Genomic DNA, 72,006 nt, shown 5'->3' on the forward strand with positions numbered 1-72,006 from the left:
CTTCTCTCTTGATAATATGGAGATACAGTGAAGATTGTAGTAGACACCACACAAAAGTAATGAGAAAAAATGATACAGAGAGAAAGCTTAACTTAGAACCTCTAGCCAACTGGTCCTTATACGAAACTAATAATTCTGCAATTCTTCTAATCATATAAGATATGGTGAGGGTTTAGTTACACATCCAAAACGGCCAGTAGTTGATAGTTCCTTGATCATAGTCTCTCCCATTGTAAAATGGGTATACATAGAATCTATCTCTTATGACATCATGATTAATTTAGCAAATAAATGTAAAATACTTCAACAACTGTCATATACAAATTAAGAGCAATTCCAATGTCAATTGTTATTCTAAGTATTAGAATAGATGGTTCTAAAATAAGAGCTATAGTTTTGAAATTAATGCAATGTGAAACTCTGAATGATTAAGCAACCCCAAAATAAAGAATAAACTCTGTTAATGCTTTAATTTTAATTAGTTACACATATAGTGCTTTTTCAAAAAAATGAGCCTTTTATCTGTTTTGTCTTTACTATTACCCAGAATGGGAGTTATTGGCAAAACCCAGAGACATTGAATAATATGACATAACAGCTGGAAATGGTATTGTTTATTACAATTGTTTTTCAGTCTCAACTCCTTCAAGCATTATGCAAGTTTCCTCTGCAAATGTTTTATTTGTCAGCCAGCCAGAATGAAGCAGGTCATAGCCCAAGCCCATTGTTTACCAAAACTTATGTGCAGTTCGCATTAAGAATGTATGAACATGTTGTTTGTACATTATATAGATTGAAACTAATAATGAATTTACAAAGATAGATGTGATACTGTGCTCACAAACACACACATTAGCGAAGCCCTATAATTTCCTCTATGTAAACATAAAATGTAGAATCCATTCCTAGGAGGCTTCTTTGAGGATATAAAGTTAAGGCCAAATGAAATGGATTACTTTATTCAAATATTCCCTTTTTAACCCACTTTTAACTTAGTCTTCCCTTCACCATCTCAGTGTAATTTCCATGAGGCAGCATGCACAGGGCTTGCATGGGTCTGCACCAGGTCCCCTGTGTATAAATTACAGCTTTCAGTTTAGTGTTTTTATGGGACTCCTGCATGAGTGAATGAGGTGGGTCTCTGATGCTTGTGCCTTCTCTTAGACTCTTTTCCTTCTGTTGGTTTGCCATGTCTAATTTTTATGTGATGGTTTCATATATCCTGAGATGATGATAAAACACAGTCTGTGCTAGAGAGATGTCTGCACATGCCATGAACAACACAATATGAATGTCACAGAAGAAACTGTCCACCTGATTGAGAACACAATAGGGTAACTTAAAGATGATAAATATGAAGATATTCCTATATACAAAATGCCCCTCCCCTGCCAAGTGCCCACTGTGGAGCAGGTAGACACCCTGTGGTTCATGACGACCATGTATCATGTATATAACAAATAACCAAAATTCAGTTATAAGACACCAGTGATAAAGGAAACACTCAATGTTCAACACTCCCTACTCTTCATCTCTGCATTTGTTTCCACCAGTTACTAGATGAAGGTTTCCAGATGACAATTGGGATAGGCACTAATCTGGTCAGTTCTGATGACCAGTTCAGGTTACATATCCACTAGTGCTAGGAGTCTTAGCTGGGGTCATCCTTGTAAATTCCTGGGAGTTCCCCTTCTAGCAAGTTTCCACCTGAGCCTGAAATGTATCCCCTTTCCAGTCATTCTTTCAGTACTCCCCCCTTCTTTCTATTCATCCCCCAACCTGATTCCTTAAGTTCCCATCCTCACCCACCTCCAGTCCACTCAAAAAAATCTCATCTATTTCACCTAAATAGGGAGATACATGCATCTGCCCTTTTGTCCTTCTTGTTACCTAGTCTCTATGGGTTTGTAGATTAACATAGTTATTCTTTGCTTTATAGCTAACATCCACTTATGAGTGAGTACATACTATGCTTGTCTTTCTGGGTCTGGGTTACCTCACTCAGGATGATTTTTTTTTCTAGTCTCATTCAACTGCCTTCAAATTTCATGACTTTCTTGTTTTTTATAACTAATCTGGCTCATAAGACCTCACAGAGTCTGAACAAATAACTAGGTAGCCTAAATGGGAACAACCTAGACATTCTACATATATGTGACAGTTGTGTAGCTTGGTCTACTTGTAGGGCACCTAACAATGGAAGCAGGGGCTATTCCTAGTACTTTGTTGGTTCTTGGGAAACTATCCCTCATGCTGGATTGCCTTGTCCAGCCTAAATACAAGGGGCAAGTATTTAGTCTTACTAAAACTTGATGTGCCATGCTTTGTTGATACCCATGGGAGACTTGTCTCTTTCTGAACAGAACCTGAGAAGTGGACTGTGGTTGGGATGTGGAAGGAAGGCAGGCAGGAAGGAGGGAGGGAGGGAAGGAGGGAAGGAAAGAAGGAACTGAAAGCAGACTTCCAGTAGAAATTAAACCATCTCTCAAGAACACAAAGAGCCATTCTTCTTTGACAAAGATGAAAAACTAGATGCTTCATTCAACCCATATTCTAAATTGCTATTACAAACTTCTTAGGAACCTTTTGAATTTACTGTCATAATACTCATTAACAATTTGAAAATTACTAACCTTTTGAAATAAGTTAGAAGTATAACATGGGTGGGTATGTGGTCTGTATCTTGGACTTAAGGGGGAAAAATGCAAATCTTGTCTCTAGCCTCTGCGAAATCCCATCTTACAGAAAATAGAAGGTTGTCTTAAAAACACATCCTGCTCCACTAGAAACTTGAGGAAAACCATCTCTCTTCCACATTAGATGTGTTTTTCAGAAGCTTGTAAACATCTGGAGTTCTGATTGCTTCTGCTAATACTTGTTCTGCTTACATGACTCTCTTCCCCTTAGTCTATCCTGTCCTATTAGACATGCTCTGTATTGTGGTCATTTTATCTGCACAAGAAAGGAGAAGAGAATCCTAGCATGTATAAGAGAATTATTACATGTGGCAAGTTCAAAGACCTATCAGCAAATACTCATTGAGGACACAACAGAGGAAAAACATATTGGAAATAAAATTGTGTGTGTGTGTGTATTAAGGATGGAGTAGAGGGGGTATGGGTGTTCAAAAACTGACTTGAAGGTGGAAGGATGAAGACATGAAATCAGAAAGATTCTTTGTTTAGAAATCCAGTCTTTCAGTTATTAAAAAAAATGGAAATTATTTTCCCATTCAACTCATTTCATGCCACCGGAGAGCTTTCTTCAATAGGCATATACATGTACATGAACTTGTATTGTCTCTGTACTTAGTTTCCCAAGAGTCATGTGCAGAAGCCTTGGTCCTCAGTAAATGACACTGTGCAGAGGTAGACATTTTAGAAGGCAGGGCCTGGTTTGAAGGAGAAGGTCACTAGGGGTATGTCCAGGAAGGACTTTTAGCACTCTTTTGCCTTCTTGATATTTCAGCAGAGCAGTCACAATTGCCATTTCTGACCACAGAAATCAGCAACAATCACAAAGCAATGAAATGATATGACTAGGAACACTGGAACAGAGGGCAGATCCAACAATACTGCCACCTTCAGAGAACTTCCTGGAGCTTCTCTGAGCACATGAGATCCACCTATCCACGCAGGACCACCCTGAGTCCCCACTTGCCTGATCTCTGGCCCCCACAGCAAGTCCTGTGCTGGAGCTCTGGCCCCAGGCCAGAGATCCACATATCACCATTGGACCATCCTGAGTCTTTGCCTGCTAGATGTTTGATCCCCATCACCAGGTCTCTGCTGGGGGGACCCTGCCTGAGAAGAGAACTGCTAGAGAGCTTGGACCACCCAGAACTACAGACATTAAACTTCTAACCCACCTAAACCCACCAAGGGAGTAGCATAGAGAGAGAGACCCCACTTGCACCCAAAGGAAGAAGCCATGGGAAGAAAGAAATACAAGAAAACACCTAACAATAGAAAGACAAGCATGATACCATCAGAATTTAAGGACTCTACACCAAGACCTGATGAACACCCCAAAGCAAATGAAACAGAAGAGAACAATATAAATATATCTTCATAAAAATGATAGTGGCCTTCAAAGACAAGGAGAGAAAATCCCTTAAAGAAATGGAAGAAAAAGCAAACAAAAAATTGAAAGAAATGAACAAATCTCTTAAAGAGAGTAAGGAAAGCCAAGAAAAAAAAATTAAACAGGTGAGGAAGCAGTTCAAGACTGGAAAACTGAAATAGATACAATAAAGAAAACACAAACTGAAGAAATGCTGAAAATAGAAAAACTGGGTAAATAATCGGGAACTGCAGACAGACATAAACATAACCAACAGAATACAAGAGATGGAAGAGAGAATCTCAGGCACTGAGGATAAACTAGAGGAAATAGATTCATCGACCAAAGAACATCGTAAACCCAACAAATCCTTAACACAAAACATCCAGGAAATGTGGGACACCATGAAAAGACCAAACCTAAGAATAATAGGCATAGAAGAAGGCGAAGAAGCCCAGCTCAAAGGTGCAGGAAAAAATACTCAACAAAATCATTTAAGAAAACTTTCCCAATCTGAAGAAGGACATGCCCATGAAAGTACGAGAAGCATACCGAACACCAAATAGACTGGACCCAAAAAAAAGGACCCCTCAACACATAATAATCAAAACACCTAACATACAGAATAAAGAAAGAATATTAAGAGCAGCGAAGGAAAAAGGCAAGGAAACCTATACAGGCAGACCTATCAAAATTACACCTGACTTCTCCATGGAAACCCTGAAACCCAGAAGGTCCTGGATAGATGTTCTAAAGTACTAAGAGTCCACGGATGCCAGCCCAGGCTACTATACCCAGCAAAACTATCAATCACTACAGATGGAGAAAATATGATATTTAATGACAAAATCAGATTTTCACAATACCTTTCTACAAATCCAGCCCTACAGAAAGTTCTGGAAGGAAACTCCAACTCAAGGAAGTTAACTATGCTCACAAAGACATAGGCAATAGATAACCCCACTTCACCAGAACCCAAAGGTGAAGCAGGGCAAATACATTCACAATACCACCACCAACAAAAAATAATCTAAAAAAAACAAGCATTAACAATAAATAGTCCTTAGCTTCCCTCAACATTAATGATCTTAATTCACCTATAAAAAGATATAGGCTAACAAAATAGATATGAAGACAGAATCCATTGTTCTGTTGCATACAAGAAACACATCTAAACTTCAAACACAGCCTGGTATTGGCACAAAAATAGAGAGGTAGACCAATGAAATCAAATAGGAAATCCTGACACTAGCCCACACATCTACAAACACTTAATTATGAACAAAACAGATAAAAGTATACAATGGAAGGAGGAAAGCATCTTCAACAAATGGTGCTGGCACAACTGGATGATGGTGCGTAGAAGACTGCAGATAGACCCATGTCTATTGTCATGCACAAAACTAAAGTCCAAATGGATCAAAGACCTCAACATAAATCCAGCAACACTGAACCTCTTAGAAGAGAAAGTGAGAGGTACCCTTGAACAAATTGGTACAAGAGAACATAACTCCAGTAGCACAGACAATGAGATCTGCAATTAATAAATGGGGCCTCCTCAAACTGAGAAGCTTCTGTAAGGCAAAGTACACAGTTGGCAAGACCAAATTGCAGCCCACAGACTGGGAAAAGATCTTCACCAATCCTACATATAACAAAGGGCTTATCTCCAAAATATAAAAATAACTCAAGAAATCAGTCACCAAAACTCTAGTTAACCCTATTAAAAAATGGGGTACAGAACTGAACAAAGAATTCTCAGTATAGGAAATCAAAAACTCTGAAAGACACTTAAGAAAGTGCTCAACCTCTTTAGCTATCAAGGATATGCAAATCAAAACAATTCTGAAATACCATCTTACTCCTGTCAGAATAGGTAAAATTAGAAACAGCAATGACAACTTATGCTGTAGAGGATGTGGAGAAAGGGGGAAACTCCTCCACTGATGTTGGGAATGGAAATTCATACAGCCATTTTGGAAATCATTATGGCTATTCCTCGGGAAAATGAAAATCAGTCTACCACAGGACATGGCAATCCCCTTCTTAGGCATATACCCAAATGATCCACATCCATGCAACAAAGACATCTGTTCAACTATGTTCATAGACGCATTATTTGTAATAGCAAAAACCTGGAAGCAACCTAGATGCCCCTCAACTGAAGAATGGTTAATGAAGACGTGGCACATCTACACAATGGAATACTACTCTGTGGAAAAAAGTAATTGAAACTTGAAATTCGCAGAAAAATGGATGGAACTTGAAGAAACCATTCTGAATGAGGTAACCCAGTCACAAATAAAGGGACATGGTATGTACTCATTCATATATGGATTTTAGGCATAGAGCAAAGGATCACCAGCCTACTGCCAGAGAAACCGAAACTAGGATACAAGGAGGATTCGTAGAGATTCATATACGGTTCCTCACAGCAGGGAAAAGGGACAAGATCTGAGCATATTGGGAGTGGGGGAGGGGCAATGAGTAGAGAGGGAGCTACGAGAAAGAGAAGGTGAGAAGAGGAAAGCACCTGAGACTAGGAAGATTGAGCCAGGGGAGTAATAGATGAGAAGAGAGAGAGAGAGACCATAAAACAGGGAGCCATTATAGGTATGAAGAGAAAACTGACTCTAGAGAAATGTCCAGAGACCTACAAGACTGACCCCCACTAACAATTTGAGCAACATTGGAAAGGCTACCATAAATGTCATTCCCTGACAATGAGATTGACAACTGACTTATTCACCATCATGAAACTCTCTTCTAGTAGCTGATGGAAACAGAAGTGAACACCCACTGGGCTGAACTGGAATCCAGATGCAGAGAGGGAGGACAAGATCAGGCTACAGAAACACTTAGAGATACCTGACCTGAACAAGGAGGAGCTAACGGGCCCCCAGACTGACAGTTGGGACTCCAGCATTGGACTGACTCAGACCCGCTGAATATGGGTCTCAGTTAGAAGGCCTGAGCAGTCTAAGGGACCATGGACAGTGGAATAAGGATGTATCCCTGATGTACAAAAGGACTTTGGGAGCACATCCCTCATGGAGGGATACTCCATTAACCTAGAGGCAAGAAAGAAGGCATAGTCCCTACTCCAAATGACATAACAGATTTAGATGACCCCTTCTGGAAGGCATCCCCCTACATGTAGAGTAGGGGGGAAAAGGAGGGTGGTCGGGGGCTATGAGAGGGTGGTAGAGAAGGAAACAGGGAGGGATGGAGAGGGAACTGGGATCAGTATGTAATATTAAAAAAAGAAAAAAAAATAGAAATCATATGACTATAGAGTAAAAAGTCTGAAAAAAGTAAATATTCCACCCTTTACAATTTATCATCTTAGTTATTTTGTCTCAGCAATGAAAAGTTAATACAATCAATCAATGTATAAATGTCTTCAAAATATACTGTTAAATAACAAAACTATGATTGTCAAGTAACAAAAACTTATGATTCCACTTAACAAAATTTTAAAAACACTCATTTTAACTATATAAAATAATACTGCCTTGAAAAGTCATTGGAAACCATGATAACGAAACTATAAGAATGAATGAACATATTTGTTCTGCTTTATCCTTTGGGTGTTCGTAAAGTAAGATTCATACAAGTTCCCTCACAGAAAGGGAAAGGAACAAGATCTCCTGAGCATATTGGGGGAGGGGAGGTGCAGTGAGCAGAGTGGGAGCTAGGAGAAAGAAAAGGGGAGGAGAGGAAAGCATGTGGGACTAGGAAGATTGAGTCAGGGGAGGAAGAGATGAGAGAACAAAAGGAAAGAGAGAGAAAGAGAGACCATAAAAAACAGGGAGCCATAATAGGTTTGAAGAGAAAACTGACTCTAGGGAAATGTCCAGAGACCTACAAGACTGACCCCAACTAACAATTTGAGCAACAGTAGAAAGGCTACCATAAATGCCCTTCCCTGATAATGAGATTGATGACTAACTTATCCACCATCATAGAGCCCTTATCTAGTAGCTGATGGAAAGAGAAGCAGACACCCACAGCTAAACACTGAGCCAAACTGGAATCCAGATGCAGAGAGGGGGGACATGACTAGGCTACAGAAACCCACAGAGACAGCTGACCTGAACAAGGAAGAGCTAATGGACCCCAGACTGATAGCTGGAAAACCAGCATTGGACAGACTCAGACCCACTGAACATGGGTCTTAGTTAGAAGGCCTATATAGTCTAAAGGGCCTCTGACAGGAAACAGGATGTATCTCTGGTGCACAAAAAGACTTTGGGAGCACATTCCTCATGGAGAGATAACTCCCTTAACCTAGAGGTAGGAAGGAGGGCGTAGTTCCTACTCCAAATGACTTGACAGATTTTGTTGACCCCCTCCTGGAAGGCATCATCCTCCCTGTGGAGTGGGGGGGTTAATAGGGTGGAAGGGTGGTTGGGGGTATTGGAGGGAGGGAGGGAGGGAGAAGGAACTGGGATAGATATGTAAAATAAGAACAAATAAATACATAAATAAAATCAGAAATCAAGTATGGCAAAATAGTATGGGAAGAGTACAAAAGCTTACATTAATTACTATTTTATGTATATTTGAAATATTTGTTATTTGAAAGAATTTAATGATATAACAATTATTCACACCATAAAAATTTATCAAGTGTTAACATTTAAACCCCAGCAAAGCATATACACATATTAAATCATGAGAGAAAATAGAAATAAACTTTCAGGCTGGTATCCTGTTTGTTAAGTGTCATCAAAACTAACTAAATAAATCCTGAATGTGAAAAAAAAATGAATGAATGAACAAGACTAGTGAGATCAAAATGGAAACAAAAGCAAAGTGGAGATGAGATGCCCAATGGTAGCTGGCCATGTATAATATTCTAATGCCAGTGATAATTGCAGGAGTGTTTGGTTCATAATAAATATGAGCTATGTATGTATGTGTGCCTATAACATTTTTTTATTGTTTTTTCTTTTTCTACATATTGATCCCAGTTCCCTCTCCCTCCCATCCTCCCATGCCCTCAATCCCCACTCCCATCCCATTCTCCACCCACTCCACAGGGAAGGTGAGGCCTTCCAGGAGGGATAATAAAAATCTGTCAAGTCATTTGGAGAAGGGTCTAGGCCCTCCCTCCTGCCTCTAGTCTAAAGGAGTATCCCTTTAGACTAGGGGACTAGGGGAATGTGCTCCTGAAGTATTTTTGTGCACCAGGGATACATTCTAGTTCCACTGTATGAGGTTCCATAGTTACAAATTTTTATCCACATTGTTTTCCTACATACATACATAAAACAAATGACAAAAAAATAGATATGCTATAGATTTTTTATATCCTGGTCCACACACTAACAGGGTTTATATTTACCTGTCCAGTCCAAGTAAATAACAAACTGGACCAAATACATACAAACAGATACTCTAATGTCTGTGAAAAGTACAGACAACTGAAATTTCTTAGGAAGGAAAATTGAGGAGCTGAACAATTTTTTCCCTCTCTTTTTTATAAAATTTAAATTATAAACAATGTTGTTTCATATATCAATCCCAGTTCCCTCTCCCTTTCATCCTTCCGACCTCCCATCTCATCCCCTTTCTGTTCCCCAGGGAAGGTGAGGCCTTCCACTAGGGATCATCAAAGTCTGTCACATTATTTCATGCAGGGCCTAAGCCATCCCTCATGTCTCTAGGCTGAGAGAGTATCCCTCTATGTGAAATGGAGATGAGTACTTTTGTTTCAAGGCATTTTCTAAATTTTGGGGTCAGGGGTCTCACATAAAGAACAAGAAGGCAGCGTTATCAGCTAAGACCAGAAAAAAAATCTGATACAATATCTGAAATCAGTGAGTTAAGCTGAACTTCAGGATAAAATCCTAAGATAAAACAGCTATTATCTTTCCACATGTTAAAATTATCACTTAAAATATCAAGCCAGGAAACATTAATAATAAGTCTGGGAAGATGAGCAACAAGATCTGAGCACTGAAATCACACACATTGTTGAGAGGTATAAAAGGCATATGTGTTATTCATGCATCAGATAGTGTTCATAAAATGTCAGTTCTCCCATAATTACTCTGTACATTCAATGAAATGCTAACTAAAAGCTAAACAAATCTGTCTGCAGAAATTAGCAAGTTGGTTCAAAAATAACATGGAAGTACAAAGAATCTAGAACAGCGAAGTTGTTGTTTAAAAAAAAAAATAATCATTCAAGGAGAAACACTGGCAAAGCAGGCCAAATGGTGACGATGGTTGCTGAAAGCATGCAGATGGGGTCCTGCCCTCATTTCATCATTTGCAGAGCATCAGAAGAGGACACCATGGGGTGTTATGTTATATAAAGCCAACAAGTAAAGACATATTGAATTTTAATTTTATTTATTATTACCATCATTATTGTGCATGTATGATGTGTGTTAGAATGTGCATGTTTCATGGTGGACTTGGGGTCAGAGGACAATTTTGGAGGCCAGCTCTCTCCACCTTTATGAAGGTCCTAGGGATGTAACTGAGCTTGCCTCAGCTGGGCAGAAAGCACATTACAGGTCACCTCACCTGCCTGAGTGCAGGACTCTTGATGATGCTGGAAGCTCTAGTTTGCTTATCACAAAGATCCCCTCTCTGTTGTGAAGGAGAGCCTAAAAAAAAAAATGGAACAATTCTTTTCTTATTACTGAAAAGATCAAACTCATGCAACGCCATTGCTGAGATCCTCGATAGAAAGCCTATACTGAGAATCAAATGCCAAAATACGAAATGAGCATTTAAAAAAGTAATATTGAGATATTTTAAGTAGAACTAAACTGCCAGTATTTATAAACTTTCTAAAATATGTGATGGTTTGACATAGATTAAATATGTCTTAATTTAAGCAGACACCCAATGTTAGAAAATTGAGTGTTGTGATAGATTAAGTGTCAGGAATGTTAATTTAAGATGCATCGAATATTAAAATCTCTTCCACAGAGAGAAATATTGCCCACCTGTAGGTGCTAGCATTGCTTTTAGCATAATCTGGGCTTTGGGCTGCCTTTTATTTTTATGAGAACTCTTCCCTAGTAGTTAAGACATTCATTAATTCCAGAAGAAAATATCTTCTTTTTCTTTAGTTCAATTAATTCATCTGAAAATAAACAAGGAAAAGCACTGTCACTAAATGCAAACAAATTTTAAATTTAAAGAAGGAATGAAGACAGCAGCTTCAGGGAAATCTCCGCATCAGCAAATGGGAGGCAACGTCCATTCCTGGACAGAAGCCCTGGAGAGGAGGGGTTTAATTAGTAAGATGTGTCTCCAGAAATCACCATCTGAGGGTCCCTGGAGCACAGAAAAGTTAAAGATTCATCAAAGGGACTTGGAGCTGCTACAGAGAATTAACCCCAAGGGCATGAATGTCCTTATTTTCCACTTGTGAAATCACAGAAGACATCTAGGATGAATAGTAATCATTCCCTGTAGAAGTCTTGAAGATAGATTTGATGATTATTCATTACATTTTGGCAAAATAAAAAGGTTAAAAGAATGATGGCCCATCAAAACAGAACCTGTTTAAACACATGCATTTGGCTATAATTCTCAATGTTTATAATAATGTTTAAATATCCTTGCCAATGAAGAATCTAGGGTTAAAATATTATCTCCTGAGATATCAACCCAATTATAACTCTATTTTAAAAGCATCTTGTTTCTATAGTTTTTCTTCTATGTTTTTAACCACATAGGTGAATAACTGCTACTACTCATCAAGGACATGAAGCTTCTTTCAACCATAATATCTGCTTTATGATCCAAAACAGAGCTCCCCAATTGGTAAGCAGCCAAAACTGTCTAAACTCAACATTTCATTCCTGGCTGGTCACATTGGGAACCTTACAATATCTTCAAGGTGGGAACTCTTAGATTCTTTGGTCTTCTTTAAAGTCAATTTACATTGCCTTAGTTGTGACTTAGCTAACCCTGCTTATAAAGGTCTGTTATATAATGCATCAGTCAATTAAGTCCTTTTTTTTACCTCACAACATCCTACTGAGCTCCCACAGAGGATTTCCACAGAGGAAAAGGTTATTTCTGACAGAGAGCCAAATATGAAAAGGGTAGAAGTGCCCTAATAATTGGGTAAGTGATAATCCTTTTTGATTGGCTAGGTCTAGATTTCTGGGAAGATTTCTGTTGGGGTTCCATGGTTTTTCATTACTTTTTAAATTTAACTATATTGTTTATGAGAAACCCAGTGTACTCTTTGGAGAAAAAAAACTATTGTCTATCTCTGAAATAATAGATATTCTACAAAAGAATAAAAATTATTTAAGGCTGTGTACATAGTTTGTATGCTTAGATTTATATCAAAATATATGATTAGATTTAATTCAAACCTGACTGAAAGATATTTAATTTTCTTTACAATTTAAGCACAACTTTTTGTGACACAGAGATCATTTTATCACACTTCAGTAGAATGGATATCCCTAGAGAAATAAGAAGTAGTGGACTAAATGTAATCTGACCATTATTGCAGTAGTTTGCAGCTCTTCATATGACCGGGAAGGCAGGACACAAGAAAAAAGCAGGCCCTATGTAATACAAAAAAAAAAAAAAACTGCAAACACATCCTCCCCCCCTTGTATATGCAGCATCCAGGAGGAAGGCAACTATAAATTTTTCATTTAAATGAAATTATTTAATGATCTAAGGGGGAGAATGAATGAATAGAGGTGTGTGTGTGTGTGTGTGTGTGTGTGTGTGTGTGTGTGTGTGTGCCCGCGTGTGTGTGCCTTCACATGCCTATAAAGGAAAAAGGAAAAGGCTATGAGAATGAAAGTTGGTGCTGAGAAAAGTTTTTCAGCACTAGTTATTACTTAAGCATAATTTTTCTAATTTTACAAAACAAAGAATGCTAAATTTGATCCTCTTGTTTAAAATCAACAATTTCATATAAATTTTAGGCTGGAATAGAGAAGCAACCATTCCTTTGAATTAGGGTATCGATATTAAAATATCAAACAATTTATGTTCTGTGTTCTCCACCAGTGAAAATTCAGTGGCCATACTTCATATGAAGAAATGTCAAATATGAGCACAGTCACCATGTTCTTCCTCTCAGGCATTCCTCATGCACCAGCCCTGGACACCATGCTCTTTGTCATCTTCCTGGCGATCTACATCCTCACCGTGCTGGGAAACCTTCTCATCCTGATGGTGATCAGGGTGGATTCCCACCTCCACACACCCATGTACTACTTTCTCACCAACCTCTCCTTTATTGACATGTGGTTCTCCACAGTCACAGTGCCCAAAATGCTGATGACCTTGGCGTCCCCAGGGGCGGGGCTATCTCCTTCCACTGCTGTGTGGCACAGCTCTACTCCTTCCACTTCCTGGGTAGCACCGAGTGTTTCCTCTACACAGTCATGTCCTATGATCGCTACCTGGCCATCAGCTACCCACTCAGGTACAGCAGCATGATGAGCGGGAGAGTGTGTGCCCTCCTGGCAGCTGGCACCTGGCTCACTGGTTCACTACATTCTGCTATCCAGACTACATTGACATTCCATTTGCCCTACTGTGGACCCAACCAAATCCAGCATTATTTCTGTGATGCTCCTCCCATCCTCAAGCTGGCCTGTGCAGACACCTCAGCCAATGAGATGGTCATCTTTGTGGACATAGGGATGCTGGCTTCAGGCTGCTTTCTTCTGATTTCGCTGTCCTATGTGTCGATTGTCTGCTCCATCCTGAGAATCCGCACTTCAGAAGGCCGACACAGAGCTTTCCAGACCTGTGCCTCACACTGCATCGTGGTCCTCTGTTTCTTTGGCCCTGGTCTTTTCATCTACCTGAGGCCAGGCTCCAGGGATGCCGTGGATGGAGTTGTGGCCATTTTCTACACTGTGCTGACACCCCTACTCAACCCTGTTGTGTATACCCTGAGGAACAAGGAGGTGAAGAAAGCCATGTTGAAACTAAAATATGAGTCAGTGTTTACTTGGGGTAAATAATGAAGGAAAAGAGAATATGCTTAATGTCTTCAAACTCTCTGGTTAAATTATGCTTCCAATGTGGCCATGAGACTTTCAAAGATCACTTCAAATGTAAAGCCCTCATTTCTAAAAAAGAGACTGATAATATTTTTCATTCTTTGTAAACACTTGTAAGAATCCTAAAGCAAATCCTCTGTGAACATAATAATCTCAGCAGAAGGCTCATATAGCTGCTTTGCTTTTGTGTTCTGACAAAATCATTAGAAAAACAACTTAATTTTACAAATATTTTCCAGAATTGAAATCCAGTGTCATATTCTTACAGTAAGCTTTATTGGACTGAAGTATGAGTTTAGAAATCTTATTCTTTGTATGTTTTGTACATTTCATCATAAAAATTATATATAACATGGTCCACTAAAAGGCATAGTATGAAGAAATAGACATTTTTTAAAAAACACTTGACAAAACAAGTTTTATTCCCTAAACTGTCTTTATTCCCTTTCATGAGCTAAAACTATTGTAGATATTTACTTTTTTTAATTATCTGACAAGCTTTGAGAGTTATGTCCATAAATATTATGTATACATTGTGTGTTTCCTAATGGTTACTGATAACAGCTGTCAGCTATGGAAAATTCCTGACATTTTGTCCAAATTCAAAGTGTCCATTATAGGAAACTTAAATTTTATTCTGTAAAAGAGTGAGAGAGAGATTGAGTATAAAAACTAAAACAAAATCCTTAGAGAAAATGAATTAAAAGTATTCCTTGAGTTGATTCTCCATTTTATACAGATTCTTGTATAATGATGCCAGTTTTGCAAGCTGCATTTATTTGACTTAAGGTATAAAATGCACTTTGGATATTTCTGAGAGGTAAGATTTGGACCACAAAGCTCCCAATCGGTTGTCCACATATATCCATATGTAGATAGTGTGAACTGCCTTTCCTAAAAATGTTTCTTTACATGTCATGCATCCTCTTAATGCAATACATGCCACCCTTTGTAGCAGATGAGGGAGGTGGAGCTGGAAAACTAATATGAAATGTCTCCAGACTCCTAATATTCATTCCAACTGCATTCTAAAGGTGGTAGAGAAAGAATACCCTTCTGTACTAGCTTGTCATGGCTTCCTTGAGGAAGCAATGATACTGTGCTGAGAAGAAAATCCTACTAACTCCGGTAGTCTGGCACACAACATTCATAAAGCCACGACCTACACAACCTACATACAAGGTTGTGCAATGACAAAGGCCCATCATAGAACTCATCTCATTTTGCAAAGTCAAAAGCCAATGTGCCTAAGTACTTCAATACTGACCTGACTTTGATTCTAATCCAAAGTTTCTACCATCACACTGTTTTTCATGCTTTTTTGTTTTTGTTTCTTTCTTTTCTCTGTTTGTGAGACAACATCTCACGGTATGGCCCAGGTTGACTTTGAACTATTCAGTTCTCCTGCCTCAGTCTTGTTAGTTACAGCTGTGTACCACCACAGCTGTATATAACCCTCTCTTTGAAATTACCAAGAGGAGAATAAGGTATGCTTTCATTTTTTGCACAGTGTAAAAAGTGTTACATCACACTGTAAAATTTATACTAAACCTCTTTTTTATTTTAAATTTTTTTGTTCATTTTACATACCAACCACAGTTCCCCCTCCCTCCCCTCCTCCTGCTCCCCACCACCTCCACCCAAACCACTCCTATCCACTCAGGGGAAGGCCTCCCATGGAGAGTCAACAAAGCCTGGCACATTAAGTTGAGGCAGGACTAAGCCCCTTTCCTATACATTAAGGCTGAGCAAGGCATCCCACCATAGGGATAGGGCTCATGCAGCAGGGATAGATCCTGGGCTCACTGCCAGGGGTCCCACAAACAGACCAGGCTACACAACTGACACCCACATGCAGAGTGCCTAGGTTGATCCCATGCAGGCTCCTCAGCTGTCAGTCTAGAGTCCATGAGCTCCCACTAGCTCAGGTCAACTGCCTCTGTGGGTTTCCCCAGCATTGAACCCCTTGCTTATGTAATTCCTCCTCCCTCTCTTTGACTAGACTTCTGGAGGCCCAGTGCTTAGCTGTGGATCTTTACATCTGCGCTTCCATCAATTACTGGATGAAGGTTCTATGATGACAATTAGGGTAGTCACTAATCTGATAACAAAAGAAGGCCAGTTCAGACACCCTCTCCACTCTTACTAGGAGTCTTAGCTGGGATCATCCAGGTGAATTCCTGGGAATTCCCCCAGCACCAGGTTTCTCTCTAACCCCATAATGGCTCCTCTATCACTGTATCTCTTTCATTGCTCTCCCACTCTGCCCCCACAACTCAACATTCCTCTTCCCTCATGTTCTTGTCCCCATCCCCTCCTCTCTACCACCCCCATGCCCAGATTACCCAGGAGATCTCATCTATTTCCCCTTCCCAGAGCTATCCTCCTGTCCCTCTTAGGTCCTTTTTGTTGCCACAGCCTCTAGAGCTGTGGATTATAGTCTAGTTACCCTTCGCTTTACATCTATTATTCACTTATGAGTGAGTACATACTATGTGTGTCTTTCTGGGTCTGGGTTACCTCACTCAGGATGTTTTTTTTCCCAGTTCCATCCATTTGCCTGAAAATTTGATGATGTTGGCTACAGCACCTGCCTCCTATACTAAACCTCTTAAAGCAACCCAGCTGGAGTCTCCCTCTGGTCCAGTCACAGGGACAAGCAACCCTGGCTTTCTGCCCAGTTAGATGCAGGTCCCTGTCAACTAATATGCATAGCATGGATATTATTAAGGAATAAAAAGAAATGTAGAATGCTTTAGTTTTGTTTCTAGGGACAAATTTTTCTCTCCTTAGTATTAAAAGATGAAAGTACAGTATAATTTGGCATACAAATAAAAGAACTGTGAATTTAGGATATACCACATAAACTTTACAGTACATGGTATGTGAAATTTTCATTAAAAAAAAAACACATGGTTAACATATGCCTTTGTTACTTATCATCGCCTTTCCTGGCTGTGGATGACTAACCACCTCACCTCATCTTTGCACAATGCTGTCAGTTTACCATGCCATCTCATATGTGCTTTGTAACCTTCTAAAATCCACCTTTTTTCCCCATTGCACTCTGGAGCTCCAGAACACATCTTTCATCTCTTTGTCTTCAATTTCTGAGATGTAGATGTCACTTAACAAAAATAGTTGAGGAAATTGTGGTATTGATTAATTACTGAGAAAATGGGGCTGCATTGATCAACACAAACATCTATCAGCACTGAGATTATTATTATAAAAGTTATGCTAACATTAAGGGTTTGAATCCCTAATGTTATTCAGTTACTGCTTATAATTTTGAATCCTTTTCAATTGTTTATTAGCTCAGAACATGCTGTTTCAGAAAAAATCCATCAGATGGGTTGTAAACATACCCATACTGTTTTTCAGAAATAGATTTACCTGGAAATGGTGGACTTCTGTAAATACTTTTGTAGTCTGGTGCTTCAAAAGATGTTAATTTGAGAAAAAAGTTCAAGGAAATAGTTGAAAATATCATATAATATGATCAAAGGTTATCCAACGTTTCAGCATTGCCTATGTGGCGAGCAAGCAAACATCAACTGCTGTGTTGTTGTTTTAATTTTCTTCTAATTTTTTCCTTTGAAAACAATACTGATAGATCTTTCAAGCACTAATGATGATACAGATTTTCAAAATTAAGTGATCCTGATACTGTGAATGTTTTTTTATTAATTAAAAAAATCACTCATTTTGTTTTTCAGAGCTTTTAACCAATTGTTTATGCCCTCTTACCTCCCTTATCTCTTCATTTTTTTTCCCTTTATCCCTTAGTCTATTTTAAGTCACATGAAGATGTCACATCTGAAGAGGGTTGTAGACAGAAATTATGTATTCCAGGTCACATTTTCTTGAGGCAGTATGACAAGAGAAGATTAAATTAGTATGAATACAAATCATATATACATGCAAAAACCATATTCACATATATAAGCATAACTAAACAAAAGTATCTTCTTTCTTGTCAGTGTTTACTGTTGTTCACTGATATTACCTTGACATGGAAGAAAGCAATACCTGGAAGTTGACTAAAAGAAACATAATATAAAAGATAATCCTATTGAATGGGTGGTGCCAGATAGTATGTAATCAAAGCTTGACCATATTTCTTACCTATCAGAATACCCACTAGATGTTAAACTGAGATAATCCAGGTAAAGTATATATCACAATTTCAATACTGTCTATGGTTTCCTTTTTTAAAATACAATTTGATATATCTTAATGTTGTATAAATTTCATTAATATTTATATTTATTGCAAAGTTAATAAATATGAGTATATAAAGTAAATATAGTTAACTGGACATAAAAATAGCTGAATTGAGTCAGGTATAGTGGCACACACATTTAATCAGAGGTAAGTGGATTTCTGTGAGTTTGAGGACATCCTGATCTACAAATAGAATCAGGTCAGAGAAACCTGTCTTGAGAAACCAAGGCGCATGGTAGCATCTGGCCTGACATATCCAAATGACACTAGCTTGTCAACTGTTGGTCTTAACTCCTGAGTAAATGGAACTATATTCAGAAAGTCCTTTCCTACACCTATGCCTTTTAGGGTACTGCATGTGGACTTATATATACATATATATGTAGATAGATAGGTAGATAGATAGATATTCATATATAATTTTTGAGATTATAATATAATTACATCAGTGAAACCTTCCGTTTCTTTCCTCCAGCTCCTCCTATGTATAATTACTCCTTTCTTTTCAAATGTATAACTTATTTTTCTTCAACTGTTGTTCTATGTGAAATATATATTTACATATATAGAGACATATAAACCTCAGTCCATGCAATGGTGTGTGTGTGTGTGTGTGTGTGTGTGTGTGTGTGTGTGTGTGTGTATGTGTTCAGATCTAGCTATTTGGTATTTTGGAAAGCCAGTTAGTGTGCTTTTTCCTGGGGAGGACTAGTTCTGCTCTCCTCATCCCTTATTAGGCTACAGCTCTTTATTCGGGTCTGAGGCCTTATGTATTTGCACTGTCCACATTAGTGCTTCTATTGATGTCATCCTTTTAATGTTGGCTGTGACTTCACAATGTTGTCATTTATTGTACTGAGGTATATTCCCTCAATTTAGAAATTTTATTGTAGAGACGTGTTGAATTTTGTCTAAATTTTATCATAAAGACATGTTTGAAAATTTTGTGTCTATTGAAAAAATCATGTAAGTTTTTGCTTGAAGTCCATTTATGTGATTTATAATATGATTTATGTGTGTTGAACTATTTTTAATCATCTAGAATAAAGAAAATTTTATTATGGTGGATAATCTTTTTATATATGTTTGAATTCCATTTTAAAGTATTTTAATGATAATTTTTGAATCTCTGTTCAACAGGAATATTGGACTACAGATTTTTCTTGTATTTTTTAATGTGTTGTACCTGGTTTCAGTATTAATTTTGCAGAAGGAACTCTTTTGATTCTTGCCTTTTTAATAATTTAAGAAGTGTTGGTCATAGATTTCTTTGAAGTCTGATAGAATATTGCTAAGAGTCCATCCCAGCCTGGGCATTTTTTAATCTAGTGCATTTTTATTGCTGTTTTGAACTCCTTTTTGTTATGGTCTGTTTAGGTTGTTAATCTCATCTCGGTATAACTTTGGTAGTTTGAATGTTTCTTGAAACTCATCCATTTCCTTTAGATTATTTTTTAACTTAATGAATTAGAGGTTTGTAGAGTACTCATTGTTAATTTCTTTGGTCTCTGTTATAATGTTTCCCTGTTCATTTCTGATTCTGTTAATTTGGATGGTGTCTCTCCTTTGGTTAGCTGGGCCAAGGGTAGGTCAATATTGTTTATCTTTTCATTGCACCAGCTCTTAGATTCGTTGATTCTTTGTGTTGTTCTCTTTGTAAGTGTTCATTAAGTTCTGCTCTTATTTCCATTATGTCTTCTTATCTGCTGGATTTAGGCTTGGTTTGATTGTTTTTCCAAATTCTTGAGTTGTATCATTAAGTCATTTATTCCTGCTCTCTGAATTTTTCTCATATTAAAATTATTTCTATTTTATTTCTTCCTCTACTTTCCTCTTGCCCAGATCCTCCTATGTATTTTTAGATTTTATTAATGTAGGAACTTGGAGCTATAAATCTCCCTCCTAAGACAACTTTTATGGTGTCCCAGGGGCACTGTTTATTATGTTTTCATTTTCATTTAATTCCATGATTATTTTATATTTTATTTTACCCATTCCTTATTCAATAATGTGGTATTCAGTCTCCATGGGTTTGTGTCACTATTAGAGATTCTTTTGTTTCTCTACTATTGATTCTAACCTTGTGAGCAGAGAGGATACATGGAGTTATTTCATTTACCTGAATTTGTTGAGATTTGTTTTGTGACCAAGAAGTTTTGAGGAATTTACCAGTCTACACCTCTGCATGTTCTGTTTGATGTGAGCTAGGCCTGGGAATGTGAGGGTCTATTTTCCTAATTTTTAAAAGAAGCATGTTGAGATCTTATATTTTTACTTTTCTGCTTTCTAAATAAAAGCACCATTGGCCCATCTTTGTACGTGGAGACAATACTACACCAGAGTGGCTGTAGTTTTCTATACTTCCAAAATTTTAAGTTTGTAAGAGAAAGTATCCAGAAAGCATGCCAGCTTCAAGTCTGCAGAGGGAAAGGATTCTGCAGAATGCACAAAGCAAAGTTGTAGTCATCTATAATAGAGAATTGAGTGAGTTTCCTCTACACAAAAATCATGTCCTATGATCACTCCTTGCTCATCATTACACATTCAGGAATAGCAGTATGATGAGTGTGAGAACATGTGCTCTCTGACTGCTGGCATTTGGTTCAGCGGGTTCCTGACTCTGTTGTCTGGAACATACTGATTTTTCTGTTGATCCAACAGTGGACCCAGCCAAATCTAATGTTACTTCTGTGATGTGTTACCCATCCTCAAGCTGTTCTATATAGACACAGATACCTCAACTTCTTTTCTTAAGGCAACACAAGTTCATTATCTTGATAGTTCTGGGGAACAGAAACATAGATAAATCAAGCTGGTACACAGAATTAATTTCTTATGGGGACTCTAGAAGACCATTTCTTTACTTATTTTTCCTATATTCTAACATTGATCTAGAGTCCTTCATTTAAACCCTTTGATTTTTCCAGCCTCTGCCTTGCTTGTGACTTTGAACTTTTATGCCTTCTGGTGTCATTGGGCCATTATGAAGTCTTTTATGATAAATCCAGAGCAATCACTTCATTTAAGTAAATATTCACATTAACAAAAACCTCTTTTTCCCTATAAAGTAAAACATTGAAAGGTTTTGATGAGTAAGAAATAGACTAATATTCATCATAAAAGGAAAATGACAGTAGCATTATCATCAATACTTTTTACATGGATGAAATGGGGAAGTTCACAAAAGACTTGGTAGCCCAGTGAAGTGATTAATCATTAACATTAATATTCTGAATTAAACTTCTTAAATATAATAGTTTATCCTTTCTTTGAGATTTTCATATATGAATACAAGGAATTTGGATCATGTTTACCCTTTTCTATAAAATCTCTAAAACCTCCTGGATACCCAACACATATATCCATTTTCCAACTTCATAGCTTCTTATTCTCATTGTTATTAATGACACCCTGAATCTAATTAGCATTGTCCCATACCTATCTACTAGAGCATGTTATGAGAAACACCACCTCTAGAGAAAAATAAGTCCCTTCCTCTTGCAAACATCAATTATCAATCATATCTCAGCTTCAAGGCTTTCATTTCCCACCTCCCTCTTCACAGAAGTATTGAGTAGATGGATCTTGTTTACCTTTTGTGTGGATAACCACTGCTATTGTGAGTTCATGAGTATACTCTCCTATCATCTGAAAAAGAGACTGATTCATCCCAAACTTCCCCCACTTCCTGATTCAGCCTCAGTGTATGCAATCTAGTCTGAGAGTTAGCATCCTTAAAATATTGAATCCTCCAGTTGTTATAATTCTCCTTTGATGATCACATGTGTACTGAGCTGTGGATATAACTGGAGATCATTTACTTCACTTGTATTGGACCACACTTTGTCTTACCAAGGAAATGGAAAAATTACCTTCCAAGTTAAAGGTGACTAGTTGACTAAGATTTTATTTTTTGCTGTATTTGTTATTATTCAATGTATGTGTATATTTAATATAGCTTGACTATTAAGTGTTGAATCATAACAAATATAGTCAAAACTGATACCTGTATAACACATTTTATAAATAGTTGTAGATCATCATGACCACTGCTTTGCACTACCCTACTATGTAAATATACAGGAATATAACTTCATTCAATTGTTATGGTTTGAATAGTTGAATTTTGTTCACTAGAAATGGAACATTGCTAGAAATATTTTTATAAAAATATTATATACATATATTCACACACACATACATTTAAATGTAGAATTATCCTTAGAAAACTATGTATTATATATTGTGAATCTTGTTTTGAATAGATTTTCATAGTTATGCACAAAGAATAACATAGAACCACTGAAAGGGTAAAAAAAAAAAAAACTTCATTTGAAAGAACTAAACCACAGAATAACATGACTTTTGCCAATTGCAATAATGGCTTGACTATGACTTCTGAGTGCATGTAAAAGAGAAATGAAACCAAAAGGAGCATTCTATCATATCAATTGGAACAGCATTTCAACTTCCTAAAGCAACTGAGATAACAACACAGTACTTTATTGGTGTTATTTTTTAAATATAAAATGAATCATATACAAAGCCATAAACTATCAAACTATAAGCACATTTATCTTATGTCATAGATCTAATTGCAATTTGAAAATCCTTAGAAAATATAAGAATTGAATATTCCTGAGGAGTTGGATTCAAAGATAAATTATAATTAAATTATGTTGCTGATGTTCAAAAAAATGAAATGTCTTTTTCTACCAGTGGTTACTGGCTCTGAGAACATGATATTTTGTCTTTGAGTTTGACCAGTGCTTTCTTCACCTCCTTGTTCCTCAGGGTGTACACAACAGGGTTGAGTAGGGGTGTCAGCACAGTATAGAAAACTGCCACAACTCCATCCACAGCGTCCCTGGAGCCTGGCCTCAGGTAGATGAAAACACAAGGCACAAAGAAACAGAGAACCACGATGCAGTGTGAGGCACAGGTCTGGAAAGCTCTGTGTCGGCCTTCTGAAGTGCGGATTCTCAGGATGGAGCACACAATCGACACATAGGATAACACAATCAGCAGAAAGCAGCCTGAGGCCACCACCCCGATGTTCACAAAGATGACCATCTCATTGGCTGAGGTGTCTGCACAGGCCAGCTTGAGGATGGGTGGTGCATCACAGAAATAATGCTGGATCTGATTGGGTCCACAGTAAGGCAAACGGAAGGTCAATGTAGTCTGGACAGCAGAATGTAGTGAACCAGTGAGCCAGGTGCCAGCTGCCAGGAGGGCACACACTCTCCCGCTCATCATGCTGCTGTACCTGAGTGGGTAGCTGATGGCCAGGTAGCGATCATAGGACATGACTGTGTAGAGGAAACACTCGGTGCTACCCAGGAAGTGGAAGGAGTAGAGCTGTGCCACACAGCAGTGGAAGGAGATAGCCCCGCCCCCTGGGGACGCCAAGGTCATCAGCATTTTGGGCACTGTGACTGTGGAGAACCACATGTCAATAAAGGAGAGGTTGGTGAGAAAGTAGTACATGGGTGTGTGGAGGTGGGAATCCACCCTGATCACCATCAGGATGAGAAGGTTTCCCAGCACGGTGAGGATGTAGATCGCCAGGAAGATGACAAAGAGCATGGTGTCCAGGGCTGCTGGGTGGGGAATGCCTGAGAGGAAGAATGTGGTCACGGGGGTCACATTTGACATTTCTTCTATCCTGGATCATTCTCCCTACAGAGATATAAGGATCACTCAGACATTAATGAATAATTATCTTAGACTTTATGTTACCTCATTTTTGTGATAGGGATAAATTGATTAAGCACCTCTCTCACACACAAGCCATACACAAATGAGTGTAAGAAGAAAAGCTTACAGCAAAATGTCTTTGTTTTTATTTTATTTGGGGGAATCATTAATTTCCACAGCTACATAAAACATACAAATGTGTTATTATCAACATTTTGTGGGGCAAGCCTGCTACAGTATAACATAACTCCCAGATCTTAAAACTCAAGGTCCAAACCAGTTGTATAATCTCACCTGAGGATCAGGATTTTATTCTAAGCTAGTACAGTTTCTAATAGAATTGAATTTTGTACAGTTTTAGATCTGAGCTTCTCGTGTGTTTAATGGTGGTTCTTAGCTGATTCCATCACTCCAGGCTTCTAGAAGTCACCAGAGAACCTATAGAGTCTTTGCTACCTGGCCATGTCACAATATGGCATGTAATTTTTCTGTTACCTGGAGAGTCATTTTCTCTGAAACAAAGTGCAATTCAAGACAATCAGTGAAGGAAGCAGTCTCCAGCCATGTTCATATCCTGGTACCTATTTGGGGAAATGTGATTAGCCAGGGAGGATGTAGTATTTTGTAGCAATCTTGGAGTCTATTTAGATTTATACCCACCAGAATCAGTTTTCTCCTTTGGATTCCCACAGACACTTGGAGAATCAAAAAGAAAAAAAAATGTTGACATTAATAAATGTCATTAAAGTCCATGACATATTTCAATCATTTGATATTAAATGTGTTATTTAACAACACTCATACTATCTCCCTGACTGAAAAGAAGCAAGCAAAGATTGGCATGCAATCTCTGCTTGGTAATTGACAGTGGATCATACATTACTGAGGCTTGCTGAAATACATCAAAGTTGCCTCTTCTGCATCTTAGAACAGGAATATGTCTGTTCTCTTGGAATCTCAGAAACCTCCTAGTTTGACAAAAGATCTTAACAGCTTGGGTCCTGTCCATATAACAGTGTCCCATTACTGCCTGCTTTTCACAGAGTCCCCCTAAAGTCACATAAGAACACCAGCTGACCCACTGCGCAGTAGGATTACCTACAACTCCTCTATCCAGAAAAAGAAAAGGCTTCATGCACATTAAATCCCTGATTCCTCTCTATGTATGTTTTATTAAGAAGATCAAATTCATATGTGCTTTCTTAATCATAAAGTGCTGATACACAGACTTTATACGAGGATTCTGATTGCTTTCTGATACTGGCTTTGTTAGAGATTACATTTTATCCACCACACCCTCTTTCTCATAACCCTCAAATGAAAACAGTGCTTTCACAGAAGGAAATGATTCTGTCAAGTCTGTGCTGCTTATTCAACACCTATGATTTAAATTTGAAACCAATGCCAAAAGAAAGTCCCCATGTCCACTCACTCCTGGTAATACTATGTATTCCTAGGACTAAAATGATTTTTTTTACTTGATACTAAACATTTCTAGAACTAAAAATTGTTTTTATTTTAATTGTTTTAACTTTTCTGTGTTGTGAATTGATTTGTGAAGCTATTTTTCACTAAGAAAGAATAAAGGATCTGATCTAAGAAGTGTGGCTTCAGCTACAGGAAAGTTGTCTTTTCACAAATATGAGAAAAAATAGTAGAAACTAGAATATTGAAGTTATTAGAATGACCATGAATAACCCCTCAATCAGGGAAATGGAGCTGTGAAATGTCTACTGTAGTAACAGAACCCAATCACACCATGAGGAGAAGTGCAAGGTAGTCTGAGACCTAAGCAGGAACCTCAACCAAGAAGGCTGGTGTTTAAGTTACATGGCTACTGTAACAACATCACTATTACTTGATATCATGCTGTTACTACATCTATTAGCTACTTATCCACCTTCCTATGTACCCATCTAATAAGAGAGACTATGCAGCTAAAATTAGGATAAGGTCTAAGAATTTACAAATATTGATGAATGAGAATATTTGCACTAAAAGAAAATAGGAACTGAATGGAAAACAAGTTCAATTCACTCAAGAACATCTATGGGGTGTGATTCATTTTAGTATCAAAACATACCTGAGATTTTCCAAGAATGTTTCGCCTTCTACATGCTATGGACAAGCACTAATTTTCAGATTATCATATAAAGAGACATGCTCAGATGAGAAAATGGTGGCCCTTTCTAATTAAAAGGCAAGCTAATTAGTTCATAGATTAGAAACCAGCATGACTAAATGTGTTGGAGCTTAACTTGATTTCATGTCTCAAGGGATGGGATTGCTCTTGGGTTTCCAGTTTCCTTTGATGAGCAAAAATACATCAGTAAATCACCAAGGAAAGGCTTTTCATAAACATGCATGTCTCTCCTCAGAAATCCCATTCCTTGCTGGATCTTTCCAGTTCCTGTTTGCACTTAAAATTTCCCAAAGTCCAAGTGGCCATCGCTTGACTGCTATCTCTAGCTGCGTGCCATTGTTTCCTACACCACCTACTGTCATCAACTCAAACACCCCACATTTCTAATATACAATATCCGTATAGTTTGTAAGGTTCCAGAAATTTTTACCGGTAGATTTTAATATGAATATTCATCCTGACTTAAGACTTACTAACTTTCAGATAGTTAAAAGTTCAATGTTTTAGCATCTTCTGACACAACAGAGCTGATACACTTAGGAACTCTCAGAGACTGTGATAGCATGCACAAGAAAGACATAAGAGAGAGAAGTGGACACAAAGCACAAAGTCCCACCCTTAAACAAGGAGCTATTTGCAATTAATAGCTTCGGTTAGAAGGATCAGTTTTTTTTTTTTTTTTTTTTTTTTTTTTTTTTTTTGGTCTTGTTGAGTGTTGAGGCTTTTGGTTTTTTGCTTAGGTCTGTATTTTCTTTTTGTTGTTATTTGTAACATTCTTTTTTTTTTCTTTTCTAATTTAATTTAGAAACAGTGTTATTTTACATATTGATCCTAGTTACCTCTCCCATCCTCCCCAGAGAAAGTGAGGCTTTCCATTGGGGATCATCAAAGTCTGTCACAATATTTGGGGTAGGGCCTAGGCCCTCCCCCCGTGTATCTAGGCTGAGAATACATCCCTCCATGAAGGAGTGGACTCCTAAATGACAATCCTGCCCTAGGGATAAACACTGGTTCCACTACCAGAGGCTCTATAGACTGCCCAGGCCTCCTAACTGTCATTCATGTTCAGGGGGCCTGGTTCCGTCCTATGCTGGTTCACCAGCTGCCTGGCTGGGATCCATGAGCTCTCACATGCTCAGGTCAGCAGTTTCTGTGTGTTACACCAGCATGGTATTGAACCCTTTGCTCATCACTCCTCCCTCTCCACAAATGGATTCAACCCACTGTTTAGCTGTGGATCCCTGCTTCTGCTTCCATCAGCTACTAGATGAGGTCTCTAGGATTTTATATAAGGTAGTCATCAATCTCATTATTGGGGAAAGGCATTTAAGTTAGCCTCTCCACTATTGCTTAGATTGTCAGTTGAGGTCCTCCTTGTGAATCTCTGGACATTTCCCTAGTGCCAGATTTCTCTTTAAACATAAATAGCTCCTCTATCAAGGTATCTCTTTTCTTACTCTCCTCTATTCTTCCCCTGACTCAATATTCCTAATCCCTGACATTCTCCTTCCCCTCCTTTCCCCCTCCCCTGTTTGTTTCTTCCCTCCCCCCATGTTCCCAGTTTGTTCAAGAGATCTTGTCCCTTTCCCCTTCTCTGGGGGGGGGGATTCTTTATGTCTCTCTTAGAGTCCTCCTTTTTTCCCAGCTTATCTGGAGGTGTGGATTATAGGCTGGTAATCCTTTGCTCTATGTCTAATATCCATATATGAGTGAGTACATACCATGTTTGTCTTTCTGTGTCTGGGTTACCTCACTCAGGATAGTTTCCTCTAGTTCCATCCATTTGCCTGCAATATGGTGGATTACAAGGATGGATTTTCATATGTTGAACCATCCCTGCATTCCTGGGATGAAGCCTACTTGATCATGGTGGATGACATTCTCATGTATTCTTGGATGTGATTTTGCAGTATTTTATTGAGTATTTTTGCATCAATGTTCATGAAGGACATGATCTGTAATTCTCTTTCTTAATTGTGTCTTTGTATGGTTTGAGTACCAAGGTAATTGTAGCTTCATACAAGAGTATGGCAATGACCCTTCTGATTCTGTTGTGTGGACCAGTTTGAGGGTATTGGTCTTTGAATTTCTGATAGAATTCTACAGTAAAACCAACTGGCCCTGGGTTGGTTGTTTGTTTTGGAGGTTGGCAGACTTTTGATAATGGCTTCTATTTCATTGGGAGTTATAGATCTATTAAAATTGCTTAACTGTCCTTGATTCAATTTTGGTAAGTGATATCTATCCGGAAAATTGTTCATTTCCCTAAACTTTCCAATTTTGTGGAGTACAGGGTTCCAAGGTGGATTTCCTCAGTGTCAGTTGTTATGTCCCCTTTTTCATTTCTGATTTTGTAAATTTGCATGTTCTCTCTCTGTCTTTTGGTTAGTTTGGATAAAGGTTCGTCAATGTCGTTGATTTGCTCAAAGAACAACCTTTTTGTTTCATTGGGTTTTTTTTTTTTTTGTTTTGTTTTGTATTGTTTTCTTTGATTCTACTTTATTGATTTCAGTCCTCAATTTGATTGTTTCCTATTGTCTACTTCTCCTGGTGAGCTTGATTCTTGTTGTTCTAGAACTTTCAGGTGTACTGTTAATTCTCTAGTGTGACCATTCTCCAGTTTCTTCATGTGGGCACTTAGTGCTATGAACTTTCCTCTTAGCACTGCTTTCAAATTGTCCCATATGTTGTGAATATATTGTGCCTTCATTGTTTTCTTTGAATTCTAGAAAGTTGTTTTAATTTCTCTTTTTATTTCTTCCTTGACCCAGGAGTGATGCAATTGTGTTTGTAGGGTTTCTGCAATTTGTGTTGTTGTTGAATTCTAACTTTAAACCATGGGGTGTTGAAGTCTACCACTATAAGTGTATAAGGTTTAATACGCGATTTGAGTTTTAGTAATGTTTCTTTTATGAATGTGGGTGCCATTGTATTTGGGGCATCGGTGTTCAGAATTGAAACTTCATCATGGTGGGTTTTTCCTATGATGAATGTAAAATGGCCTTCTTCATTTTTTTGACTAATTTTAGTTTGAGGTCTAATTTGTGTTTCTTAGGTCCATTTGATTGGAAAATCTTTTCCCAACCCTTTACTCTGAAGTAACATCTGTCTTTGAAGTTGAAGTGTGCTTCTTGTATGCAGCAGAAGAATGGATTCTGTCTTCGGATCCATTCTGTTAGCCTCTGTCTTTTTATAGATGAGTTAGGATCATTGAAATTGAGGGATATTAACAGCTAGTTATTGTTGAGGCTCTTTTCTTTTCAAATTGTTTTGGTGGTGGTATTGTGTGTGGATATCCCCTTTTTTGTTTTTTGTTTGTTTGTTTTGTGTTTTTGGCTTTTGGTAATGTAGGATTGTCTATTGCCTATGTTTTTGTGAGTGTAGTTAACTTCCCTGAGTTGTAGTTTTCCTTCCAGTACTTTATGTAGAACTGGATTTGTGAATATGTATTATTTAAATCTGGTTTTGTTATAGAATATCCTGTTTATTCCATCTATATGGTTTGAAAGCTTTGCTGGGTATAGTAGTCTTGGCTGGCATCTGTGGTCTCTTAGTGTTTATAGAACATCTGTCCAGGACCTTCTGGCCTTCAGAGTTTCCATGGAGAAGTCAGGTGTAATTTTGGTAGGTCTGCCTTTATATGTTATTTGGCTTTTTTCTGTTGTTGCCCTTAATATTATTCTGTATGTTTGGTGTTTTTATTATTATGTGGCAAGGGGACATTTTTTTGGTTTAGTATATATATATATATATATATTTTTTTTTTTTTGGTGTTCTGTAAGCTTCTTATACTTTTATAGGCATGTCTTTCTTTAGGTTGGGAAAGTTTTGTTATGTTTTCTATACCTTTGAGCTGGGTGTCTTTGCCTTCTTCTATACCTGTTATTCTTAGGTTTGGTCTTTCCATGGTGTTCCATGTTTGCTGGATATTTTGTACTAGATTTGTTGGACTTAAATTTTGCTTTGGTTTATGAATCTATTTCCTCTAGTTTATCTTCAGTGTCTGAGAATCTTTCTTCCATCTCTTATACTCTTCTGGTTATGCTTGCATCTGTAGTTCCTGATCATTTACCCATATTTCCTATTTCCAGTGTTTCCTCAGTTTGTGTTTTCTTTATTGTCTCTATTTCAGTTTTCAGGTCTTGACCTGTTTGAATTCCTTCCTTAACCTGTTTTGTTGATTTTTTTTTCTTGACTTTTCTTGTTTTCTTTAAGAGATTTGTTGCTTTCTTACATTTTTGGTTTGTCTTTTCCTCCACTTCTTCCATTTTTTTGTTTTTTTTTTTTTTTTTTTTTTTTTTCTTTCATCTCTTTAAGGGATTTTTCTCATTTTCTCTTTGAGAGTCTCTATAATCTTCATAAAGTTATTTTTAAGGTAATTCACTTCTGCTTCATCTGCATTGGGATGTTCAGGTCTTGCTGGTATAGAATCTCTAGACTCTAGTAGTATCATATTAGTCTTTCTGTTGTTAAATGTATTCTTATACTGTCATTTTCCCATCTCTTCTTCCAGGGGTACAGATGGGTTCTTTCCCTCTCCTGGTGGGTATGGGTCCATTGCTTCTCCCAATGGGTGCAGGTGGGTCCAAGATTCCAATGGCAGCAGATGCTGGATGGCTCAGTCCGCCTTTATGTCTCTCTCTCTCTTCCTCTTCCTCTTCTTATTCTTCTTTTGGTGGCTCAGGACTGTGTTTTCTTTTGGTTTTATTTTTATTGGTATTTTAATAGAGAGAATATAGAGTTGGGTATGGGAGGTAGGAAAGAATTAGAGGAGGGGAAAAACATGATTAAAATATATTGTATGTATAAAATTTTAATGGATTTAAAATTAAATAAAATTTAATGAAGTTTGATGCTGTAAGGTATTCTCCCTTTTAGACCTTTATCATGCCAAGAATGAATAATTTTTCTGCATAATTGAAAATTGCATCTATAATTATTTCACTAATTACAATGGTTTTCTATCAGATATATTCACATACATTCTTGTTCATTTTAGATTTATTACATTCTGATTGTAAATATGAAATTGAAAACTTGCATTATATGGTAAAATAATTTAATCTGATACATAATTTTCCTGATTAGCACTCTTTTGATTGTTTGCTTCAAAACAGCACTATCTAAACAAATGTCATGGAGATTACCAATACAAACAATCAAACTGAACTGGATTATTTTATGTCTACATTTTGAGATAAACTCAAAATGCATTTGTTTTTACACAAATACCTCAAAATAACTTAACTGAAGATGCCCTTTTTTCTCTGTTGCAAAGCAGGTTATCTTTGTCATGGGAACATGTCCCTGCGTCTTTATTCTTCTTTCTCATATATTTTTGGTTGTGAATCATCTAATTTCTTCTTTTCTTTAAGGTTACCATGACAACCTGGGGTCTTTGAAATAAACAGGTGGCCATTGGTCTAAAACAATGGAGAATATGTGGGAGTTTAATATTGAATCTACCCATCCATAAGCACAATCAATCCTCCATTTATCCAGAAATATATATGTATATATTTTTTCAAAACTATTTTGTAAATGCATTGTCATGGTCTTACTCATTTTTATTTACATTTATACCTCAAACATTATTGGATGTCCTTATTCTAAGCCCAGAATTTTACAGTTTTTATTTGGAGTCTTGACATACATCTGCTGGTGTCAATATCTATAACAATCAACAAGAGCTCCAGACAATGGCAAATCATTCTAGTGAGACAAAACTACCCCTAGTTGGAAGCTGTTCATTTACATGTTTAATAGACACTTGATTTTTTAAAATGCTTTAAAATTTTAGTTTTTATTTTGATGTATATGACTGCTTTGTCTTCGTATATGTATGTGTACCATATGCATGTCTGATGCTTGTGGAGGCCAGAATAGGGGCTCAGAGCTCCTGAAGCTGAAGTTATAGACTGTTGTTGTAAGCTACATTGGGTGCTAGAAACCTACCCAGGTTTCTGAAGAAACAGCAGTGCTCTTAACCAAGGACCACTTCTCCCATTTTAACTCTTGGGGTTTTATTATATTGATTCTTAATAAACATAGTCAACATAACAGTTTCATAGTACATTTTATAAATATTTCTAGGTCGTCATTAAACCATTGCTTTAAAACATACATTATGTGCTTACAAAAGTATTATTTCAGTCAATTATTACACACTTGAGTAGCTTCTTATTTTTGCCTACCAGAATATTAGCATTACTAAACACATAAATTTGTATAAATATATAATAATCAGACATGCACACTGTGTATTATGTATTATGAGCTTGTTTTTAATACATTAGTATCACTGTAAATATGAAGAGAACTAGTAAAGTAATAAAAATGCACACTTGAAAAACCACAGCCTCAGGATAACATAAGCTCTAATAATTGAAATTCTCAAATTCATTTGCATGACAAATAAACCTTAAGAAAGCAACATAGGAGCTCAGCCTAAAGAAAAACAATTCATCCTTCACATTAGATCTTCTCCACATTAGATCTTGACCACATCAAAATCTTATTTATTTATTGTTTATTTGTTTGTATGTTTCTAGACAGGGTTTCTCTATGTATCCCTGACTCTCCTGGAACTTGCTCTGTAAACCAGGCTGGCATCAAACTCAGACATCCACCCAACTCTGTAGTGCTGGATGGGATTAAAGGTATGCATGACTACCACCACATGAAACAATGCTATTTTTTTAAGATAAAAATTATGTCTTTGGGAGAGAGGTCATAGATAAGAATATGAGTATATTTGCCATGTGTAGTGGATATAAATGTAAGACCATTAAAAACATATAAATTATTATCCTGAGAAGGTGATTTTAAACAATGATTTATAACTTAGTTGCATCATTGATGTTTTAAAAATTAAATGGATCCTTGACAGCATTACTGTCATTGAGAAGATACTGTTTTGTCTCGGAGCTTCAGGAGTGCTTTTTTCACCTCCTTGTTCCTCAGGGTGTACACAACAGGGTTGAGTAGGGGTGTCAGAATAGTGTAGAAAACTGTCACAACCGCATCTATAGCATCCCTGGAGCCTGGCCTCAGGTAGATGAAAACACAAGGCACAAAGAAACAGAGAACCACAATGCAGTGTGAGGCACAGGTCTGGAAAGCTCTGTGTCGGCCTTCTGAAGTGCGGATTCTCAGGATGGAGCACACAATCGACACATAGGACAGCGAAATCAGAAGGAAGCAACCTGAAGCTACCACCCCGATGTTTACAAAAATAACCATCTCAATGGCTGAAGTATCTGCACAGGCCAGCTTGAGGATGGGTGGTGCATCACAGAAATAATGCTGGATCTGATTGGGTCCACAGTAAGGCAAACGGAAGGTCAATGTAGTCTGGATAGCAGAATGTAGTGAACCAGTGAGCCAGGTGCCAGCAGCCAGGAGGGCACACACTCTCCCGCTCATCATGCTGCTGTACCTGAGTGGGTAGCTGATGGCCAGGTAGCGATCATAGGACATGACTGTGTAGAGGAAACACTCGGTGCTACCCAGGAAGTGGAAGGAGTAGAGCTGTGCCACACAGCAGTGGAAGGAGATAGCCCCGCCCCCTGGGGACGCCAAGGTCATCAGCATTTTGGGCACTGTGACTGTGGAGAACCACATGTCAATAAAGGAGAGGTTGGTGAGAAAGTAGTACATGGGTGTGTGGAGGTGGGAATCCACCCTGATCACCATCAGGATGAGAAGGTTTCCCAGCACGGTGAGGATGTAGATCGCCAGGAAGATGACAAAGAGCATGGTGTCCAGGGCTGCTGGGTGGGGAATGCCTGAGAGGAAGAATGTGGTCACGGGGGTCACATTTGACATTTCTTCTCATCTTTTGTTTATGTCAATTTGCATGAAGCTAAGAACTGAAAATTACTTCTCTATTCAGCCACCGTATCCATGATGAAAGGATTTCAGTCTCTCTTTTCTCTCAAGCACATGCATGTAGAAGGAGACACAGAAATATGGACACTCCAAAAAGACAGAGAGAGAAGAGGTGATGTTTTTATTCCCTTTATATTGGTATATATTTTAGCTTCCCATCACTACAACAAATAGCTGAAACAATATAGGAAGAAAGGTTATTATATTTGATTGGGTAGCCCGATTTCTTTTGTCTCTCATCAAGGCACCACATCATAGTAATAACATGGCAAAACTATTCATCTAATGACCAGTATAAAAGAAAGTAGATGTGGAAGAATGCAGAGATCTAAAAATCCTCTTTGAAGGATGTTTTCTTTATGAGAAGCCCTCTTATCTAGAAGCCACTCCTTAAGAGTTCCCATTACCTTGTCAAGTCTTTGACATCTAAGGCTTTGTGAACACACTCATCTAACGCAACCACAGCCATTAATATATGCTACAAAAACTTGAATGATACAAATGTGGTGTGGATGCCCTTTATTTATGAGTCAGGTCAGCTGGATATCTATTTATCATCAAAGTTGAATCAAGGAATCATTTGAGGAACCAATCTCATCTCCAACCCTGGAACTTCTTCTACCTTTTTTGAGATCGCTAATATAACTTCATTTCTTGCACTTTCCAGGATGAGGTTCTCTGCTCTTGGTGGTTAGTGGCACATGGCTTTATTCTAGGATTCTTCAGACAAACCTGGGTGATGTGAAATCATAGCCACCTGGATTCTTACAACATGGTAGTTACATTTTCTAAGCTATAAGGATAATCACTTACCCATTACTGTGACAAGGTGTTAAATGATAGAGTATAGTCAATTCAATGGTACCCTATCACACTGATGACGCTCAAACTAAAGAGAGAAGGTTATGTAGGAAGTATATGCTGCTTGGTAGTTTCCTGAGAATTCTACCTCTCATTCTCTATTTTCTCTCCAAAGTTGGTATAAAAACTTACAGAGACAAAAATTTAATTTCTACAATGGGTATTCCTTAAGTTCACAACAGCCTATGCTCTGTTATCATCATCTGTCATCTGACATTACTAATAGCATATCCCTGAGAAGTCACGGGCAGTAAATAAGATGATAGATTGTAGAACTTAGTACAGGCCTTTGGCATGTGATAACTGCTTAAAACTAATAGTAAATCATACATTATACCCTATAGAAGCATTACAGATTTGCCTTTTTGAACTTACAGAAAGAATAAGTATACTATCTTTGTGTTGATAAATATAATTCTCAGTTCCAAAAGCAGCTTCTCAGAAAGCCTTCATCCTTGCTACTGTTATTGGTGCCCATATCATTCCCTGATTCTCAAAGGGCTTCTCTGTGGTCTCTCAGAGTTAGCAATAATATCACTCAACCTCTGCTGTGAGAGTCCTTACATCATTTATCATGTCCTAGAAAACATTAAACCTCATACATGACTTTCCTCCTCTTCTCATCCAATTCATCTTTTATTAGGATCTAAAAACATCTTATGTATTGTGTCAGATAGGAGCTATTAGAAAGCAAACATTTCCTATAACTCACCCCTCAAACTAGTTTTCTAAATATTCTGTGATTCAGCTTCCTTAAGATCCTGTGGTACCCTAATTTACTTCCTGTTTGTCTTAAAAACTGACAATACTCTCATGAGAAACATTTTTGTCAAATCTGTGCTGCTTCTTCAACACTTATAACCTGACACAAGAAAATGAAAACAAGGCAATTAAAAAGAATTGATGTCAATAAAAATTGAGATCTCAAACATTTGAAACGAGGTACAATTTTTTACTTAATAAAAATATGTCCATGTTCATTAATATCTATTCATTGATATTGAAATTATGATAGTTAATTAGTCTGTGGACAAAGATGGCAAAGATGCCCACCACTTAAGAGAAATTGGGATCTGCCACTGAAAGACCACATAAAATGAAATTGATTTTAGCCCCAGGAAACATAGTTTCAGGAAAATCAAAACATTTTTTTTTCAAAGAAGAGATAGTATTGTTATTCTCATCAGTTTTAATTCAAGACTCATTAAAGGGGGGAATGTAAGCCTGAAATTTATACTGTGGTAACAGAATGAAATTACAAGAAAAAATTCATTTCTAGGTTTAAGGGGAAAATGTTTTACCACATAAAACATTTTATCAGTTTACATCCATGGCTAGATTCCCCATCAGAGAGGTTAATATTCCACTTGCTTTAAGTTTTAACAACATGGCCACTATTTGTAACCATCCTATCTATCTGTCTTTCTGCTGTCTCCTGACCTACCTGTTTTTGTATCTTCTCTTTCTGTCTACCCATAAATCATCTAATAGGAATACTAGCTAACTAAAACTAGGTGGTGGCCAAGAAACATTGCTGTATATAAAATTAAAGTTAAGAAAAATGAAAGCAGGAGAAATTAATTAAACTCACCTAAAACTCACTTTACAGGATATGGATTATCACAAATAATTTAGCCCCTACGTGCTATAGACCAGTACTTGCCTGTAAGATGTTACTCATAGAACTGATACACCAAATTAATAAGAAACTGGTACATTTCTTATCAAGAGTTAACTAGGTGAAATGTGGAGACTGGAAATCAACATGACTAAATGAGCAGGTGTTTAACTTGCTTGACATTGTTCCCTGTCTCAGAGGAAGAAATTGGGTTTCCATATTCCCTCAATGAGCACAAAAGCAGGAAGTCACTAAGGAATGTGCATAAGCACATTTCCCTGTGCATTCCTTGCTTGACTCCTCCTGGGACAGCCCCTATCTCCTTCCTTATACCTAAGAAGGAGGAAGCTGGGCTGTTCCTTTTCTTTGTCATGTGATGAAACTTTACTTGCTCTCCATTGAACTCTGTTCAGAATCCAGATGGTCATACCTTTCCACACACTCCAGTTCAGTATCATTGTTTCTTTTGCCATCTTTATACCCAGAAAAAACATGTAAAATTTCCAAATTTTGTTGTTACTACTTAGGAGTTTAGAGTCACTATTCCCAAAAGAATGCCTACAAATCATAATGATTTCCCAATTGTATGTCATAATCATGTGTTACTTATTCTGTGTCATTATTTTTGCAAACCTAAAAAAAAAAATAAAACTCTTATGCTAGCTTCTTTGTAAATTATCTCATAAGGGACTTCCTTTCTTTACTAGTGTTTTTCTTGAGTTTATATGAGCACTTTTTACAAATGGAAAATGCTAATATTGTCATCATTAAGTATTTTTCCTTTCGTGCATCTTTTTTTTTCTATTCTAGGAAATTTTATTTAAGGATTCTAGTATTGTTTCAAAGTTGGTAGTTGGTACTTTAAATAAATATTCACATTTCCATGTTTGGGTTTTAATTTTACTTTAGAATGTATATGAAGATAGTTTTATTTCCTACATAATTTGGGATTGTGTTTGGTATTAACTCATGAGCTGACATGCTCTTTTAGAAATTTAAATTTCCAAATACGGTTTTCTTTCTGTAAATCACTCACTTTATGTGTTTCATCAGTTTCATTGGAGCAAGAATGACCTGCAGAAGCTTTCTTTCACAGTGAAATAGCTCAAGTACAGTGTATGATATTGTACCTTTACCCTTTTCTGTCTGCGTCTCTCAAAATATCTTTACTTGAGTATCATAAAGGCTGGTGCAGCTAATGCTGTCATCCACATGAGATTGATTTCCCTACAGGTACTTTAAGAACCAAGGTCAAAACTTTTCTCACTTGAAGATCCAGATAACCAAAAATAATCATTCAAAGACTCCTTTTTCTCCACCACACTGAGCATCAACTTGCTGTACATATCATTCAGTATAATTGCTGCTCTTTGTGCTGTTTTGCTGTTTGTCCATCCTCATAAAAGTGTTGGTTTCCACATGTAGATTTGGGACTCTTCTCTTCTTTGCTTTTAATTTCTATAGGACTAACTAGGTCAACCAATGCCATGTGTTCCATTTCAATGTGGTATGTACTTTAAGATCCACATCCCTATGTGTACAGAAGAACAGAAGTTTTTGTAATACTTTAAATCTACACAGCACCTTTAGTAAAACTGGGTTTTTTCAAATGTGGAATCTCCCCATCTATGATACATCACAACCCTCTGTTTTATCAGCAACTTTTATATTAATCTCAAAATTACTTTACTTATTCTATTTTTATAGTGTAAGTCATATTTACTTATACTAATGCCCTGGTCATCATTAGCATTTTAGGCAAGATGAGTTTTGTTTCCTGTGGGTTATTCCTACACTGTGAAAGGTTATATTGCCATGTCCATGAAATTTAAGATTCCCATGTTACAAAATTATCTTAGTGATGCAGAACTGAGCCCAGAGTTATTTGTCTGTTTGATTAATAGATTCATTATATTTTATTTTGGACCTTCACAAACATAGATGAATATAACACATGAGAAGTATGCTTGCAAATCACAAACACATATGCTACAATAATTTGCAGAGTAATTCCCTGCTAGTACATCAATTGATTGATTTTCAATCAACTCTGGCAATTTTTGTGTTCATTTTTTTCACTAGTCAAAATCATGTTGAAACAAACTTCAAGAATCTATTTTCAAATACTGATGTAAATTTCGATACTATTATGAAATTTTATGTGTCAAACAATTACACATGATACACTTTTCTTTTTCAGCACACATTTGGATTTGTATATACATATTCAATCTCTCTCTTTTACACTCACTCACACACACACACACACACACACAAAATAAAACATGCATAAGCAAACATATATCACATGTATATTCATGAGAAAGAGATAGAGACAAAAACACTCTTCTACAGTATTAAATTATGTCATACTTTTACTTTTAGGTTAGGTGTGACTGTTTTTATTAAATCACCATTGCCTAACTTTATCCTAATAATCTGATTTATGTTCTTGAGCCCCTTCCTCTATGTTCACATAATACAAAAAATAATACAAAAATTGTCTCTTCTATACTTCTGCTCTTGCCATCTCTACACACTTCAGTTATCTCAGGAAGACATTCAATGTTGAATAGTGTGGTTATAGTTCAGTTTTCTCTACTGCTGTTCAATTTCATGATGGTTAATACTTTGACTTATTCAATCATCTTGACTTGGTTTTCTGCTGTTTTGAGATTATAAACCATGAATCAGCAGAAATACTTGAGTAAATTTATATACTGATGCTTTAATTAACAATGTATTGCTGGAATGGAGAATCTTCAGTATCTGTATACCTAAATTCATAACAAGAAGTAGTCTTACTTACAGACAGTTTAGAATACATAAAGCCTAACAACATGAATAAATAAACCCCTTCAAAATGTGTGATTGTTCACCATAAATTATTTTTTTCCTCTCAGAAAATCCCACTCATTCTTTCTTTATTTTTAATATTTATAGTTATTATCAGTGCATTTGTATGTACTGTGGCAGGGTGAGGCACATGACTGCCTTGATACAGCATGGTGAATGTGGTTACATACAGTCACCTGTGAATGGGTTCTGGAAAATCAAACTCAGGTTATCAGACTTGGGCAGCAAACACCTTTACACCTTTACACACCAAACAATCCAACCAGCCTGTAGTCCTACTCACTGTTATCTGGATCACTCTACTTTCAATTCAAAGACTCCTATCCACCTTCTATGTCCCTGATACCCATCGCCTTCCTTCGTGCTCTCATTCCCTTCTTATAACAAATTTTCTTCTTCCCTTTTTTTTCTTCTATTTCAAAGTGGAAGAAGATAAGGTGGTGCCCCTTTGGAAAAAGTTTCCCCTCCTTCTTTCCATATACCCCTCTATGTAGAAAATCAAAATTACTGGAGGTCTAGAGTTAGCAAACTAACAATAGTCATTTATTTTTCCAAATAGATAAACATCTGTCCTAACTTCCAAAGACCAGGGATATACACCAGAATTTGAAGCAAAACCTTCTGTACAATCGAGTGTTCCCTGTCCTCACATTATTCTTCTTAAAGGTATACTTTCACCTGGAATATTAGACTTGGAGTGATTCCTGTAATGAATGGATGATGTAGCTGGAGTCCTAAGGCCCTTCTGTCTTACTTTCTGTATGTGGAATGATCTATTAGCAAAGATAAATCTGATTTACACGTCCCATAATCAGAAAGTAAAGAAAGTAACACCCACACAATAGGAAAATAAAATGATAATCACAAACCAAAGTATTTGGTATGAATTCTTAATCACAGAATAATTTATTCAAAAACAGGCCCAGTACAATGTATTATTTCACAAGTAAGTTCCTTAAAATGTGGAGTAACAATTTCTTTAATAATTAAACTGTGTTAAGCACTAGACAAAATATATTTTAGCAAATGTTTGCTATCTGTAGTTTGCCAACTCTGGTTCAAAACTACAGGCTTCTCTATGACTAGAGTTGAATGAGTTTATACAATTTGTCTACATATACTGGAATAGGATATAATTCATTCAATTGTATGATATAAACTTTTGGAGACAACCTTACTAACCATAATTCTATTTTTTCAAGTATACCATGGTAAGTGTTCTGAGTCACTTATTCAAAGGACCTCACAGTCCATCTGCTTTCACCCTGATGACTGGCCAGGCAGTACACTGCCCCACATGGTGTGACATTTTCTAATACAACCCCCTAGTAATTTACATCAAGTTAAATTTGAATGGCCCACTTAAAGTAATTGATATATGGCATTTGTTCAATACCCTTAGATTTAAAGTTCTTTCAGATTCCACCTAGACTTTCATGGAATAAGTGAGCAATTCAGAATTGTGAAAGTTTTGGAGTGAGAAAACTGAAACCCAGAGAAGAGGAAGGATACTCTCATGGATTACCAAGCACCTGCTCTCATCAGGATCCTGTGCTACAGGGACACTACTAGCCATTCAGCAAACTTCCAAAGGGTCTGCTGTTAACAAAGCCCAGTGAAATTTACTTACACTTAGTAAGTTAATTGTCCCAATGGAAAAGGCAGAAATAATCTCGGCATCCCTTAACTCCTAGCCTATTGAGATTGTAGAGAGGAAAGACTTGATTAGCAGGAAGGAAGAACCTGCTCAGCAGAAAACAAGACTCCAGAGGCTAAAACCAAATGACCCCACTCCCAATGGCATCAGGAAGGCTATAAGGGGACACAGAAAGAGTACAGTCCCACAATCAAGAAGGGCCACAGCCCATAAGCTGCAGAAATGGGCCTCCTTATAGAGCATCAACATGCAAGAAGAAGCTGAGGGAACAGCTAGCAGTGACCTTCCTGCAGATCGTCACCCAGGCAGAGCTCAACAGCAGGCTCCAGGAAGAGCAGCAGAGGGAGAGGTATAGTAACAGGCATCTTTTTGAGACGCCCCTTTATTAAATGTGACAGGTGTTGGACTCTCTCTCCCTCTCTCTGTTGTTCTTCAAAACAGGATTAGGATTTCTCTGTAGCTTTTGAGGCTGTCTTAGAACCTGTTCAGTAGACCAGGCTGGCCCCAGACTCACAGAAATCACACCTGCCTCTGCGCACCACCACTCCCCCCCTCCCCCAGTGCTGGCAGTAAAGGCATGCACCACCACGTCCTGCTCGGGTGTTAGAAGCTAAAGCATTGCATATGACAGGAGAGTCCCTGAGTGCCATTTATCAGAGGTCAATCTTGTCTTGGAGTTCTCTCCAAATGATCTTCAGAGTTTACCTTAAGCTAGATCAGGACATGTAGGGCACACAGAAAAACGAAGAGGCAGTTACATGGACCCTGGCATCTGCGGTCACAGGCCTTCTTGAACATTGCAAAGATCAGAATGCTGGATACTGATAATGTAGTGTGCAAACTTGTCACTGACAACAGCAATGTCTGTGGCAGTCCAGAAAGTTGAAAGTGTAAGATTTGCAACAACTGTTAATAAAAAGCCATAATATACTGCATGAAAAGTTCTGTGTTCCCACTCTCTTAAAAAAGTACTATTTTCAGTCCATAGGTGACTATATTTGAAACTCTGGAAAGCTAAATTATGATTAAGGAGAGTAGTTCATCAGCTTTAGTGCTGAGATGGTCTATGCAAGCAAGCAGAATCTCAGTGGGAGAGGATGAGAGGGAAAAAATGACAAGGAACATATGAGTAATACAGAATAGAGAGGAGGAAGAGGGGGAGAAAAGAGGGAAATATAGAGAGAAGGGGGGATGAGGGAGGAGAGGTGTAAGGCAGGGAGACATGGGAGGAGTGGAGGAGCGAAAGGAGAAAATCTTTTCTATGCCTGTTTGAGAATAATGCAGAATGTATGTGCCATGTCTAGGGACTTCACAAAAACATTAAGCCTGTCCCTGCACAGTCTTTTGTCGGATGTGACTACCAAGAACATGCAAAGCACCAACCAGACTTCTGTATCTCACTTCATTCTTGTGGGCCTGCACCATCCACCTCAGCTCGGGATCCTGCTTTTCCTAGCATTCCTTGTCATCTACCTTCTTACTGTCTCAGGCAATGGGCTCATCATCCTCACTGTCTTGGTGGACATCCGGCTCCACCGGCCCATGTACTGGTTCCTCTGTCACCTCTCCTTCTTAGACATGACCATTTCTTCTGCTATTGTCCCAAAGATGTTAGCTGGCTTTCTCTTGGACAGTAGAGTTATCTCCTTTGGGGGCTGTGTAATTCAACTGTTTTCTTTCCATTTCTTGGGCTGCACTGAATGTTTTCTTTACACACTCATGGCTTATGACCGATTCCTGGCTATCTGTAAACCTTTACACTATGCTACCATCATGACTCGCAGTGTCTGTAACTGCCTAGCTTTGGGCACCTGGATTGGAGGGACCATCCACTCGCTTTTCCAAACAAGTTTCCTATTCAGGCTGCCCTTCTGTGGCCCAAACAGAGTTGACTACTTCTTCTGTGATATCCCTGCCATTCTCAGTCTAGTCTGTGCAGACACCACCATCAATGAGTTAGTCACCTTTGTAGACATTGGCTTCCTGGCCCTCACATGCTTTATGCTCATTCTCACTTCCTATGGCTACATCGTGGCTGCCATCCTGAGAATCCGATCTGCAGATGGGCGTCGCAATGCCTTCTCTACCTGTGCTGCCCATCTCACTGTGGTCATCGTGTACTATGTGCCCTGTACCTTCATTTACCTACGTCCTGGCTCACAGGAACCTCTAGATGGGGTGGTAGCTGTCTTCTACACAGTCATTACTCCCTTGCTCAATCCCATCATCTACACACTACGAAACAAAGAGATGAAGGCAGCATTGAGGAGGCTGGGAGGCTTCAAGGAGGTACAGCCTTGCTGACCTCACCCAGCATTGGCCTACTGTATGCACAAGGCAGGAGACAACAGACATTGTGCCAAACAGTTAACAAGAGTTAAGACAGAAAAAGAAAAAAGGATTAGTGTGGGAAGGGAAGGACTGCTTGTTAAGAAAAACAGGAGCCTAGAAGTTCTACATTGTAACCCTTGGTACCCATGATCTTCCATGACATCCTTCAGCACTATGAAAAATCAGTCAAAATCCCACTGGGCAAGGATAGCTTCTAGCAGGAAAGTCATACAATAAGTACAATGGTCACACAAAGGCTGTTTCTCTGTGGCATCATCTATGTATGCATTTTATTTTTCAAGTCCTGTGTTAACATAAATAACCTACATGTAAAATGTCAGATTTAGCACTGATAAACAAACCTTGTGTGAGTTAAGTATTACTGTTGATATCATATAATTATGGATGAACTGAAATTCAAGGAAGCAAGCAGACTTTCCCAACTCTCTTTTGTCTGTATTTTATTTTGACAAAGGAACAACAGTTGTAATTGAATATGAAGGGGCAATTTCACTTCATTATGAAGGGCCTATTGCATGTGTACTGCCCAATGACCTGAGTAGACACAGCTTCTGAACTTTCACAGGACTCTACTTTTGTAAAATTTAGGTAGGTGTATCGAGAAAAAAATTTCCTTGCCATAGCATAAAGTGGATCCATCTGACCTTCCATGGATATGAATAAAGCAGATTGTCTAAAATGGTAATACATGTTTGTGCTGGTACACTCTTGTATTTATTACAGAGATGTACACTATGTGCATGGGGCAGAATTATCAGAGGTATATAACTGATTGCCACAAAATATTCAGTGGCTTGGAGCTCATCCTAGTGCCTTTTCATAGAAGAATGTGGCCAGCATCTAAGGAGAGGTCTTTCACGGGCGGGAACTCCCTGAGCACTGGCTATACCTTCCCTATTTTTCTGGAAGTGCATGGCCGCATACAGTCCAAGAAAATTGCTGTATTTCCCAGACTCAGCTTTTTTTTAAAGCTATGGATGATGGATTAAGGAAGAGTATTAATAAGCAAAGTTTAGTGTCATGGAATTCCCTTCCAAAGTTCAACTTCAAAATCTGCATGAATGAGCACTGTGATTAATTCAATTCAGCACTAATTTGGTCCATGTATCTTAAATCAATGCCATTATTGTTGATTCTAAATGAGTTTCTAATCTTCAGATAAGAAATTCATTTATATAAGGCAAAATGATAAAATATATGACCAAAATCATTAAGAAATGGTTGATACAATTCATCATATACTATATATTGCTTAGGAACTGATGAGAAAAAGGAAGATCATTATGATTGAACTGTAAAAATGACTTCTTGGGAAAATATGATACTGTGGTCTGAAAGTATTATAAGATCTAGTGAAGAAGTACAGAAGTGTCTCATATAATGGGAGATGTCCTAGAGGTAACAAGAATACTCTAGAAAAATTGATCAACTCTATGATTAAGAATAGCCCAAGATAGTTACATATTCTTTCAGGTTAATATACACAGCCACAAATCCAGAAGCAACTGTTACACTCCAAAGTCAAAATGTAGGCACAGCATAGGTAATAATGCCCATGGGCTAAATCAACCCTCCAGAAGACACAAAAATGTTACATCTCATCATAGCCAACTATAAACATACTCCACAACATTCTGAACAAACTTCTTTATCATTTTACATCTCATGAGGAAATAGTCTATGCAAACCCATCATTTTATGAAGAAAAGTACCACACAAAATCTAAAGAAACAAGTTTATTCTCTATTCACAGTTGAGACACATCTTATCCACACTATTCACTGGGAAAAACTAGCTAGCAATGTGTATGTACATATACACACACACACACACACACACACACACACATATATATATATATATATATATATATATATATATATTCTAGTCATCTTTGGTTTTAGGAACTATTGTGGGAAAGGGGTACTCTCCGTATTTTATCCACCCTGTCTCTGAGTGTGGAGATGCCTATTCGGTGGGCCAAGTTTCCCTCACACCACCAGACTGGCTTTCTTGGGAGCAGGAAACTTTTTCTTGCCACAATTAGGTAGCATGTTCGACAAAAATGGTTTGTTTCAATGTGCTCATATTATGTTAATTTTGTTTTAATGGCTAGTGTTTGAAAGTCAGAAAATCACTGTTTTTAAGTTCTCTACAGGACATTTTATCTTACCATGTTCCATTTCATCCCTTTGTAATTTGTTTTCTGTAAAATAAACTTTAAAAGGATGATTTTCAAGTTATTCTGTTCTATGAGATTCAAAAATCCTGTAACTACTCCAGTCTCACTCTGTCTATGAAAGCTTCTGATGAAAGATGTCAAAACTGTACACAAAGAGGGTGAATGTTTGGTGAGCTGGAAGGTGCCCAGGGGGATGTGTGTCAGTCTTCATGTTGTCAAAACCCTAGTATCCAAAATATGTAAAGAATTCAAGAAATTAGGTATCAAAAAAATCCAATTTAAAAATCAGGCACAGATCTAAACAGAATTCTCAATAGAAGAAACTCAAATGGCTGAGATACACTTAAAGAAATGGTCAACATTGTTAGCCATTAGGGAAATGGAAGTCAAAAGTACATTGAGATTTCATCTTTCACCTGTCAGAATAATTAACATCAACAAAACAACTGACAGTTCATGCTAGCAGAGAAGGACTAAGAGGAACAGATATTCATTGCTGTTGAGAATACAAATTAGTATAACCACTATGGAAATAAATATGGCAGTTACTCAACAAGATGAGAATCAGTCTACCTCACGATCTAGATATACTACTCTTAGACATATACCCAAAAAATGCTTCATTTTACCACGGAGATTCTTGTTCAGCCACATCCATTGCTACTCTATTTGTAATAGCCAGAAACTGGAAACAACCTAGAAGACCCTCAACATAAGAATGGATAAAGAAAATATGATAATTTACACAGTGGAGTATTACTGAGGCATTAAAATCTATATTTTGTCATCTATACAAAAGAATAAACTGTAACTGAAGTAAACATTTGAATCTCTCCAAAAAAGTTATCATTCTAATATTGTGGCATGTTAAGACTCAATTTGAATCTATAAATAAATATTTATATAATAAGATCTGTCTGTCATGGTTAGTATTTTGTCAACTTGATATAAACTAGTCATTTGAAGAAGAGGTAACCTGAATTGAGAAAATTCTCCCCACCAAATTAGCCTATGATTCAGCCTATGGGGCACTTCCTTGATTGATGCTTGATGGTAGAGGCCCCAGCTCACTGTAAGTAGTGCTGTCCCTATTGCAAGAGGTCCCAGAGGATATAAGGAAGTGGGCAGAGAAAGCCAGAGACAGCAGGCAAGTAAACTGAGTTCTTCCATGGACTCTACTTCAGTTCCTGACTCCATGTTCCTACCTTGAACTCTTACATTGACTTGCTTTGATAATGGACTGTAATATAGAAATATAAGATGAAATAAACCCTTCTCCGTGTTACTTTTGGTCATGGCATCTAATACCAACAATAGAAGCCCTAAGACCAAAACCAAATCTCTTGCTATAGAAGAAAAGGCATTAGAATAAACAAGCAAAGACAGTATTGGATTAGAATCTGGAAGTAAAGTCCACAGACTTTACTATTTATAGCAATAGACACAGAAGTAAAACAGATAATGATGGAGCAACTCTGAACAAAGGAGACCTGACCATCCATGCGGGACCACCCGTAATTTCCACCTGCTTGGTCTCTGACCCCACCTCCAGTCCTCTGCTGGAGTCCCAAGCCCCTCCCAGAGATCCGCCTATCTCTGCTGGTCTACTCTGAGTTCCTGCCCACAAGATCCTTGACCCCCAAATCCGGGCCTCTGCCAAAGAAAGAGGCCTCAGATGGAGAGTTCCAGTTTCCAGTGAGATCCGACTATCATGCAAAAACCTTCACAAGTTCCAGCTCAGCCCTTGTCCTCTTCCACCAGCTATTGGCCAAAGGTGAGTCTGGGCCCAATCTGGGCTGCCTGTCCCCTACAACCTCTTTTACCCCCTCCCCCGCCCGAACTCCCTGGGTTGGCCCCTGATCTTGCTGCTCCTGTCTCCAGTCCCATCTAGAGCACCCTTGGAGCTCTGATACACTCCCACCCATCCCCAACGCCAGCCTACCCCCCTATCCTGTGCCCTACCCTACCCACGGTCCTGCCGCTCTGGTTGAGCACTGGGACAGAGGGTGGAGCCAACAGTCCACCCTACTTTGGAGACTTCTCGGAGCAACTCTGAACAAAGGAGACCTGACTATCCATGTGGGACCACCTGTAATTTCCACCTGCTTGGTCTCTGACCCCACCTCCAGTCCTCTGCTGGAGTCCTTTCCCCCCCTCCCCCCATAGATCTGCCTATCTCTGCGAGACCACTGTGAGTACCTGCTGGCATCTTCTATTGGATCCTCATCCTTGACCCCATCCCTGGATCCCTGTTTGAGGAGAAACCTCCTAGAGAGCTTGGACCACACAGAGCTATAGATGTTGAATCTCAGACTCACATAAGCCCATCGGGGAAGTACCATAGAGAGAGGGAGAGACCCCACCAACACCTACTAGAAGAAGCTATGGGAAGAAGGCAATATGAAAGAACACCTAACAACAGAAAGACAAAGCATGACACCACCAGAATCTAGGGAATCTACACCAACTAGAATGGAACACAACAACAAACCAGAGGAAGCAGAAGGGTACTACTTAAAAATTACCATCATAAAAATGATAGAGGCCTTCAAAGAAGATGTGAGAAAATCTCTTAAAGAAATGGAAGAAAAAACAAACAAAAAAAGTGGAAGAAATGAACAAACTCCTTAAGGAAAGTACAGAAAGCCAAGAAAAAACAATTAAGCAGTTAAAGGAAAAACAGTTCAAGACTTGAAAACTGAAATAGAGAAAATAAAGGCAACACAAACTGAAGGAATGCTGGAAATAGAAAAGCTGGGCAAAAAATCGGCAACTACAAACACAAGCATAGCCAACAGAATTCAATAGATGGAAGAGAGAATCTCAGGCACAGAAGATAAACTAGAAGAAATAGATTCATTGACCAAAGAAAATCATAAATCCAACAAATCCTTAACACAAAACATCCAGGAAATGTGGGACACCATGAAAAGGCCAAACCTAAGAATAATAGGCATAGACGAAGGTGAGGAAGCCCAGCTCAAAGGTGCCGAAAACATATTCAACAAAATAATCGAGGAAAACTTTCCAAATCTGAAAAAGGACATGCCCATGAAAGTACAAGAAGCATACCGAACACCGAATAGGCTGGACCAAAGAAAAAAGACCCCTCGACATATAATAATCAAAACACCCAGCATACAGAATAAAGTAAGAATATTAAGATCAGCGAAGGAAAAAGGACAGGTAGCATATAAAGGCAGACCTATCAAAATTACACCTGACTTCTCCATGGAAACCCTCAAGGCCAGAAGGTCCTGGATAGATGTTCTAAAAGTATTAAGAGAACACGGAAGCCAGCCTAGGCTACTATATCCAGCAAAACTCTCAATCAATATAGATGGAGAGAACAAGATATTTAATGACAAAACCAGATTTTCCCCAATATGTATCTACAAATCCAGCCCTACAGAAAGTATTGGAAGGAAAACTCCAACCCAAGGAAGGTAACTACACCCACAAAAATGTAGGCAACAGATAATCCAACTACACCAGAAACCAAGGGTGAAGCAGAACTAATATATTCACAATACCACTGCCAAAAACAAACCGAAATCAAACAAGCATTAACAATCAATGGTCCTTACTTTCCCTCAACATTAATAGTTTTAACACGTCTATAAAAAGACACAGGCTAACAGAATGGATACGAAGACAGAATCCATCCTTCTGCTAAGATTCAAATATAGACATTACCTCAGGGTAAAGGGTTGGGAAAAGAATTTCCAATCAAATGGAAATAAGAAGCAAACAGGCATAGCTATCCTAATATCTAACAAATTAGACTTCAAACCAAAATTAGTCAAAAGAGATGAAGACGGTCATTTCATATTCATCACAGGAGAAATCCATCAACACAAAGTCTCTGTTCTGAACATCTATGCCCCTAATATAATGTCACCCACATTCGTAAAAGAAACACTACTAAAACTCAAAGCTCATATAAAACCTCACACACTTATAGTGGGAGACTTCAATACACCACTCTCAACACTAGACATGACCACAAATCAGAAACTCAACAAAGAAACAAAAGAACTAACAGAAGGTATGTCTCAACTGGGTTTAATAGACATCTATAGAACATTCCACCCAAAGACAAAAGAATATATCTTCTTCTCTGCTCCACATGGAACCTTCTCTAAAATCAACCACATATTAGGTGGCATAACAAACCTCAACAGATACAAGAGAATAGGAATAGTCCCCTGTATCTTATCGGACCACCATGCTTTAAAATTGGAATTCAACAACAACACAAATAGCAGAAAACCTACAAACTCATGGAAACTTAACAATGTGCAATTGCACCACTTCTGGGTCAAAGAAGAAATAAAGAAAGAAATTAAAGACTTTCTAATATTCAACGAGAATGAGGATACAACATACCCGAACTTATGGGACACCTTGAAAGCAGTGCTACAAGGGAAGTTCATTGCACTAAGTGCCCATATGAAGAAAACAGAGGATAGTCACATAAGAGAATTAACAGTGCAGCTGAAAGCCTTAGAACATAGAGAAGCAAATTCACCCTGCAGGAGTAGACACCAGGAAATAATCAACTTGAGGGCTGAAATCAACAAAATAGAAACCAGGAAAACAATACAAAAAAATCAATGTAACAAAGAGTTGTTTTTTGAGAAGATCAACAAGATAGACAAACCTTTATCCAAATTAACAAAAAAGCACAGAGAGAACATGCAAATTAACAAAATCAGAAACGAAAAGGGGAACATAACAACAGACACAGAGGAAATCCAGACAATTTTCAGGTCATACTTTGAAAATCTGTATTCTACAAAAATTGAAAATTCAAAGGAAATGGACAAATTTCTGGATAACTATCACTTAACAAAATTAAATCAAGAACAGAAAAACAACTTAAAAAGACCTATAACCCGCAATGAAATAGCAGCAGTCATGGAAAGCCTTCCAAGCAAAAAAAAGTCCAGGACCAGATGGATTCAATGCAGAATTCTACCAGACATTCAAGGAAGAACTAATACCACAACTCCTCAAACTGTTCCACAAGATAGAAAGAGAAGGTTCGTTGCCAAACTCTTTTTATGAGGCCACAATAACCTTGGTACCCAAGCCTCACAAAGACACAACTAAGAAAGAAAACTACAGACCAATATCCCTGATGAACATTGATGCGAAAATACTCAATAAAATACTGGCAAACCGAATTCAAGAATACATCAGAGAAATCATCCACCATGACCAAGTAGTCTTCATACCTGGATTGCCGGGATGATTTAACACATGAAAATCTATCAACATGATCCACCACGTAAACAAACTGAAAAAGAAAAACATTATGATTTTCTCCCTAGATGCTGAAAAAACCTTTGACAAAATTCAACACCCTTTCATGATAAAGGTCTTGGAGAGGTCAGGGATAACAGGAACATACCTACACATAATAAGAGCAATATACAGCAAACCAACTGCCAACATCAAACTGAATGGAGAGAAACTTAAGCCAATTCCTCTAAAATCAGGAACAAGACAAGGCTGTCCTCCCTCTCCATATTTCTTAAATATCATACTAGAAGTTCTAGCTAATGCTATAAGAAAACAAAAGGAGATCAAGGGGATCCAAATCGGAAAGGAAGAAGTCAAACTGTCTCTATTTGCAGATGATATGATAGTTTACATAAGCGACCCAATAAACTCTACCAGGGAACTCCTACAGCTGATAAACACCTTCAGCAAACTAGCAGGATACAAGATAAACTAAAAAAAAATCAGTAGCCCTACTTTTTTCAGACAACAAAGAGACAGAGAAAGAAATCAGAGAAACATCACCCTTTACAATAGCCACAAGCAACATAAAGTATCTTGGTGTAATGCTTACCAAACAAGTAAAAGACCTATATAATAAGAACTTTGTGACTCTAAAGAAAGAAATTAAAGAAGATACCAGAAAATGGAAAGATCCCCCATGCTCTTGGATAGGTAGGATAAATAGAGTAAAAATGGCATTCTTGCCAAAAGCAATCTACAGATTCAATGCAATCCCCATTAAAATCCCACCACAATTCTTCACTGATATTGAAAGGATAATAATCAACTTTATATGGAAAAACAAAAGACCCAGGATAGCCAAAACAACACTATACAATAAAAGAACTTCAGGAGGCATCACCATCCCTGACTTTAAGCTCTACTACAGAGCTATAGTTCTGAAAACAGCCTGGTATTGGCATAAAAATAGACAGGTAGACCAATGGAATCGAATCGAAAAATCCTGATATTAACCCACGTACCTATGAACACCTGATTTTCAACAAAGCTGCTAAAATTATACAATGGGGCAAGGACAGCATCTTCAACAAATGGTGCTGGCACAATTGGATGAGGTTGTGTAGAAGACTGCAGATAGACCCATGTCTGTCGCCATGCACAAAACTCAAGTCCAAATGGATCAAAGACCTCAACATCAATCCAGCCACATTGAACTTCTTAGAAGAGAAAGTAGGAGGTACCCGTGAACAAATTGGTAAAGGAGACCGCTTCTTGAACATAACTCCAGGGGCACAGACACTGAGAGAAAAAATTAATAAATGGGACCTCTTCAAACTTAGAAGCTTCTTTAAAGCAAAGGACACAGTGGACAGGATCAAACGGCAGCCCACAGACTGGGAAAAGATTTTCACCAATCCTATATCCAACAAAGGGCTGATCTCCAAAATATACAAAGAACTCAAGAAACTAGTCAACAAAACACCAAATAACCCTATTTTAAAAAGGGGGTACAGAACTGAAGAAAGAATTCTCAATGGAGGAAATAAAAAAGGCTAAAAGACACTTAAGAAAATGCTCCACATCCTTAGCTATCAGGAAAATGCAAATCAAAACAACTATGAGATACCATCTTACCCCTGCCAGAATGGCTAAAATTAGAAACACCAATGATGACTTATGTTGGAGAGAATGTGGAGAAAGTGGAACACTCCTCCACTGCTGGTGGGAGTCCAAACTCATATAGCCATTTTGTAGATCAGTATGGCGGTTCCTCAGGAAAATGGGAATTAGTTTACCACAGGACCCGGCAATACCCCTCTTAGACATATACCCAAAGGATTCACATCCATGCAACAAAGACATCTGTTCAACTATGTTCATAGCAGCACTATTTATAATAGCAAGAACCTGGAAGCAACCTAGATGCCCTTCAATTGAAGAATGGTTAATGAAGATGTGGCACATCTACACAATGGAATACTACTCTGCAGAAAAAAATAATGGTATCTTGAAATTCACAGGCAAGAGGATGGCACTTGAAGAAACCATCCTGAATGAGGTAACCCAGTCACAAAAAGAGGAACACAATATGTACTCACTCATATATGGATTTTAGACCTAGATCAAAGGATCACCAGCCTATAATTCACACCACCAGAGGAACTAGGATACAAGGTGTTTTCTAAGAGATTCATATAAAGTCCCTCATAGAACTGGGAAGGGACAAGTCCCCCAGAGCTCATGTGAAGTGGGAGGGGGGCAGCAAATGGAGAGAAGTAGGAGAAAACGAGGGGGAGGAAAGGAAAACATGTGCGACCAGGAAGATTGAGCATGGTTAGGAATATAAGACAGGAAAGAGGGAGAGAGAGAGAGAGAGAGAACATAAAAAAAGGGAGCCAATATTGGTTTGAAGATAAAATTGAACACAAAGAAAGGTCTAGAGAACTACAAGACTGCTCCCAACTAACAATTTGAGCTTCCGTGGAAAGGCTATCATAAATGCCCTTCCTGGAGAGTGAGATCAACAACTAACTTCTCCATGGAGCCCTCAACTAATGCCTGTTGGAAACAGGATCAAACACCCATACATAAACACTGAGTCGAACTAGAACCCAGATGCAGATGGAGAGGACAAGACCAGTCGGCAGAAACACATAGATACAGCTTACCTGAACAAGGAGGAGCTAACGGGCCACCAGACTGATAGCTGGAAAGCCAGCATGGGACTGACTCAGGCCCCCTGAATATAGGTCTCAGCCAGAAGGACTGAGCAGTCTAAGAGACCTCAGATAGTGGAGCCAGGATGTATCCCTGGTGCACAAAAGGACTTTGCGAACACATCCGCCATGGAGGGATAACTGCCTTAGTCTAGAGACAGGAGAGAAGCCCTAGTTCCTACTTCACATGACCTGTCAGATGTACATTACCCCAACTGGATGGCATTCCCCTCCATATGGAATTGGGGTGGGGGATGGGAGGGGAGGGTGGCTAGAGTGCATGTGAGAGGGCAGAGAGGGTAAAAGGGAGGGAAGGATGAAGGGAGGGAAGGAGAGAGGGAAGGAGGGAGGGAGGGAGAGGGAACTGGGATCAACATGTAAAATAATAAGTTAAATTAAAAAAAATGCTTTGACTACAAAATTTAAGTGGAAGGACAAGTTACTGGAGAAAAGGATTTCTATTTTTGTTACCACAGAAAATGAAAAGATGTGGATTCCTTCCAGACTAATGTGGTTTGATCACGCCAGACCGCCTGAAACAGAGTACGAGGTGATCCTACATTCAAAACAGCTGGACAAAGCAGCCTTACAGACTACAGCCAGGATTTCTGAATCTTCTTCGAATCCCCCATGACAGCACCTCTTACCAGCAGGAAGTAGTTTGGAAAGAACAATGCCCAAATTCCAAATATTGGGTATAAATGTTTGTTTTCATTTAATTGGACTTTGTTATATAAAATAAATTAAAAACCGAACAGATAATGATATGCCAATGGGTTGATATTCATACATGAATTTCCTATTTCCACAAAGAAAAGATCTGGGGATACAATCCTATGTATTGTATTATAGCAAGTAGAGTGCATCATTTCAACCTTTGGCTTGTGATGGTGTTTCCCATTGGAAGCCTATTTGAAGTGTTAAGACTAGAGTTGTGAAGAAAGCACCTTTAACAAATGGTGCTGACCATGGGATTGTAAATGGATGAATCTTCTATTAACTTTGAACTATGCCTGGAGGTGGTGACTCAAACCTGTGATCCCAGCACTCAAGAGGCAGAGACAGGTGAATCTCTGTGGGTTCAAGACCAGCCTGGTCTATAGATTGAGTTCAAGGACAGTCTCCAAAGCAACAGAGAAACCCTGTCTCAAAGCTAGTCCCCCCAAATGTTAAAATTACAATAAACACAACATTACTAAGATTATTAGATTAAAAAAAAAAACAAATGGTGCTGGCATAACTGGATACTTGTGTGTAAAAGACTGTGGATAGATGCATATCTATCACCATGCACAAAACTTAAGTGCGAAAGGATCAAAGATATCAACATAAACCTAGCCATACTGAACCTCATAGAAGAGGAAGGGGAAGGTACCCTTGAGCAAATTTGTACAGCAGATGGCTTCCTGAACATAACACCAGTAGTACAGACATTGAGATTGACAATTAATAAATGGGACCTCCTGAAACTGAGAAGCTTCTGTAAGGAAAAGGACACAGTCAACAAGGCAAAATGGCAGCCCACAGAATGGGAAAAGATATTCACCAACCCCACATCTAAAAAAGGGTTGATATCCAAAATATACAAAGAATTCAAGATGCTAGCTACCAAAACACCAAATAATCCAATTTAAAAGTGAGTTACAGAACTAAATAAAAAATTATCTATAGACAAATCTAAAATGTCTGAAGGATACTCAAAAAACTGCTCAACATCCTTAGCCATCAGGGAAATGCAAATCAAAACAACTCTGAGATACCATCTTACTCCTGTCAGAATAGCTAAAAATCAAAGACCGTTTATGCTGGAGAGGATGTGGAGAAAAGAGCACACTCCTCCACTGCTGGTGGGTGCAAACTCATACAGCCACTTTGGACATCAGTATGGTGGTTCCTCAGGAAAATGGGAATTAGTCTACCTCAAGATCCAGTAATTCTACTCTTGGGAATATACCCAAAAGATGTCCATTCATACAACAAGGACATCTGTTCAACTATGTTCATACAAGCATTATTTGTAATAGCCAGAACCTGGAAGCAACCTAGATGCCTTCAACTGAAGAATGGATGGAAAAAAATGTGGTATATTTACACAATAGAGTACTACTAAGAAAACACACACACACACACACACACAATGGAATCTTGAAATTCACGGGAAAATAGATGGAACTAGAAGAAACCATCTTGAGTGAGGTAACCCAATCACAAAGACAAACATTGTATGTACTCACTCATATATGGATTTTAGACATAGAGAAAAGGATTACCATCCTACAATTCACATCGCCAGAAAAGTTAGGAAACAAGGAGGACCCTAAGAGAGACATACATGGTCCCCTAGAGAAGGGGAAAAGGACAAGATCTCCCGAGCAAATTGGGATCATGAAGGGAGGTTGAGGGAGTTAGGAGAAAGAGAAGAGGGAAAGAAGAGGGGAGAGGTAGACATGAAGGAACAGGAAGATTGAGAAGTGGAAAGAATAGAGGAGAACAAGAAAAGAGATATCATAATAGAGGGAGCCATTATAGATTTAAGGAAAAATCTGACACTAGGGAAATCTACAAGGATGAACCCAACTAACAATCTAAGCAATCGTGGAGAGGCTACCTTTAAATGCTGCTCCATGATAATGAGATTGATGACTACCTTACATGCCATCATAGAGCCTTCATCTAGTAGCTGATGAAAGCAGAAGCAGACACCCACAGCTAAACACTATCTGAACTCCTGGAATCCAGTTAGAGAAGGAGTAATGAGAAAAGGGGTCAAGGCCAGGCTGTAGAAACCCACAGAATCAACTGACTTGAACAAGGGAGGAGCTTGTGCACCCCAGTCTGATTGCTGGGAAATCATCATAGGACTGACCCAGACTCCCTTAATGTGGGTGTTGGTTAGGAGAACTGGGAAATCTATGGGGCCTCTAGTAATGGATCAGTATTTATCCCTAGTATATGAATGGACTTTGGGAGCCCATCCTACATAGAGGGGTACTTTCTCAACCTAGACACATGGGAGAGGGCCTACGCCTTGCCCCAAATGATATGAAGGCCTCACCCTCCTTAGGGAGCAGAAAGGGAAGGAGCTGGGGCTTGGTGGTTGTGATAGGGGAGGATGGGAGGGTGAGGGAACTAGGATTGAACAACCTTGTTCAAATTTAAATAAAGAAGGGGGGAAAAGACTAGAGTTGTGGCAATAATAATATAAAAGTTCCCTTGGACACAACAAACTAACATTGTGCCAGAACATAACCAAGTATGAAGAAACTCAGAAATGTAAATAATTGCATATGATAAACTAACAGAGACTTGGAAAACTTTGAGTTATAAAATAATCATCATTCATTAAGTAATATATTCTATATACAATATAGCATATTATTGAAGTTACATAGAACTAATTATATAAATGAATAATTAAATAATTAAGTGGGTATTTCTTTATAAAATCTGAAGAGGTGTAGGAGAGTTTGAGAAGATTAAGGTCAAAACATGTCTTTTCAATACATTAAGCATGACTAAAACAAGATACACTAGCAACATTGGTATGGGATCTCTCATAAAAAATACATCACTAATTTTCTGATCTTGGCCAAGCAGATGTTTTATGGAATTTTGTCAGAAATATCAGAACAATTATCAATGCATTGATACATTTATTGGATATAAAAAATTTAAGCTCCTATGTTATATGCTTCACTAACCTTAAATATTGAATAGCAACAGTGAATAATTACTGAAAATATCCATATATTACATTTAAGAAAAGGAAAAAATAGAGATATCTATTATCACAGTCTGCCATTCACCTGATAAATGGTCAACTGGGAACTTCAAACTGAAGTCCTTAAAAATCCCAAAACTATGGTTCCTTCTTATTTCTACCTTTCTATCTCTAAACTGTCAAGGGGAAACTGGGGAATGTATGAGATTCTTTCCCTGTGTTCCTCTTGAGGAAACATGACACCAACACAAAGTATCAAATTACCCAAGGCAAAGCATTGTGGGAATTCATATTTTTTATTAGATTTCAGGGATTTCTAAATCGGTAAGAAGCAAAATGTGTATCAGTGTGTCTTTGAGGAAATAAAGATTAACATTAACCCTGCAAAATAAATTAAGGAAGATGTATATTGGAAGTGTTTTGTTCATGTTTGAAAAAAAATGCCATAATTGGGTTAGACAGAAATTGGAACAGAGAAGAAGGTACTTCAAGTAACACACCTGGATGGAAGGATTGCAGAATATAACTCTTATCACAATGGAAAGTCACTTTTGAATGTTACAATACAATACATCAAGAGTAAGGGGTCACAGTTAAGGAGTTTTCAGAAGGCTGTGACACACAATACATAATCGTTAAAATCATTGAAGTACTAGAAGAGGTGGCACATAAGATGTAACTCCAGGATGAACCTTAGGGAAAATATGTAGGAACTGAAGACATTGTAGGTAAAAGTCAGTGAGGAAACTATGTCATGATATAAGATTATTTCAAAGAGAACTTTGAAATTTCAGTTCTAAACCAGTACAAGGAACATCAAAAAAGACATTGGAAAATAACCCCCCAAAGGGGAAGAAACACATAATCTATAGTCAACAAATACTTTGCATATTACATAGTCTGTTCTCAAGGGCTTCATTGCCATACTCTTGAGGGTTGTGGGTAGCTAAATTTCCAAAGAGAAATGGGTGGGAGGATGTGTTTGTTCCTAGATGATGTAACAGCCCTCTGATTCTAGGCAAGTCCAGAGATGGATGCTAATCCCAGATGGCAAACAGCAATTAAGTATGTGGCTGGGTGCATGCAAAGCACAGCAGAGAAAATTAGGAGTCAGAAGCATCACCATTCTGGAGTACATGCCAAAATCACTTTCTCAGTGACAGCAGGATTTGTACTGTGTTTACATAATTAATTTAGGGACTGAATTTTTTCAGGCAATCCTTAAAATCCAATATATACCCCAAAAGTTAACAAGTCATGCCTTCAAAACTTCATTTTCTGCAAAAAATGTGTGATGTGAAAACACAAGTATAGAAGAAAGCTGAATTGAACCTGATAATCTTTTTATCTTGTGAGAAAAGGCCAAGGTGGGATGCACCAAACAATAATGACATTTGAGAAAAAGGGGCAGCCATTTATTCTGTTGCAGGAAGCTTTATTGAATAGAGAATGAGAAGATGGCTGTGAAGATGGAGTTCCTCAACCAGACTACGGTGAGCCACTTCTTCCTAGAGGGTCTGATGTACACAGCTGAGCACCCTGGCCTCTTCTTCTTCCTCTTCCTTCTCATCTACAGCATCACTGTAACTGGCAATCTCCTCATTCTCCTGACTGTGGGCTCTGACCCTCATCTCCGCTCCCCCATGTACCATTTCCTGGGCCACCTCTCCTTCCTTGATGCATGTCTGTCTACAGTAACAGTTCCCAAGGTCATAGCAGGCCTGCTGAGTTTGGATGGGAAAGTGATCTCCTTCCAGGGCTGTGCTATACAACTTTATTGCTTCCACTTCCTGGCCAGCACTGAGTGCTTTCTATACACAGTCATGGCCTATGACCGGTACCTGGCCATCTGTCAACCCCTGCACTATCCAGTGGCCATGAACAAGCGGGTGTGTGCAGGGCTGGCTGGGAGCACTTGGGCCACAGGTGCTGTTCACTCTGCAATTCACACTTCTCTAACTTTCCACCTGTTGTATTGTGGTCCTCACCATATTGCCTACTTCTTCTGTGACATCCCTCCAGTACTGAAGCTGGCCTGTGCAGACACCACCATTAACGAGCTTGTCATGCTCGCAAACATTGGTGTGGTGGCCACAGGCTGCCTCATCCTCATCATCATCTCCTATGTTTTCATTGTGGCTGCAGTGCTCCGCATTCGCACAGCAGAGGGACGGCAGCGAGCCTTCTCCACTTGCACAGCACATCTCACGGTCGTGCTCCTATACTATATGCCCCCTGTCTGCATCTACCTGCAGCCAAGCTCCACTGGTGCAGGGGCAGGAGCCCCCGCCGTCTTCTACACAATAGTCACTCCAATGCTCAATCCTTTCATTTATACACTGAGGAACAAGGAAGTCAAGCAGGCTTTGAGAAGGTTGGTGTGTAGAGGATCCTGAGAATCTCCAGCAGGCAGCTTAGGCCCCCAACCTGAGCCTGTGGCTGTGTTCCTTGCCTGTCAGGAAGACCACCACTCAAGTCCTATTTTAAGGAGAAAACCCGCTGAGTATCAACTAGGCCACATGTCCTTCTCCTTGGTCTGCCAGTCCTATTTTAAGGAGAAAACGGAATGCCCTTCTCTTTAGTATTCCTCGGCAACTCCTTAACAAACTCTTCATCAATAAAATGCAGACTAGGGGTGGGGCTTTTTCAAGTATTTCCAACACTTAAGTTCAGTGATATGTAAATTTTGTTCAAACTCTTGCTTGTTTTAGTATTTCTGTAAAATAATTGTATTGACTGTATATCAATACTAACTCTTAAAGCAAAAGTACAAGGTCCAAATTTTTGTCATCTATAATCTAGTGTAATAAAAGAGATTAAATTTTATCATGATTAACACAAAATTCCAATGAGAATTGTGGCTTGCCCAATATCACTTTAAAAGTTATTATCTTATAATTTCCCATTCCAGGTAATGATATCTAAGATCATACTCACAAGGTGAAATAACAAACACGGGATTTGGAGTCATTTGAACCACCCAGATCCAAGACTCTGAAATCTCTAGACAATAGATAGAAAATTTTGTACAATTCTTATACCTGTAGCTTCTGGTTAAGAAGAAAATTAAAAATAATTTCCATGTGGGATTTTATGAGGTCTAAATGAAATAATTGGCAAAGTTTTGGTATTTCCATTTATGAAGTAATTTACTTATAAAACAGCCACAACAGACTTTTCTAGATAATGAGGTGACAAGATTCTGCTCAAAGTAATTTGCCACATGGTTGGAGGAATTTTAAAGTCTTTCAGGATGAGTGACTGATATAGCCTTTAGATAAACATGCCTTGACTGCTAAGCTAAAGACTTTATGCACACAGCAATTTATCACTTTAATTATACAGGTTTTCTTTAGAAGAGCCTCAGCCAAGCAAGTGACTGGTTATGCTATGTTTTATAGCAAAAGAAAATAAGTGATAGAATGACCAGTTAATAAACTATTACAATACAGTAAAGTTATAAAAAGAGTGAATGAAATTTGTTTAAATGGATGGAGTCTTGAAAACTCTATTTATGAAGGAAATTGATTGAATATGTATTAGGATGAGAATAGTAATTATGATGGATAATCTTGGTTGTCAACTTGACTGAATCTGGAATAAACTAAATGACAAGCTGACAAGTACACCACTGAAGGGTTTTCTTGATCAAATTATTTGAAGTAGAAAGATCCACCCTTAATGTGAACAATGCCTTCTAATGGTAATTGAGATGAAAGGAGAGACAGACAAGGACAGAAGCATTGATTTTTGCTGGCTTGTCTTCACTCTTGCTAAAAAGCTTGTCTACTCTGTTGCTGCAAATGCTACACTACAGTTCCTAGCTGATATTAGAACTAGTCTCTCCAGGCTTCCAATGTAAACTGAAGATCAGCAACGCTTTAATAATTAATCTCCCAACCCTACAAAGTCAGATTGGCACTGCTGAGACCTCCAATTTCATGAACTGAGCATCTACAGAATCCTTCCAGTGTAAGCCAACCATTCAACAGTACAGAAAATGTATCATGTAAGCTAACTGAATAAACCCATTTTAATATGTATTCAATTCTAGCTGCTCTTCTGGAGAATTTTGACTAATAATACAGTAACTATAATCCATTATCAAGTCCATTTCAAGATAGTGTATTGTTGTATTACCTACTTTACTGCTCATCACGATTATATATCAAGGGATATTTTTATTTTTCTTTCTACCTGCAGATGGGGTAACTGTGGTAACATATTATTTATGATTTATTAAAGCTTGCCTGAGGGTTCATGATGCAAAGGTAGCCAAGCCATAAGGCCTGTCAGTGGTGTTACACACACACCTTTAATTCCAGCAGCCATACTAGTTACCATAAAAGCCAGGTGGTGGTGGTACACACCTTTAATCCCAGAACTCAAGAGACAAAGGTAGACAGATCTCTATTAGTTCAAGGCCACACTGAGCTACACGAAATTGATCCAGTCTAAAAGACAAATGGTGCACACAAGAATATCTCAACACTTGGGACCCCACTCCTTTAATCCCAGGACTTGAGAGGTATAAAAGGAAGAAGCATATGGTTTTATGAGGGCATTTTTTTGTCTCCAGCAACATTCAAGGTAGGATTGCTTCAGCCTGGGCAGAGGTAAGAGTTACTGACCTGGCTGCATTGCTTATCTGATCTTTCAACTTGAACCCCAATATGAATCTCTGAGTTCTTATGTTTCATGTTACAGGTAACCATAATCTACAGGCACAAAGAAACTTTCTGAGAATCATGCAAATTTAAGAGCTGAAGCTAGACCACATATTTATGTAATGTGACAGTTCCTTAAAGGTAATAAAACCCACCCCTCCTCATTTAGGAAATTCATAAAGGACTCAAAACCATTTTAGGTTTTGTGGTCAAGATTCCCTGGTCATTGAATTATTCCTAGTCCTCTATAAATGTAAAATCTAAAACTGGAAGTGAATGGCACATAGGGAACATAACAGCAAACTAAGATGTGTAGTTAAGCTGCAGCATCCACACAAAACTCGGGATTATTCTCCCTTGTCCCAACACCTGACAGTTACTGATGCAATTTGAGGAAGGATGAAGGTAACTCAAGCAAGCTCATCATTCCCATCAGAGCAAGCTTCAACACAGACTGAATACAGAGTGAGGACAATGCCAAGATAAGCCCTGGTTTCATCCTACATTTAGTTCAGTCTTGTTAGCAGCTGCCTCCTGGAAATGCAAGGATGAATTATAGAATAGTCACACAACTGAATTTTTTTCCTTTCACCTTTTACCTTAACACTGCTATGTCTGCCTACCCAGTAAGAATCCTTCAATCTATTGAGTTCTTCTCTTCCTCTTTCAAATAGTCCATGACATCAGATAAAATAAGTCTTTATAACTGTATTGATAAATATCCTGTGTTTATTAAATATTTTGTGTACATACCACAGTTGTAAGAACTGTAAGAGGCTTTGTATTGTTAAGTGTTCCAAACAAAACTACTCAAAATATTTAAGTCAATAAAATATATGTTCCTTCACGGATTCAGCATATACAAATAAAACAAGGCACAAATACATTCCTCATAGTAAAGTTGCCAGTTAACAATATTGGTTTTCAGAGTACAAGCTGATCCTACATTCCAAACAGCTGGACAAAACAGCCCTACAGACTAAAGCTAGGATATCTGAATCTTCTTCGAATCCCCCAAGACAGCGCCCCTTATCAGCAGGAAGTAGTTTGGAAAGAACGACGCCCAAATTCCCAAATATTGTGTATAAATGTTTGTTTTCATTTAATTGGACTTTGTTATATAAAATTAAATTAAAAAAAAGAAAAAAAAACAATATTGGTTTTCTAATTGCTTTTAGGGGAATGGCAATTATTAATCAAAAATTTTCCTCTCAAATTTTTGTATTTTATTATAAGATTTGAGATGTGTGGTATAACTAATTGTATTGCTGTTGTAGCTATAATTAAATTTTGAATGTAAAAGAGGAGTTGAGAATTCATTTGTATTAATAAAAATGAAAAAAGATTTGATAAAATGAATATAACTATTTAAGATAATTATTTTCCCTGACTCCCTACAACATATCTAGCAAGTGATCTATGCTTCTCTGTGATGAACATCTTTCAAATGAACAAAAACTATAACAAAAACAAAAATATTTTCTAGGGCAATTTTCAGGGAAGGTTTTCCTGTAAGTATGACTAATCAACCTTAACATGGGCGACCCTAAGACATGAAAAGAAGGTAAATAAAATCTCTGGAAAGTAATATTAATTGATATCCTGCCTTATAATAAATAATTTATATTCAGAATTTCATAGTACTCTGGAAGGCAGAGCATATGAAGGAAGTTATGAATCTAGTAATTGAGTGGCAGCAATTTCCCCCCAGCGATTAACATGCCAGTGGCCAATATTTTAAGGCTAAGTAACATGAAGAAAAACAAAAAATAAATGTGTTCACTTTCATAACTGGCAGCACTGTGAATAAATAAAACACTATTTCTTTGAAAAATATACTTTTATGTAGAATTCTTTTACAAGTTTACATCCAGTCTGCATTACTATCCGCTCTAACTCAGGTACTCATTATTAATACCTTTCCATGTAAATTAAATAAATCCAAACATTATAAAAGGAAGGGGACAGGCTGTAAAGGAGCTGTGATAAGGTGGCATTTTGGCAGGATATAATTGAAATGGATAATGGTGGAGGCAAAAGCAAGACTTTTCTACCAGCCTTTAATGAAAGGAGACTACATTTGAGAGAAAGGGGTCAGTATCACTATTCTGTTCTTCTTTAGAATTGTTTAATATTCCATTTTATGTATGTGTCAGATTTTCATCATCCATTCATCTGTTGATAGATAACTAAGTTTGACAGATATTGAGCTTATGACTCTCTACTTTGAAATTTTGTTATTATTTATTTATATATATACATACATATATATATAATTTATTTTTACAGTCTGACTGCTATTTCCTATCCTTCCTCTACTCTCAGTAACTCCTATCTCCCTTCTACCGCCCCCCCCCACACACTCCTCTCCATTTCTAGTCAGAGGAGGACAGACCTTCCATAGACATCGACCAAACATAGCTCATCAAGTTAAAGGCTGGCCAAGGCAACTTAATATGAAAATAAGGGTTCCAAAAGTAGGCAAAAAAGAGTCAGAGCCAGCCTGTTTCCATTGTTTGATCCCACAAGAAGACCAAGTACACAACTGTCATATATATTCAGAGTGCCTGGGTCAGTCCCATGCGGGCTCCCTGGTTGTCAGTTCAGTCTCTGTGAGCCCCTATGACCTAGGTTAGTTGATGCTGTGGGTTTCCTGTGGTATCCTTGACCCCGCTGGCTCCTATGATCCTTCCTCCCCTTCTTCTGCAGCATTCTCCAAGGTCTACCTAATGTTTAGCTGTGTGTCTCTGTGTATGTTTCTACCAGTTGCTGGATGAAGTCTCAACTTTGAGAATTCTAATGCATGAAAGCTTTAAAGTTCATTTTCATTCTTGCACTCATATCTTGGCTTTTGAATTCCAAAGAGATGTTCTGCAGATCTGCACATGTCTCAAGTCTCTGTTTACTAGATGTGTTTGTATTCTTGTTATTCATTTTTCTACCAGATTGTCCTTGAGTAGACTTTGAATCCATGATTCATTTACTGTGTTATATCCAAAACCTTCTAAGATTATTCAGTAAGTTTTAAATTTCATTTGTTTTAAATTCTGGGTGTATAAATTTTTATTATTTTTTTCTAGAAAGAGGATAAAATAAAAGTTAAAAACAAATTTTAGACATAAGTTAAGGTTAGTTACTATACTGTACTTGAAAATGGTTGTAGTTTTGCAGGAATATACATGTCACAGTTTATTCATGTTGGTACTTTAACTTCATACATTTCATTTGATGCTAACATACCTCAATCAAGAAAGCATAATTGATAATAAGCTTAACTTACACAATCATATTTATTTAATAAACAGGTACATAATGATCTAATGTCATTAAACATTAGTTCAAAAGACTAAATGTTTAATTCATAATAAGTGTAGTTTTTAAAGTATTATTTTGAAAAGAAAACGTTGAAAAAAAGCATTATTTAATCTGAATTTAAACCATATTAACTGAATTGCATTCATTGCATTTCTTTTGGACAACAAGTTTTATGCTCATCATACACATAAAGAAAGCCGACAGTTGCTATTATACATATGAGAAGTCTCAGGTTCACACTGCAGTTAAGACTTGCTTAATAATACATAAATAGCAGAGGTAGGACCAAAGTCCCAGGCTCTTCAGTTCCTATGTTCTGAATGGTGACCATTTGAAATGGTAGACACCTCTATCCAGCAAACAATGTCCCGTAAGTCCCCCCACCATTTCAGTCATCATGTATGTTTCTTTATTAAATTGATTTTGTTCCTGTACAGTAGTTATTATAACCCCTTCCCCATCTACAACTCCCTCTTCCTCCCTACAGATCCTGTTTCCACATTCATCAGGATTTTTGTGTTACTGTTATTTTGTTTTGGTTCTCTTTTTTGGCATTTAAAATATATTTACTACCATATACTTGATACATAAAACTGATGCAAAATGGTAATATTTATATTAATATATTTTATATAATATTTTTGTCTCCAAAATTATACTTTTTATATTTTTATTTTTAATTCTTAAAAAATATTTAGTCTTATTTATTTTCTTTAAACCTAGCCCACTCCCCCGTACTCTCCACTCAGTCCTTCTTCCTACCATTAACCTTCCATAGTCCATGTATTCTTTTTTCCCTTTATTGAATACACTCAGCACAACCCATATATGTGTGTATGTAACAGGGCCATTGACTGCAACATTGGTAGTCACTCAAGGGCCAAATTCTTGAAGAAAACTGATTCTCCCTGGAGCCATCAATTGCCAATAGCTCCTCCACTAGAGTGGAACTTCATCCACTCCCATTGTCCATGTGGGGATATTTCTAGCTTGATCTTGTATAAGTCTTTTGCATTAACATGACCACTATCAGCTCATCATAAGGGCAACAACCTTGTTTTGACCTAGAAACACTAGTTGGTTGTAGTCATTCACCACCTAAGGCTTTAACAATATCTCCACTACCTCTTCCATGATGATTCCTAAGACATGGGAGGAGGGAGTATGATATAGATAAGCCACTTAGAGATGAGTATTCTGCAATCTCTAATTGTCTACATGCTGGCCAATTGTTGGTTTCTGTATTAATCACTAATGCTAAAAGAAGTTTTTAAAATGAGGGTTGAAAGTTGGAATAATATATGGGTGTGATGATAATTCATTCACTAAAAGTCAGTTTAATACTGTGTACATTTGGAAGAATTACAATAACATCATCTCCTATTGGGGAAAATCTAGCAAGCCACAGGATCTCAGCTTTGATAAGAGTGACAGGCACAAGTTCCATCTTATGGAAGAGGCCCTAAATCAAATCAGTAAATGATTGGTTACTCCTATACTATTCATACCACAATTGCACCTGAGGGCATATCCTATGAGACTGGTCACTACTGTAGTCATAGGTTACAGTTGGGTAGTACTGATGACTAATTTTCTCCTCCAGTATTATAACAAATTTGGACCTATGCAGTCTATTTTTTGAGGGAAGGTCCTACAATTTTTATTACTTTTTTATTATTTGTGTTCTCTTAGTATTTGTGTTTACATATTAATTGTGTTTAGTAGTAATTACTAAACCTCCTAGCATTATAACAAATTGTCAGCAGAAGTAAAGCATCCAGCTCAGTACTAGCCTAATTTGTCCATGTTTAATGCTTTAATTATGTGGTGTCTCCAGCAATAGAGTCCACCATCAAGTTTGAGAAAGCAGCCAAGAACAATAGAGTGAAATGTTTGGTGTTCTATGATATACCACAGACCAACTCCAAAACAGGTAGGCTGTTCCAGCACTGTGCTATTTGACAGCCTATAATGACTAGGAAAAACATTGTTTCCCCCATTGTAGGGTTCTTTAAACTCTTTATACATATGTGCCTGATATATTTTAGGAAGCTTCTCAAGTAGGAAGTTTCCACATAACTTTCTCAAAGGTCTTCAGTGTTGTTTATTCCACCCCACAAACCTACCCCTTTCCTGTGCTACTATCACCAACCATACCCAATCCTTCCTATTCCATTAGTCTCCTTTCCTGCTCCCATACTTTCTGTGCTCACTCTCCCCATTCACCAAAGCCTAATCATATAACTCCTACCTCCATAAGTACTCCAATTTAAACATACCCAAAGATCCAAAGCTAGCATCCATATGTAATAACATGCAATGTGGAGTTACCTCATTCAAAATTATTATTTCTAGTTTCATACATTTTTGCCTGAAAATTTCATAATAGAATTTTCTTAACAGCTGAGGAATATACAATTATATAAATCTGAACACATTTTTATTATCCATTCATCAGTTAGTTGACATCTGTGCTTTTTCCATTTGCTGGCAATTGTGAATAGAACAAAAATGAGTATGAACAAGCAAGCATTTCTGTAGTAGGACGGAGAGTTCTGTGGGTACATGCCCAAGAATTATATAAGTAACCAGGTGGTGGTAGTGCATGTCTTTAATCTCCGCACTCAGAAAGCAGAGGCAAGATTTCTGTGAGTCCATAGCCAGCTTAGTCTACAAAATGAGTTCCAGGACTGGCCCCAAAGCTACAGAGGAACCTTGCCTCAATAAACAAAACAAAACAAAATGATGTAACTATATTATATGATAGATCTACTTCTATCTTTTTAAGGAAACTCTATGCTCATTGCTGCAGTATCCCCCCCACCCAGTCTTCAGTCCCTCAGTGAGTGTTTCTTTTTGCTCACTTCCATATAACCATTTATTGTCAATATTTTTGTTTCCATGCTAGTCATTCTAAGGTAACATAAAATCTCAAAGTAATTTTAATTTCTATCTTCATGACATAATTTAAAATGTTGATCATTTAAAAATATTTCTCAGCCACTTGTATTTCATCTTTCAGGAATTTTGTTTCATTCTTTTCTCTAATTTTAATTGGTTGTTTGTTTTTGTCTTAGTTTCTTTCCAATTGCTGAGAAGAGAGCAAGGCAACTTTGAAAAGAAAGTGTTAACTGAGCATTTATAGTTTCAGAGGATGAGTCTGTGACCATCATGGTGAGGATCCTGGCAGCAATCCAGCAGGCATGGTGCTGAGGCAGTGGCTGGGAGCTCATGTCTTGATCCACAAACAGGAGGGAAAGAAAGCTGACTAAGAGTGGTATGGGCCAGTGACAAATATAACCTAAAATCGTGAGCCAAATAAATCCTCTGTCTTTCAAGGTGCTCTTGTCAAGATGTTTTATGATACCAATAGGAAATGAAACTAAAACGCCATCCTTTCCAACTTGAACACAATGGTTTTTGCTTTATCTTGTCAAATATTATTTTTGCCATGTTTGGTTGTTATTTCTTAGAAACATGTTCTTATCCAATGAGAAACACAAAGGGAATGGATCCAGAAGGGAAGGAAGTCAGGAGGAATAGGGAGGGGAACCTATAAACATGCAGTGTTACTCCATCTTCTGCAGTCTTCTTCAATGACTTAATATTTTACTTGCATATGTACTTACCATCTCTGGTTAGATTTATTCCAATATAAGTTTGGGCTATTGTATATGAGATTACTACCCTGATTTATTTCTCAATATATTGGTTGTTGGAATATAGGAAAGATACTTATTTTGTGTTAAATTTGACCTGCTATTTTGCTGCATGTTTATCAGCTGTCAGTATTTTCTGACTGAGTCTTTAGGTGTTAGAATCTTTTATGTGTAATATTATACCATCTACAAGTGAGAATATTTTGATTTCTTATTCCTCGATTTGTATCTCCTTGATCTCCTACAGCTGTGTTATTGCTCTATCCTTCAAGCACTGTACTGATCAAGAGTAGAGAGAGAAGACATATTTACCTTGTTCCTGCTTCTAGTAGGAATGCTTAGAGGTTTTTCTTATGTTCATGTATACTATGTATGTATGTGTGAGTGTAAATGCTTGTTTTCTGTCATGCATGTGGAGGTCAAAGACACAACCAGAGTAACTGCTTTCCATCTTTCTGAAGACAGGGTTTTTTGTTGGTTACCATTGTCTATGGCACTAGCCCAGGGGCATCCAGGGATTTTCTTCTCTCTCCCTTATACCAGCTCATCATAGGAGCACTGGGTCTAAAGATGCTTGCTATAATGCGCAGTTTCATGTGCATTTAGGGGATTCAAACTCAGGTCCTCACACTTGCCCAATAATCCCTTTATCTGAGGAGCCATCTTCCCAGCCATTGCTTTCTCTCCTTAAAAGAACATCAGTCAGTTTGAATAAAACCTCATCTTATTCCCGGCCTAGAGGACATGCTCTAAATACTTTCCTACGATGAAAGACATCTGCAACACAAGCCCTAGAGCAGAGTCCTGATTCCAGTCACTGTGCCTGGTATATCCAGTTACCACAAGAAACCAAATTTTAAAAAGTAACTGTTAAATGACAGGGAAATAGGTTAATCAGAATGGGTACTTGGGAAAATGGAAATTAGGTATTTCTGCCTATCTTTGGAATAATGATATGAATTTTAGATTTAACTAGAGAAATAAATTGTTCTAAGGTGAATTTGCATAATTAAGCTATGAAGGTCAAAATTTGAATTAACCAATTATGCTCTTACTTCTGGTTCTAAAAGGGAGCTCTGGAAAGTTTCTTACCACTTGCAGGGACAATGTGTTTCCCATGATCACCTCTATTTGAAAATGATCTCACTATGGGTGATGTGTCTGCTAATCATGAAATCCATTGTAATTGTGTGTTTAGGGGCAATAACTAGAGAAATGTTTTAGAAGTCTGGAGGAATGAGACATTGAAAATTCGACAGAAAGATACCTTAGTTCCTCTTATCTCTGGGTCTTCAATCTTGAAGGGAGTTAAGATATATTAAGTAGAGCCAATTACTAGGAAAGGACAATCAAATAATTAACATGCCTACATGCAGAGGCAAGCAGATAGTTGACCCAAAGAGGAGACAGAGACAAATAAAGGCAAATATCCCATGCTTTTAATTACTACCTAAGCCCAAGTAAGGAATTGGTACTTTTCAGGGAAAAAAAAAAAAAAAAAAAAAAAAAAAAAAAACTTCCTAAGTACCTGTCAAATAGGATTACAGGACTCCCCTGTGTGCACTTTAATGAAAGTAATTACTACTAAACACAATTAATATGTAAACACAAATACTAAGAGAACAAAAATAATAAAAAAAATAATAAAAATTGTAGGACCTTCCCTCAAAAATAGACTGCATAGGTCCAAATATGGTGGTCTCACCAAGTATAGACACGTGCACAGGAAAGCAAAAACACAAGATTAAAGATATTCCCACCTAGGTCTGGAGAGATAACTCATTGGCTCCTTTTTTTTTTTTTTTTTTTTTTTTTTTTTTTTGAGATAGAGAGGAGTGAGGGTTTCTCTGTATTGTTTTGTTTTGGAGCCTGTCCTGGAACTGCCTCTATAGACCAGACTGGCCTCGAACTCACAGATTTGCCTGCCTCTGCCTCATGAAAGCTGGGATTAAAGGTGTGTGCCACCAACACCCAGCTCTTAACTGACTCCATAGGAGACATGTTCAGTTCCCTACATGGAAGCTCACTGTGTCTGTAACTCCAGTTCTAGAGGATCTGGCATCTTCACACAGACATACATGCAGGCAAAATACCAATTCATGTAAAAATAAATCTTTTTTTTTTTTTAGATAAACCCACCTATCATGTGTTCTTGTTTTAGCAGATATGTCTCTCACTCATTTTTTCTCATGTACACAGAACTAGCAAACAAGCATCACCTCTCCTGCAGGCCATTGCAATTCCGGGTTACTTACAGTGTGTTGCTTCATAGCTTTAACAGCAAACTCTTCCTGAAATGTCTAGGATGGATTATAAATAAACACAGACAGGGTTTCTAAACAGGTGAGGAAAGATGTAATCTGGGCTATTTAGGAGGTTGATACACTAGGACTGCTTAAAATCAGTAGTTCAAAGCCATCCTGAGCAATAGATAACCCTGATCCAAAAATTAAAGCAAAGAAAGAGCTAAGTCCTTTACGTGACTAGTACCACCTGGATTTTTACTGTTTTAATATCAGGGTCTGGGGATGTAGTAGTACATGGTTTAGCATTTGAAAAGCTTTCCCCTCAGTTCCTACAACTCTCATAAATAAGTGAAAAAAAAAAAAAAAAAAAAACTACTATTTTCCATTTAAATCCCTTTAGCGGCAAAGATCTCCTTTGCAGTAAGGAAGAGGCAAATGTCCCAAAGCTGTGGTGAGTCCACCTGGTTAAACCCTGCCCATTGGGGAAGGTGGGGGAGGGGGGCGGCTTCTGCCGCCTGGGGGCAAAATATTTCCCTGCTGTTGTTGTGGTCTGTCAAGTTCTCTTGGCCTTAGCCAAATCTGGGTGTACCAACTTCGCTGTGAGACCTAGGGTGACTGTTCAGGTGGCTTGCTGTTTCTGTCCTTGCTGCACCTTTTGGAAGTTGTCCATCCGCATTTCCTGTCTACTCTAGTATTGTTAATTTCCTTCTCAGGTCTTGATGAGGTTGAAGATTAAACTATCACAACTATTATTCTCTCTTCCTAGTTAGATATATTAGGTACTAGACTTACGTTTTCCAGCTTAGGACAACTCTATTGTAAACTCCATTATGCCCTCACCCTAGGACTAGATATGTAGGTCAT

At 37.9% G+C, this 72,006-nt stretch overlaps 5 protein-coding genes across 5 annotated transcripts; 3 read left to right on the forward strand and 2 right to left on the reverse strand.

The window, feature by feature from the left end:
- The first annotated feature begins 13,107 nt into the window (after nt 1–13,107).
- Nucleotides 13,108–14,042, forward strand: LOC127231482 (olfactory receptor 10G7-like). Its single transcript, XM_051197038.1, is given in 2 exon segments — nt 13,108–13,363; nt 13,366–14,042. Coding segments are annotated over 2 exon segments (933 nt in total).
- An 8,988-nt stretch (nt 14,043–23,030) lies between these two features.
- Nucleotides 23,031–23,966, reverse strand: LOC127231467 (olfactory receptor 10G9). Its single transcript, XM_051197025.1, has one exon. It carries the CDS (start codon nt 23,964–23,966, stop codon nt 23,031–23,033), a length of 936 nt encoding a protein of 311 aa, XP_051052982.1.
- Nucleotides 23,967–33,048: 9,082 nt separating this feature from the next.
- LOC127231487 (olfactory receptor 10G9) lies at nt 33,049–33,978 on the reverse strand. The gene has a single exon (XM_051197048.1). The coding sequence runs from the start codon at nt 33,976–33,978 to the stop codon at nt 33,049–33,051; it is 930 nt and encodes a 309-aa protein (XP_051053005.1).
- Nucleotides 33,979–42,380: 8,402 nt separating this feature from the next.
- On the forward strand, nt 42,381–43,337 carry LOC127231489 (olfactory receptor 10G6). The gene has a single exon (XM_051197049.1). It carries the CDS (start codon nt 42,402–42,404, stop codon nt 43,335–43,337), a length of 936 nt encoding a protein of 311 aa, XP_051053006.1. The 5' UTR covers nt 42,381–42,401.
- A 15,375-nt stretch (nt 43,338–58,712) lies between these two features.
- LOC127231392 (olfactory receptor 10S1) lies at nt 58,713–59,651 on the forward strand. The gene has a single exon (XM_051196921.1). The coding sequence runs from the start codon at nt 58,713–58,715 to the stop codon at nt 59,649–59,651; it is 939 nt and encodes a 312-aa protein (XP_051052878.1).
- Nucleotides 59,652–72,006: the final 12,355 nt, after the last annotated feature.

Source organism: Phodopus roborovskii, unplaced genomic scaffold, assembly GCF_943737965.1.
Source record: "Phodopus roborovskii unplaced genomic scaffold, PHOROB, whole genome shotgun sequence".
NCBI lineage: Eukaryota > Metazoa > Chordata > Mammalia > Rodentia > Cricetidae > Phodopus > Phodopus roborovskii.

Excerpts from the sequence above, each read along its gene's own strand:
- LOC127231392 (XM_051196921.1), top strand. The coding sequence starts at position 58,713 with ATGGCTGTGAAGATGGAGTTCCTCAACCAGACTACGGTGAGCCACTTC.
- LOC127231487 (XM_051197048.1), bottom strand. The coding sequence starts at position 33,978 with ATGTCAAATGTGACCCCCGTGACCACATTCTTCCTCTCAGGCATTCCC.
- LOC127231467 (XM_051197025.1), bottom strand. The coding sequence starts at position 23,966 with ATGTCAAATGTGACCCCCGTGACCACATTCTTCCTCTCAGGCATTCCC.
- LOC127231489 (XM_051197049.1), top strand. The coding sequence starts at position 42,402 with ATGCAAAGCACCAACCAGACTTCTGTATCTCACTTCATTCTTGTGGGC.